At 39.7% G+C, this 72,089-nt stretch overlaps 3 protein-coding genes across 3 annotated transcripts; 1 reads left to right on the top strand and 2 right to left on the bottom strand.

Annotated features, from left to right (window-relative positions):
• Nucleotides 1-28,089: 28,089 nt before the first annotated feature.
• LOC138895272 (uncharacterized) lies at nucleotides 28,090-29,707 on the bottom strand. The gene is made up of 4 exons (XM_070179947.1): nucleotides 29,433-29,707; nucleotides 29,123-29,363; nucleotides 28,562-29,036; nucleotides 28,090-28,224 (listed from the first exon to the last, which is right to left on the bottom strand). Exons 1-4 carry the CDS (start codon nucleotides 29,705-29,707, stop codon nucleotides 28,193-28,195), a joined length of 1,023 nt encoding a protein of 340 aa, XP_070036048.1. The 3' UTR covers nucleotides 28,090-28,192.
• A 1,229-nt stretch (nucleotides 29,708-30,936) lies between these two features.
• LOC104113860 (uncharacterized) lies at nucleotides 30,937-34,634 on the top strand. The gene is made up of 3 exons (XM_009624172.4): nucleotides 30,937-31,101; nucleotides 32,965-33,894; nucleotides 34,211-34,634. Exon 2 carries the CDS (start codon nucleotides 33,048-33,050, stop codon nucleotides 33,888-33,890), a length of 843 nt encoding a protein of 280 aa, XP_009622467.1. The 5' UTR covers nucleotides 30,937-31,101; nucleotides 32,965-33,047; the 3' UTR covers nucleotides 33,891-33,894; nucleotides 34,211-34,634.
• On the bottom strand, nucleotides 32,161-32,867 carry LOC104113859 (uncharacterized). Its single transcript, XM_070179946.1, is given in 6 exon segments — nucleotides 32,161-32,296; nucleotides 32,407-32,419; nucleotides 32,422-32,503; nucleotides 32,505-32,555; nucleotides 32,637-32,753; nucleotides 32,832-32,867. Coding segments are annotated over 6 exon segments (435 nt in total).
• Nucleotides 34,635-72,089: the final 37,455 nt, after the last annotated feature.

The raw sequence follows: 72,089 nt of genomic DNA, 5'->3' as shown, positions 1-72,089 counted from the left end.
TATCAAAAACAAATATCCCTTACCAAGAATTGATGACTTATTTGATCAGCTTCAAGGTGCCAAGGCATTTTCGAAGATTGATTTGAGGTCTGGTTACCATCAGTTGAAGATTAGGGCATCTGATATCCCTAAAATAGCTTTTCGGACTCGGTATGGGCATTACGAATTCCTAGTGATGTCATTTGGGTTGAAGAATGCCCCAGCAATATTTATGGATTTGATGAATCGGGTGTTCAAGCCATATTTGGATTCTTTTGTGGTTGTATTCATTGATGATATCTTGATTTACTCCTGCAGTCGAGAGGAGCATGAGTAGCATCTTCGTAGTGTGCTTTATACTTTGAAGAATAATCAGTTATACGCCAAGTTTTCAAAATGTGAGTTTTGGTTAGACTCAGTTGCCTTTTTAGGGCATGTTGTATCGGCAGAAGGCTTAAAGGTGGATTCTAATAAGATTGAGGTTGTTCAAAATTGGCCTAGACCTACTTCAGTTATAGAAATCCGGAGTTTCCTGGGTTTGGCAGGTTATTATCGTCGGGTCGTGGAAGGGTTTTTCATCTATAGCAAGCACATTGACCAGACTAACGCAGAAGGGTGTCCTATTCAGATGGTCAGACGAGTGTGAGTTGAGCTTTCAGAAGCTCAAGACCGCTTTGACTACGACGCTAATATTTATGTTACCCACACGTTCAGGATCGTATATGGTATATTGTGACGCATCTCACATTGGGTTTGGTACAATATTAATGCAAGATGGTAAGGTAATCGCATATAAGTCACGACAGTTGAAAGTTCACGAGAAGAATTATCCTGTTCATGACTTAGAATTGGCAGCCATTGTTCATGCGCTGAAGATTTGGAGGCATTACCTCTACGGTGTCTCGTGTGAGGTATTTACTGATCATCGTAGCCTTCAGTATCTGTTCAAATAAAAGGATCTTAATTTGAGGCAGAGAAGATGGTTGGAGTTGTTGAAAGACTATGATATCACCATTTTATATCACCCCGGAAAGGCCAATGTGGTGGCTGATGCTTTGAGTAGAAAGGCTGTGAGTATGGGCAGTCTTGCGTACATTCCAGTTTGTGAGAGGCCATTAGTTGCAGATGTTCAGACTTTGGCTAATCAGTTCATGAGGTTAGATGTTTCAGAACCCAGTCGGGTTCTAGCTTGCACAGTCGCTCGGTCTTCTTTATATGAGCACATTAGAGAGATGCACTATGATGATCCTCATTTACTTTTCCTTAAGGACACAGTGCGACACGGTGATGCCAAACAGGTTGCTGTAGAGGAAGATGGGGTTCCGCAAATGCAGGATCGTATTTGTGTGCCTAATGTGGATGGGCTTCGTGAATTAATTCTTGAAGAGGCACACAGTTCCAGGTATTCTATTCATCCAGGTACCGCCAAAATGTATCAAGATTTGCGGCAACATTATTGGTGGAGGAGAATGAAAAAGGATAGAGTTGCATATATAGCTCGGTGTCTGAATTGTCAGCAAGTTAAGTATGAGCATCAGAAACCTGGTGGTTTGCTTCACAAGTTAGAAATTCCTGAGTGGAAGTGGGAGCGTATCACTATGGATTTTGTTGTTGGGCTCCCACGGACTCAGAGAAAATTTGACGCAGTTTGGGTCATTGTGGATAGGTTAACCAAATCAGCACATTTCATTCCAGTGGAAGTTACCTATTCTTCAGAAAGGTTAGCTGAAATTTACATTCGTGAGATTGTCCGCCTTCACGGTGTGCCCGTGTCTATTATTTTCAGATAAAAGTATGCAGTTTACCTCACATTTCTGGAGGGCTGTACAGCGTGAGTTAGGCACGCGGGTGGAGTTAAGTACAACATTTTATCCACAGACAGGCGAACAGTCAGAGCGCACTATTTAGATATTGGAAGATATGCTCCGCCCTTGTGTTATAGACTTTGGAGGTTCTTGGGATCATTTCTTGCCACTTGCAGAGTTTGCTTATAATAATAGCTACCAGTAGAGCATTCAGATAGCTCCATATGAGGCATTATATGGAAGGCGATGCCGATCACAGTTGGTTGGTTTGAACTGGGAGAGCCTCGGTTATTGGGTACCGATTTGGTACAGGATGCCTTGGATAAGGTCAAGATTATTCAGGATCGACTTCGCACAGCTCAGTCTAGGCAAAAGAGTTATGCCGACCTTAAAGTTAGTGATATTGCATTCATGGTTGGAGAAAGAATATTGCTCCGGGTTTCACCTATGAAAGGTGTAATGAGGTTCAGAAAGAAGGGCAAGTTGAGCCCTAGGTATATCGGACCCTTTGAAATTCTTGAAAGGGTGGGTGAAGTAGCCTACAGGCTTGCATTACCACCTAGTTTATCAGCGGTTCATCCGGTGTTCCATGTGTCTATGCTCCGAAAATATCATGGTGATCCGTCCCATGTGTTAGATTTCAGCTCAGTCCAATTGGACAAAGATTTGACTTACGAGGAGGAGCCGGTGGCTATTCTAGCCCGGCAGGTCCGACAGTTAAGGTCTAAGAGTTATCCTTCAGTTCAGGTACAATTCGGTAGAAGCATCTACCTAGGAGTCCGAGTCGGACATACGGAGTAAATATCCATACTTATTCACCAGCTCAGGTACATTTTCTAACTCCGTTCGAGGACGAACGTTTGTTTTAGAGGTGGAGAATGTGATGACCCAAAATATCATCTTTGAATTTAATAAGTAATTCTGTATTCTAAGACCTCAAAAAATATCATTTATCATTCCTCGACTTGCGTGCGCAATCCGTACAATTTTTCGAAAAGTTTTTATGTGAAAAATGGATTAAAATGTGAAATAGAGCTTTAAAACTCAACTGAGTTGACTTTGGTCAACATTTTGAGCAAACAGACCGAGACCAGTGTTTTGACAATTCCGGTAGGTCCGTATCGTGATTTGGAACTTGGACGTATGCCCGGAATCGAATTCCGAGGTCCCTAGCCCGAGATATGGAATTTTGATGAAAAATTAAAAGCTTGAAAGCTTAATGATTTTTAAGAAATTATTGATGTTGAATTTATTGACCTCGGGTCCTTATTTTGGTTTCGGAGCCCGGTATATGTCCACTATAATATTTATGGCTTGTCTGCCGAATTTGGTGAGAATCGGAGTTGATTTGACATGATTCGGATGTCCGGTTGTAAAAATATAAGTTTTAAAGTTTTCTTAAAAATTTTCTTTGATTTGGTGTCCGATTCGAAGTTCTAGGTGTTATTTTGGTGATTTGATCGCACGAGCAAATTCGTATGATATTTTAGGACTTGTGTGCATATTTGGTTTGGAGCCCCGAGGGCTCGGATGAGTTTCGGATTAGTTATGGGATGATTTTAAACTTAGAAAATTTGGTTTTTGAGCTTCTACTGTCATCTGATGCATTGTGCTTCGCGATCGCGAAGCCATTCCTGCGATCGCTAAGAGAAAATTGTAAGTAGTGAGTTTTACCCTTCGCGTTTGCGAAGATAGGCACACGATCGCGGAAGGTAAACTCCCAGTGCACTGCGAATGCAAGGGACCAACTGTGATCGCGTAGAAGGAAGGAAGGCACAAGCTAGGCACGTCAATTATGTTACGTGATCGCATAAGTAAGTACGCGATCGCGTAAGGCTGGAAAAATGTACTCCGGGATCGCATGACCATTTACGCGATCGCGTAGAGTTAAAAGTCTGGGCAGCCAAAATGTGCTTCGCGATCGGGAAGAATAAAATGAACCTGGGCAAAAGTTGTTCTACGCGATCGCGAACGAATTTTCGCGATCGCGATGAGTAAAAATCCTAGAAACAGAACTTAAGTTCTGGAAATGGGGTTTCGACCCATTTTCAACCATTTTCAATTTTTAAGCTCGGGTAAGGCGATTCTTGGGCGATTTTTACGGAAAAACATTGGGGTAAGTGTTCCTTATCCTATATTGATTATATTTCATGATTTCATACTCATTTATATCATGAATCCGCGAATTTATGGAAGAAAAATCAGATTTTTATAAAATCTTTCAAAAATAAAAATTTTAGATTTGAAGGTCCATTTGACATCGGAATTGGATAATTTTTGTATGGTTGAACTCATAGCGGAACAGGTGTTCGGATTTCGCGAGTTTTTCTGGGATTTGAGATGTGGGTCCCACTGTCGAACATTTTAATGAATTTCAGATTTTTATCCGGAAAATTAGTAAATTCATATGGAATTAATTCTTATGATTCGTATTGAGTATATTGAATTGTTTATAAATAGATTTGAAACTTTTGGAGACAAATTTAAAAGAAAAAGTTGTGGTCGAGTAATTGATTGGAATTTTCAAAGCGAGGTAAGTGTCATGGTTAACCTTGACTTGAGGGAATAGAATCCTTAAACTATTTGTTATGTGAAATGCATGTGAACGACGTATAGGCGAGGTGACGAGTGTCTATACGTCGTCAAATTAATTGTTTGCATAATTACTTAAAAAATTATAAATTATTTTAAATCATGAATTAATTATTATAATAATTATTTCTCTCCTATTCTTTGTCAAATATTAATTCTTGAATTCCTGCATTAATTGTTACATGCTATTTGATTTGTGTGTCTTAATTATTATTTGACATTTAACATATTAAATATTAAACTGCCTATTTTCTTCCTGATTTCCATAATAATTTGTTATTTTTGTCATTGTTTGTTTCATAATTAAATCATAATTATTTTATGCTTGTTGTCTTATAATTTTATATAAATTATTGTATTTATTGGGGAAATTTCTTCTATAAGAATTGGTAAATGGATATATTGGAGGATCGGGTTGCACACCGCAACATACTTATTAAAAGTCCATATTAGGGGATCGGGTTGCACGCCGCAACAAACTTATTAAAAAGTCAATATATATATATATATATATATATATACACACTTGATTAAAAATAATTATATGAGAGGATTGAAAATGAATATATTGTGAGAGACACTTGATTAAAAATAATTATATGAGAGGATTGAAAATGAATATATTGTGAGAGCGGGTTGCACGCTGCAACAGAATGGAATATGAATATATTGTGAGAGCGGGTTGCACGCTGCAACAGAATTGATGGAAATGATAATTGGTTATGACTGCTGAATTGGCTTCAATTATTATAAACGAGTTACCTGATTTATTTCTATTATTGTTATTGTTACTAATATTGCGTACAGGTAATGTAAGTGACCCGTTTTAGTCTCGTCACTACTTCGTCGAGGTTAGGCTCAGCACTTACCAGTACATGGGGTCGGTTGTACTGATACTACACTCTGCACTTGTTGTGCAGATTTCGAAGTTGGTCCCAGTGGCATGCCATAGACTTGCTCGGATATCAGCTACCCAGAGGAGACTTGAGGTATAACTGCACGGCGTCCGCAATTCTGAAGTCCCTGTCTATTTTACTTTAGCTGTGTGTTTATTTCCAGATAGCTTTATTTTATTCAGGCCCTTATTTGTATTATTCTAGAAGCTCATGCACTTGTGACACAAAATTCTGGGATGGTATTTAGACACCGTTGATTTTATGGATTATTCACTACATTTCAGACTTTACTTCCGTATTTGTTCTTTGTTATTAATAAATTTAAAAATTATTTTAAAAATAGATAATATTATTCTAACGTTAGCTTGCCTACCAAGTAAAATGTTAGGCGCCATCATGGTCCGAAGATGAGAATTTTGGGTCTTGATATGTAGGGATCCTATGAGCCCCTGAATTTATTTGAAGTGAAATAATGACCGCCTTTTTTGCTAACATGACACTTGATCTATTTTACACTAGATGAAAGCGTGGAAAAACTCTAAAAATTCCATTTGTTATTTATTTTTTCCTCTTTCTTTTTTTCCTCTTTCACTCTCGTTTTCTTTTCTATTTCTCTTTCTTGTTTCTTCTTCTTCCATCATTACCGGTCAATCACCATATCCCAATATTCCAGCAAGCCAACAATGAAAGCTTATAAAACCCATCAAAGAGTGTTCCTAGTTTGACTTTGATTCTTAGTGGAGTTTCTAGATTTTTGTTTCAATTTTTTGGATCCTCTCGGCAAAGTCGAAGCCATATCAACTCGTTTAAATGACAACGAACGATTGAAGTAAAATAATCATTCACCACTAAATCATAAAACAACGAACTAGAGCCAATTTCAGATTTTGTTTGGGTGGTGATTTAGATTTTCAAATTTTTGGTTGGTAGTTTGATTTGATTTCTGATAGATTTGGTGGTGGTTTAGATAATGATAATTTGATTTCAGTTACTTTGATATCTGAAGGCTTTGATGATGATTTTTCCCTGGTTTTATTTTAGTTTTGATGGAGGTTGTGTTATGGCAATCTATGGTGGAGGTACTGTGACAAAGTTGTTTGAGATGAAGGAAGGAAAAAAAGGAAACAAGAAAGAAAAGTAAAATATAAACAGATAAAATAAAAATAGTGAATAAAATAAAAATAATATTAAAAAAATGACATGGCACAACCTGATTGGTGAGTGTAATCCGCTAATTTCTTTGAAATTGGTGGTGGTCTCAGAATGTTGTATTTATTTTTGTCACGGCCCAATTTTTCCTCCGTGTGACGTCGTGACGGCACCTAGTCTCTACAACTAGGTAAGCCTAGCATTTTTGCAGAATAATGAAATAAAAATATAAATTTAACCAACTATTTAAAAATACACAATAAATTCCAAAACCCGAAATATCGTAAATAACAAACTACAGAAGAAAAAATCTAGTGTCTCTATACATCAGAATCTAACATGGAAAATACAGAAGATAATGGACATGAGAAAGAGTAGATGGGGACTCTGAGGTCTGCGGACGCGATAGATATACCTTGAAATCTCCAAAACTGTCCCGGCTCACTGATAGTGCAGCTGATAAGGTGGACCTGGATCTGCACACGAAAATCATGTGCAGAGAGTAGCATAAGTACACAGCAATCGGCACCCAGTAAGTGCCAAGCCTAACCTCGGTCGAGTAGTGACGAGGTCAGGTTAGGGCCCTACTGGTAAATATCCAATAAAAACAATATAGAGTGTAATACCGTAATAAAATAAAGGCTGAAATTTAACAACAATGAAATCCTAGAAGGTAACAGCTCAGTACACAAAAAACACAACAGGGGATCTCCCGAGATACCGTCTCGTAGTCCCAAACGTAAATGTGCAGGGGGATCTCTCGGAATACCGTTTCGTAGTCCCAAAGTAAATATGCAAGACAGGGGGATCTCCCAAAATAGCGTTTCGTAGTCCCAAAGTAAATATGCAGTACAGGGTGATCTCCCGAAATACCGTTCCGTACTCGTCACCTCACGTACACGGCGCTCACATATCACAATAGTTCTATATCTTAAGGGGATTTCTCCTACACAAAGTTAGGCAAGCCACTTACCTCGAGTCAAGCTCAATCAATCGGTCAAAATGCCTTTCCCACGAATATCCAGCTCCGAATGGCCCAAATCTAGCCAAAAGCAATTACATATCATAAATTTAACAATAATAGACTCATCTAATTAATGAAATCAACACTTTAACAAAAATTCCGAAATTAACTCAAAAATTGCCTGTGGGGCCCACGTCTCAGAATCGGGTAAAAGTCACAAAATACGAACACCCAATCGCTCACGAGTCTAACCATATAAAATTTACTCAAATCCGACCACAAATCCCCTTCAAAACTCGAAATCTTTGTTGAAGAAGTTCTTCCAAATATTTCCCAATTTCAACCCCAAAATTTGAAATTAAAAAGGAACTTAATAATAGATTAGTGGGATATAATCATAAAGGAGTTAAGAATCGTTACCCAATCGATATCTCTGAAAATCCCTCAAACTCTCATCCAAATCCGAGCTCCCTATCTCAAGTTTTCGGAAAAATAGCAAAACCCCCATTTTTGGAATATTTAAGCACTGCCCAGGTATGCCCTTCTTCGCGAACGCGGTCAAAGCCTCGTGTTCGTGAAGCACAAGCTGCTTCAGACCAAAATATACTCATCGCAAACGCGATGCACTGGTCGCGAACGCGAAGCTCAACTAGTCTGACCCTACGCGAACGCGGGACATCCATCGCGAACGCATAGGTTATCATGCCTGGTACCCATCTGACCGTTGACTCTACACGAACGCGAGGTCCTTATCACGAACGCGTAGCCTTAGTGTTACATATCTTCGCGAACGTGGGAATGAAGTCGCGAACGCGAAGAACAACTCAGCTGCCTTTCCCAGATGCTCTATGCGAATGCGAGACCTCTCTCGCGAACACGATGAAGGATTGTCTTCAATAAAAATATTAGAAATCTGCTATATTTCAAGTCCAAAAACTAGTTCGTTAAGCACCCGAAACTCACCTGAGGCCCCCGGGACCTCGAACAAATATACCAACCAATCCTAAAATACCATACGAACTTAGTCGAGCTCTCAAATCATATCAAACAACGCTAAAATCACGAATCACTCTCCTATTCAAACTTAAAGAACTTGAAACTTCAAAATTTTACAACCGATGTCGAAACCTATCAAATCACGTTCGATTGACCTCAAATTTTTGCGCACAAGTCATAATCAACATTACGGACCTACTCCAACTTTCGGAATCGGAAAACGACCCCTATATCAAAAATTCCACTACCGGCCCGAAACTCCAAAAATTCGACTTTCGCCATTTCAAGCCTAAATGAGCTACGGACCTCCAAAACACAATCCGGACACGCTCCTAAACCCAAAATCACCTAACGGAGCTAACAAAACCGACGGAATTTCATTCCGAAGTCGTCTTCACATAGTTCCGATTACGGTCCAAATCCTAAGGCTTAAGCTCTCATTTAGGGACTAAGTGTCCCAAAACATTCCGAAACTCAAAACCAATCATCCCGGCAAGTCACAATAGCAGAAATAGATATGGGGAAAGCAGTTAATAGGGGGTTCGGGGCTCTAACTCTCAAAACAACATGCCGGGTCGTTACATTCTCCCCCTCTTAAAATAATCGTCCATCCTCGAATGAGCATAGAGACATACCTAAAGTGGTGAAAAGATGAGGATAACGGCTGCGCATATCCTGCTCGGTCTCCCAAGACGCCTCCTCGACCGACTGTCCCCTCCAATGAACCTTCACGAAAGCAATGTTCTTTGATTTTAGCTTTCTGACTTGTTTGTCTAAAATAGCCACTGGCTCCTCAATATAGGATGGATCCTTGTCCAATTGAACTGAGCTGAAATCCAACACATGGGACGGATCGCCGTGATACTTTCGGAGGATAGAAATATGGAATACCGGATGAACTCCTGCTAGACTGGGAGGCAAGGCAAGCTTATAAGAAACCTCCCCAACTCGACGCAACACCTCAAATGGACCAATGAACCTTGGGCTCAGCTTGCCCTTCTTTCCAAAGCTCATAACGCCCTTCATAGGCAAAATCCGGAGCAAGACTCGCTCTCCAACCATGAATGCCACATCGCGAACCTTCCGGTCCGCATAACTCTTCTGTCTGGACTGGTCTGTACGAAGTCTATCCTGAATCACCTCACTTTTTCCAAGGCATCCTGAACCAAGTCCGTACCCAATAATCTGGCCTCGCCGGGTTCGAACCAACCTACTGGGGACCGACACCGCCTACCGTACAGAGCCTCATACGGTGCCATCTGAATGTTAGACTGATAACTGTTGTTGTAAGCAAACTCCGCAAGTGGCAAGAACTGGTCCCAAGCACCCCCAAAATCTATCACACACGCACGGAGCATATCCTCTAATATCTGAATAGTGCGCTCGGACTGTCCGTCCGTCTGAGGGTGAAATGTTGTGCTCAACTCAACCCGAGTACCCAACTCATGTTGTACAGCTCTCTAGAACCGTGATGTAAATTACGTACCCCGGTTAGATATAATAGATACCGGTATGCCATGAAGCCTGACGATCTCACGGATGTAGATTCGAGCTAGCTGCTCAGAAGAATAGGTAGTCATCACAGGAATGAAATGAGCCGACTTGGTCAGCCTATCCACAATCACCCAAACTGCATCAAACCTCCACTGAGTCCGTGGGAGTCCAATAACGAAATCCATAGTGATCCGCTCCCATTTCCACTCCGGAATCTTTAACTTCTGAAGCAATCCACATGGTCGTTGATGCTCATATTTTACCTGCTGGCAATTCAGACATCGAGCCACATACTCTACTATGTTATTCTTCATTCTCCTCCACCAGTAATGCTGTTTCAAGTCCTGATACATCTTTGTGGCACCCGGATGAATAGAATACCGTGAACTGTGAGCCTCCTGGAGAATCAACTCATGCAAATCATCTACATTGGGCACACATAGCCTGCCTGCATCCTCAATGCACCATCATCTCCAATAGTGACCCCCTTAGCATCACTGTGCTGGACCATGTCCTTAAGGACAAGCAGATGGGGGTCCCTGATACGATCATAAAGAAAAGACCGAGAGACTACACAAACCAATACTCGACTCGACTCAAAAATATCCAATCTCACAAACTGGATGGCCAAGGCCTGAACATCCAACGCCAATGGCCTCTTTGCTGTTGGTAGATATGCTAAACTCCCCAAACTCACTACCCGGCGGCTCAAAGCATCGGCTACCACATTGGCCTTCCCAGGGTGGTACAAAATAGTGATATCATAATCCTTAAGCAGCTCCAACCACCTCTGCTGACGTAAGTTAAGATCTTTCTGCTTAAACAGATGCTGAAAACTCCGATGATCGGTGTAAATCTTACAAGGAACACCGTTCAAATAATGTCGCCATATCTTCAAGGCATGAACAATAGCTGCTAACTCAAGGTCGTGGACATGATAGTTTTTTTCATGCACCTTCAGCTGTCTGGATGCGTAGGCAATCACCCTAGCGTCCTGCATCAACACCGCACTGAGACCAATCCGCGATACATCACAATATACAGTATAAGACCTCGAACCTGTAGGTAATACCAATATTGGGGTTGTAGTCAAAGCTGTCTTGAGCTTCTGAAAGCTCTCCTCACATTCCTCTGTCCACCTGAATGGAGCACTCTTCTGGGTCAGCCTGGTCATAGGTGCTGCAATAGACAAAAAACCCTCTACAAATCGATGGTAATACCCCACCAAACCAAGAAAACACCGGATCTCTGTAGCTGAGGACGGTCTGGGCCAACTCTGCACTGCTTTAATCTTCTTCGGATCCACCCGGATCCCCTCACTCGATACTATATGACCCAAGAATTCCACTGAGTCTAGCCAAAACTCACACTTTAAAAATTTTGCATATAACTTCTTTTCTCTCAAGGTCTGAAGTGCAGTCCTCAGGTGTTGCTCATGATCATCCCAACTCCGGGAGTATACTAGAATGTCGTCAATAAACACAATGATGAATGAATTAAGATAGGGTCGGAACACAATGTGCATCAAGTGCATAAAAGCTGTTGGGGAATTGGTCAGCCCAAAAGACATCACAAGAAACTCATAGTGACCATATCTGGTCCTGAAAGCAGTCTTCAGGATATCTGGTTCCCGAATCTTCAACTGATGATATCCTGAACGTAAGTCAATCTTGGAAAATACTTTGGCAAGTTGTAACTGATCAAATAAGTTGTTAATACGAGGGAATGGATACATGTTCTTCACTGTGACTTTGTTCAACAGGCGGTAATCAATACACATCTGCATAGAACCATCCTTCTTCTTCACAAATAAGACAGGAGCACTCCAAGGTGACACACTGGGCTGAATGAAGCCCTTATCAAGCAACTCCTATAACTGCTCCTTCAACTCCTTTAATTCAGGAGGATCCATACGATATGGAGGAATAGAGATGGGCTGAGTGCCCAGCGATAAATCAATGCCAAAATCAATATCTCTGTCGGGCGGCATGCCCGGAAGATCAGCTGGAAACACATCTCTGGAAAGTTCCTCACTACTGGAACTGACTCCACTGTAGGGGTATCAATATTGACGTCTCTCACATAAGCTAGATACGCGTCACACCCCTTCTCAACCATTCATTGAGCTTTAGGAAATGAAATAACTATGGTGGGAGTATACTCTAAGGTACCTCTCCACTCTAACCGCGGCAAACCTGGAATAGCCAGCGTCACGGTCTTAGCGTGACAATCAAGAATAGCAAAATGGGGCGACAACCAGTTCATGCCCAAGATAACATCAAAATCTACCATGCTGAGCAATAATAAGTCGGCTCTGGTCTCAAAACCACTAAGAGCAATCAAACACGACCAATACACGCGGTCCACAATAAGAGAATGTCCCACAGGAGTAGACACATAAACATGGGAACTCAAAGAATCCCGCGATATGCCCAAATACGGGGAAAAATAAGAGGACACATAGGAATATGTAGAGCCTGGGTCAAATAATACTGATGCATCTCTATGACAGATTGGAACAATACCTGTAATGACAGAATCAGAAGCAACTGCCTCTGTACGAGCAGGAAGTGCATAATATCTGGCCTGGCCTCCCCATCTAGGGCGACCTCTATCTCCCCAACCTCAACCTCGAGCTGGATGAGCAGGTAATGTGGCAGCTGGTGCTGTAATCATAGCCTGAGGACCCGGTGGAGCATTCTATGGATGAGAAGTCTATGGAGGCACACCCTTCCTAATCCTGGGCAATCCCTCACCATATGGCGAGTGTCGCCACACTCAAAATAAGATCTATGAGGGCGTGGCTGGCTCGGGCCAGGTCTGTTGGACTGACCGCTAGCAACACCCCGTGCAGGAGGCACACTAGATACTGGCGATGCATAATACGGCTCCTGGGGCCTAGAAGGGACCGGAATACCACTGACGGCTGGAAGAGCTGAATGGATGGGGCGACTCACATAACCCCTACCTTGGCGAGCTGTTGGGGTACAAGCTCCAGAATAATAACCAGCCTCTCGAGACTTCTTAGCCTCCCTCTCCTTTCTATCCCGGGCAAACATGCCCTCAAATCTCCTAGCAATACTCATAACCTGCTGATAAGAAATATCCATCTCCAATTCCCTCGCCATACTACTCCGGATGTTGGGATGAAGTCCCTCAATAAACCGTCGAACCCTCTCTCGAACTGTGGCAACTAAGGCCGGTGCATGTCGGGCTAAATCATTGAAGCGGACTGCATACTCTGACACAGTCATAGCACCCTGGCGCAGCTGCTCAAACTCCGCGCGCCATGAGTCCCTGAGGCTCTGAGGGACATATTCTCTCAAAAATATATCTGAGAACTGAGTCCATGTAAGTGAAGCGGCTTCAGCCGAACTACTCAACTCATAAGAACACCACCACTGATAGGCTACTCCTCTAAGCTGGAATGTAGTAAAAGAAACCCCGCTAGTCTCCGCTATGCCCATTAGAGTGATACTCCCTTATGAGATACCATATCAGTTTTTCAATAACTTTAAATAAAGGCGAAAAAGAAAAGAAAAGAAACCCCAGTCGCACTTTGAATTCATATCCAGAAAGAGAAGAAGATTGCAGACCCTTGAACTAAGGATCTGTTATTTATTACTTTAGTTAGGGGACAAACAAGAAAGAAAAAGAAGAAATAACAAAGATAACTTTCAATATAGATGTATATGCTTTTTCAAATTCTAAACAAGGCATCAACGTGTAATACTTCAACATTTCAAGTTGATGCATCGTTTTCAACAGTTTCCTACTCTTTTTATAATCATTCAATTATTTCAATCATTCAATTGTTTTTTGATCTGTTATTTAACTTCAGTTGTAAGTTGAAAGGGATTTTTCTAAGTTTCAAAGTTGGTTAGGAGACCAGTTTGAACAAATCACAACTGGAGATTGAAAGTTGCAGATCCCAAGTCAATCCCTTCCATCAGTTATTGTCAACCTAACTACAAACTTGTCCCTCATTTTTTTCTAACTTGTTCCTAATATTTGTAATTTAATAGTCATGTTGCCAATTTAATTTGAGTTCAAGATAGAAAATGTTATTTAATGCCCCTTACTAGCTAACATTTGTTTAATAACATTTGCAGCTATTTCTGTAATTCATTTCTTCATATATCGTCGTGTATTATATTATTCTTAATGATCATTAAAAATTACGAATTAGAACAATGTTGTAGTAATAGCAGTGACTGGCAATGACATGGATTGAGATACACCAAAAAAAAAAATTAGGAGCCAAAGAAAAAAAAAAAGAAAAATGTTGGATTATGCTCGCTCTTGGTCTAGAGTACTCTCAGCATGGATGCTATTACAGGTGGATTCAGAATTTAAATTTTGTGGGTTCAACCTTTAAGTGTCACGACCTAAAATCCACTGTAGGTCGTGATGGCGCCAAACACCGTCGTCAGGTAAGCCAACGTTGATTTATCAATTTATTTACTCATTTTATTACTTTCGAAATCATAATCTCCATTACTTAAATAGTATAAAATGGAATTTACAGGGTAAAATGATAATAACTACGTGAACTACAATAACGAACAACCAGTAGGAACCCCCAAAACCCGGTGTAACAAGTGCATGAGTATTTTCTAAGGAGTACAATAATAATACAACATCTGTCCCGAATGTAATAAGATAAAATGAAATAATTAGTACAATGGAAACTCGGTGGACTGCGAAGCGTAGCCTGTAATGCAGCTCACATAAAGTCTCATCAACAGGTGCGCCTACGCGCCAAGATGATCATCAAATGAACCTGTCAGATCCTGCACATTTAGAGCAGAAGTGCAGCATGAGTACGTAAATCAACGCGTACCCAGCAAGTATCTAGCCTAATCCCGAAGAAGTAGTGACGAGGGGTCGACATCGATACTTACTAACGGTCAAATAAAGCAATATAGTAAAACAGAAGTAGATATGAAGCATACGAAAATGATGGGGTAAATCTGCAAGTTACATAATCTTCCAATTACTTATTTTAAAGCATGAATAGCTAAATCTTGTATTCTACCTTAACGGCTCAGAAAATGTCAAGTGTCAATATTAAATAAATAAGGAATACCATATAAAATGCTGGGCATCAGTGAAAAGATTAGCTCGTGAATATTCGGACTATTAGCGATATAACGCACGATTCTGTCGAGGTCGTTCGGCCCGATTCAGAATAATATGTACACTGCTGAGGGTCGTACGACACGAACCATAGATGGATCTATATATTGCTAGGCATTCGACCTCCTCTAAAATAAAGGAAGGAAGTTACCGAATTACGAGACACATGTTTACGATACAGTACATGAGCACATAACGAATATAATCTTTACGCTTCTCAATTAACTCGCCCACACTCAAAGTGTTAAGGCTCGGCCTATTTTATATATATATATATATATATATATATATATATATATATATATATATATATATATATATATATATATATATATAAATCAAATTCAGATATAACTTTAATTAATTAAGCCAGCAGAACGAGTTCAAATAATTCAATCATTACATGATACCGTTCTAAGTCTACCCGGACATAAACATGCCTTAGTTACGTACGGATTCTCGTCACCTCGTGCGTACGTAACACTCACAACTAGTTGCACATAACAATAAATATCACCTAGGGGGTAGTTTTCCCCTCACAAGGTTAGACAAGAGACTTACCTCGGTCCGAAGTTCCGTAACCGGCTCCCACGCCACTCAAACACCTCAACCGGATGCTCGTATCTTCAAAATTAGTCAAACAAATGTGCAAATCCATAAATATATACTCTATTACCCATAATTAATCAATTAATAACAATCCCCAACTCCGCTCGAAAATCCAACAAAGACAACCCTCGGGCCCATGTGTCTGGATTCCGAAATTTTTTGAAGATAAACTTTACCCATAACACCACGAACTAAAATATATAACTTATTCTAAATTACATGTCCAATTTCGTGGTCAAAATCCAAAAATACCAATTTCTAGGTTTTCTACCAAAATTTCAAATTTCTACTAATTCCCATGTAAAAATTCGTACATAATCCAAGTATTTAACTCACAATAGGTGGGAATGAAAATCTCCCCTTGAAGCTTTCCAAAAATCGCCCCATCCAAGTGAAAATGAAAGAAGGTGGGCCAAAATCCCGTATAAAACCAAGCCCTCTGTCCAACGGCATTTTCGCATCTGCGAAACATTAGCCGCTTTTTGCGACACAAAGTCCGCTTCTATGACTCCCTTCGGGCCCCTCAACCTCCGCATCTTCGGCCCCTCCAGCGCTTCTGCGCCTTTGCTTCTGCGATGTTTCATCCGCAGGTGCGGTTCCGCTTCTACGGAATTTGACCGCATGTGCGGTCCCAGCCTCCCCCAGCAAGGTCCGCACCTACGCTCCAATGGTCGCATCTACGATCATGCAGGTGCGGGAATTTCTTCGCACCTGAGACCTCAGCCAGTTCACTCTCAACCGCTTATGCCGCGCGATCGTCGCTTCTGCGACCCAGCTTCCGCAGAAGCGATCGCACCAGCAACCAAAAAATCCCAGCATCCCCTTAGTACAAAAATTGATCTGTTAACCATCTGGAATCCACCCGAGGGCCTCGAGACCTTAACCAATTATACCAACGCATCCCAAAATACATTACGAACTTAGTTGAGGCCTCAGATCACGCCAAACAACATCAAAACTACGGATTGACGATCAAAACCCTTCTTTAACTTACAAACCTTTAAACTTCGACGAACGTGTCCGATTCATATCAAAACATTCCAGAATGACGCCAAACTTTGCGCACAGGTCACAAATCATGACACGAAACTATTCCAAAGCTCGGAATCCCAAACGGACATCGATAACACCAAAGCCCACTCCAAATCAAACTTAGGAAATTCTTAAACTTTTAAAATATTAATTTTTCATAATAAACGTCGAGATACTCTCGGGTGATCCGATACTCAACCCGAACATACGCCCAAGTCCGAAATCATCATACGAACCTATCGGGACCTTCAAATCCCGATTCCGAGATTGTTTACTCAAAAGTCGAACCTTAGTCAATTCTTCCAACTTAAAGCTTCCAAAATTAAAATTTTCTTTCCAAATAAATCTCGAACTTCCCGAAATTTAATTCCGACCATACGTACAATCCATAATACCTGAAGTGAAGCTACTCAAGGCCTCAAACCGCCGAACGTCGTGCTAAAGCTCAAAACGACCGGTCAGGTCATTACATTCTCCCCTACTTAAACACCCACTTAAACATATGTTCGTCCTCAAACGTGCTAAGAACTGCTGCGGAGTTTTCCAAAATCACCGTTTAACACTTCGGGCACCTGCCCGTGCCACCACAACCCAGTGGAGCACATTAGCTCGAGCCAGACTGAAGATCCTCCCTATAACCTTAGCTAACAATCTTTAGAACCAAATTCCAACTTCCCAATTTCTTTACAAGACCTGATTCTAACACACGAACACCGTATCAATTAACACACGTTGTATCAAAACATGATCATGCACCTATGTTGAAATCACACCCTGCACCTCATAAATCGGTTGCCCATAATAACATCATCTGACCACACTAGCTAGAATTTCACGAATCTGATGCCCGCAATAGATCTCATGACGCATATAAGTCATGTTCCAACCTTCAAAATACTGCCACGACGGCATATATGTGTAGAAACTAATAACCGCCTGCCGAATCAACAAATCACGGAGTCTCTCCTCCTGACAGGACCATTACCCCATTCTGACTGAATAATGGTATTTTATCTTTAAAGTACCTTATATAAATCTGATTGCACTGATCCCTGGTCCAATAACCTCGTCTCACCCAGTACAAGCTGCTCAGGCAATAAGCCATCTCAGACAGTGCCAAATATCTTATATGATGCCCACAATGCGCCAACAAGCTACAAACTCGAATGTGATACATAAGGAAGAACGGACTCTGGAAAAGGACTACCCAGCCCACATAACGAATAAAACGGCCGTATAGACATTGTGAACCTACCTCAGGGATGAAAAACAAGACACACAAAATGAGTGTAAGGAACTATGCTCAACATCTTGATGTTGAGGCGTGCAACCCGATCCAACATGACACTATTGCGGCGTGCAACCCGATCCAAACATGAAAATATTGCGGCATACAACCCGATCCACACATAACAACCAAGAAGAAAACACACATCAAGTCGTAACGCTTATACTTACGAAATGCCCGGATATCGACCATAAGCACGCCAAGTGCATCATACTAATTCTGGGGAGACAGCTAACTCCATACGCTATGAAACTCAAGCACAACTAAGGTGCAATAAATGACCTGCATCTCGAGAGCCATCCTGCTCACATAACACCACAAGCTACGCGGGACCTCAACAAATGTGCGAATAATCAAGCCGTCTCATAACCCACATGGCACCATAGAGATTAACATGGGATAGCTGACGATGGGAATAACATCTAATGCCCGATGACTCCTCCGTAAGTAATGCTATGATGAACGAACACACCCTACCTGATGTAGAGCACACATACACATTAGACCCACCAACGGACCTCAAGCCGATTCCGATCATCCCATACTGGGCCAACAACCTTTCAAGGATCCACAATGGCCCTATTCATGACACACACGAGCAGCCGTCCAATCCGGAACAAACTCCCACAGTCCACAACCAAAGGAATAGAGCGCCTTTTAGGCATAAGCTCTCATATTAGCGATAGTACTCGAATCTCCATACTTGGTCTCAATCCTTAACCATCAAGTGACTAACATGTCACACTTATACAAATTTCCCCGTGGGCTACACTCCTACGACCTTATGCACCAGGTAGCAAAGTTTGCAAATCCATACCACCAACCGAACTAATCTGTAAAGTAATTCAAGAACCCGTAAATCAATACACAATGCTCATTTCACCGAACACCATTCTCAGCGCCACTAAGATAACGCCAGCTCACTCTAAGCATCTAAATTCTCCCCTACTCATCCGAGCTCGTGACATTCCTGTCACACCGAACCACAACCTTGATCCTTCACCTTCAATTCCCATGTCGCTCATTGTACCTATCATACCGCTACGCGAGAATACACGAATTCATCATAACCCCTGAACTACCAGTAGAATAAACACTTTGTTGGCTAGAAACCTTTCACTTAGCTCATTTCAGTATAGCCAATGCAACACGCAACTGAATTCCCGAACCGCAGAAAATACAAACATCAAGTCGTGATCAAAATTGCCATGACTCCTCTGGAATCCATTTACACCACAAGGCCATTTAAATCAAATACCTCCCAAATCAATCAAATTATGGTAGTTGTCAAGCCCGAACGTACAACCACAAACCACATGTATAGCTTCACACGCCGAAGGAACTGATCATTGCCATAATCATGCTGATTCAACCATTACTAGCCGACCCAACTTCTCTCAATGTAATCTAGACTTGCCTTAGAAGTAATAATACCTCCATTCAAAACATAACGAACCCGATCCGCACTCATCGTGAGTGACCCAAATCGCGAGACCATATCGTCTCAATACCCAAGAATCTTTTCATACTCCATTACGCACACCATAGCATCTCCAACTGGTACACCTATTCTACAAGACCTTCCGCGAATTCGAAGCTATTTCTTCCCTTCCTCCAATACTGCACCGCATACCCGATGATAACATAGAACATTCCAAGTCCCGTTCGTGAACCACTGTGAAAACTCGATCCTTAACCACTCAATAGACCCAAAATCCTTAGGCACTGCACTTTAATTCTTGAACCCACTAGGACCGTTGTTGAGAGTCACCCACTCTGACCTGATCCCGAATATAACCAAACTTCGACGTTATGTAGCGCATGAACACCCTCTCAAAGAAGCAATCAGCTGAATTCTTTTCCTTGCACATTACATCCATAATAAGCATAAACTCGGAGTCTTCCCAAAACCTGCACCTCAATAGATAAGGTGAAGTATAGCATACATTCATCAAGTTCCTTGCTCGAATTACTCCTGATATTTTCTTTTCTTAGTTAGAATTAATCCACCAACACATCGATAACCAGAATCTGCACAAGCAGACAATCACACGATCCAATCATAAACGGTGGGGCACCCTTACTTAGCTTTAAGCTAACATCACATAATGTAGATCCGACAATGATTCCTCCTCCTCAATTACCATGATCACGTACCATTAACCCGCCAAATTTCTCAAAGTCTTTTGTTAAGCCTTTCATGAACGTTCTGAATCATCAGTCACAATCACATATTCGACCTCTTACCGAGTAGCAAGTAGTATTCTTCGCAGAAGCTTCATCAACATCACGCAACTGCTAACCTGCTCACAGGAGATAACCTACCTATGGAATTCCATGCCGACATCTTCCAACGGCACTGCACTGGTTAGAACTACTACGAAATCAGTAAACCCTCCTGAGCCCATGCTCGTCCACTAGTTGTGCAAGTCTGTTTATTCCACATTAACATCGACTAAAAGTCCGACAATACGCTCCAAACTCGAAGTCATATTGTATTCCAAAACGATAGTCAAGTTTTCACACCCCTCTCCATTTCAAGCAAACTCCTTCCTACCGTATCCAATCTTCCTCGATACAGTAGCCACCATCCCAAATAAAATCCTAGACCAAATCACCTTCCATCACGATTCCCCAATTGTTCTATACTTTCTCAAGGCACGCGGCTATCCTAGCACAGAATCCATATGCTATTCTACCCCTCTTACTTTGGTTAAACCATCTACTTTAAGCAACTTCTTGACCTATGTTGTTCATACTTGACCTTCTAGTAATTCACCCACTGCGAGACACCTCCCACCATGTCCTTCCTCGTCCTTCGCTGCCCAAATGCCGCCTCAAATCAAAATCTGTAGCACCTGAACTAATAAATTACTACCAACTCTAAACCTTTTGGAAGATCATCTTTCTCGAGCCATCAACATTAGAATTACCAATTCGATTCAGAACCGTTACACACCGCTATCTCTGACAACCCCTTCTTAGGCATTATTCCACCACACTCTGCCCGAATGCAAAAGTCAAAGAAGACTATAACACCAGGCGAACTTTAATGCGTTCCAACAAGGACGATGATACCATATCACAAATGAGAATTCCACCACGCTCGAAGATATCAAGTCTCGTTACTTCATCAATCAAACCTGGACATCCATAGTCCGATTGCCTTTCTTTTGCTGGAATTAAATGCTGAACCTCTAAATCATGCACTAAGAAATTCTCCTTTCAAGTCATTCACTGCCTCAACACATAAACGAGTGCCCTACCATTACACCAACACTGTGCGACAACAACGCATGGACATCATAGCAATCCGTGCATAGCCTCGAAACCATAGGAAGTACAGATACTGAACTGAACTGAAACGACAGAATACCCTAACGATAATAGACTGCCTGAACACGTAGGGAAAAATATCCTGCCCCACGTCTGCAGTACCAATACCACAACTCGACGTCCAATTTATAACAAGTATTTCACGTCGCATAAGATTAAGTAGGAAGGAAATAAAGGCACAAGCCTCAATGGAATCAAACCGCACGATGAGGAAATTAAGAAGGGAAGTGCTCCTAACGTCCCTGTAGCCTCTCGAAGATAAGTACAGACGTCTCTGTACCGACCCGCAAGACTCTACTAGACTTGATCATGACTCATGAGACCCAAGTGAACCTAACGCTCTATTACCAAGCTGTCACGATACAAAATCCACTATAGGTCGTGATGGCACCTAACGCCGTCGTCAGGCAAGCCAACGTTGATTTATCAATTTATTTACTCATTTTATTACTTTCGAAATCATAATCTCCATTACTTAAATAGTATAAAATGGAATTTACAAGGTAAAATAATAATAACTACGTGAACTATAATAACGAACAACCAGTAAGAACCCCCAAAACCTGGTGTCACAAGTGCATGAGCATTTTCTAAGGAGTATAATAATAATACAACATCTGTCCCGAATGTAATAAGACAGAATAAAATAATTAGTACAATGGAAACTCGGTGGACTTCGAAGCGTATCCTTGAATGCAGCTCACATAAAGTCTCCTCAACATGTGTGCCTACGCGCCAAGATGATCATCAAATGAACCTGTCAGATCCTGCACATTTAGTGCAGAAGTGTAGCATGAGTACGTAAATCAACGTATACCCAGTAAGTATCTAGCCTAACCCCGGAGAAGTAGTGACGAGGGGTCGACATCGACACTTACTAAAGGTCAAATAAAGCAATATAGTAAAACAGAACTAGATATGAAGAATACGGAAATGATGGAGTAAATCTGCAAGTTACATAATCTTTCAATTACTTCTTTTAAAGCATGAATATCTAAATCTTGTATTTTACCTTGACGGCTCAGAAAATGTCAAGTGTCAATATCAAATAAATAAGGAATACCATATAAAATGCCGGGCATCAGTAGAAAGATTAGCTCATGAGTAGTCAGCAGAAAGATTAGCTCGTGAATATTCGGACTACTAGCGATATAACGCACGATTCTGCCGAGGTCGTTCGGCCCGATCCAGAATAATGTGTACACTGCCGAGGGTCGTACGGCACGAACCATAGATGGATGTATATACTGTCGAGGCGTTCGGCTCCCTCCACAATAAAAGAAGGAAGTTACCGAATTACGAGACACATGTTTACGATAAAGTACATGAGCACATAACGAATATAATCTTTATACTTCTCAATTAACTCGCCCACACTCAAAGTATTAAGGCTCGGCCTTAGTCAAGGCCTCAAATCACGCCAAACAACATCAAAACTATGGATCGACGATCAAAACCCTTCTTTAAACTTCAAAACCTTTAAATTTCGACGAACACGTCCGATTCATTTCAAAACATTCCTGAATGACGCCAAACTTTGCGCACATGTCACAAATCACGATACGAACTTATTTCAAGGCTCGGAATCGCAAACGGATATCGATAACACCAAAATCCACTCAAAACCAAACTTAAAAAATTCTTAAACTTTCAAAATGTTAACTTTCCATAATAAACGCTGAGATGCTCCCGGGTGATCCGATACTCAACCTGAACATACGCTCAAGTCTGAAATTATCATACAAACCTATCGGAACCTACAAATCCTCCAAGTTTGTTTACTCAAAAGTCAAACCTTAGTCAATTCTTCCAACTTAAAGCTTCCGAAATTAAAATTTTCTTTCCAAATAAATCCTGAACTTCCCGAAATTCAATTCCGACCACACGTACAAGTCATAATACCTGAAGTAAAGCTACTCAAGGTCTAAAACCGCCGAACGACGCGCTAGAGGTCAAAACGACCGGTCGGATTGTTATATTAAGGTTCATACTATTAGTATTAAAATAATCAAGTGTCATGCGGAAGCTGGTAAAGCAAATCTTGAATCACCACAAACGGAGATGAGCAATCTACTATATAAAAGAGAGTACAAAATATCGAGAAAAGAACCTCACAAAGAGGCAAACACAAAGTCGCAGGCTAACACTTGTCCATAAATTCTCCCCCCTAAATAAGACTCTCAAACCCCATATGACTACATTGTGGATGTTATTGAATGAGAAGGAATGATCCTTAAATTATAGAGGTTAAAACTTTTTCCTCCAAGAAAAAAAACTAGCCAAATATGGAAGATTTATAATTTCCTTCTAATAAAAGAAAAACTCAATTATGATAAATATATTGTCCTTTCTTTCAAGAGATAGGAGAACCAAATATGGTAAAAAAAATCCGGACAAACACTTAATATAGACCTACCATTTTATTGCAATTTTAGTGCATATTTACATATAATTTTATGTTTCGCGTGGAACGTATATATTAGGTTCAAATAAATGTGTGACGAAACTTTACATCCGCCCCTAGATGCTACCACTTTCCCAATGTTGACTTGGAAGTGCTAGATTTTTAATTCATTGCACGTCTTTAAAGAACTCATACATTATATATCTTTGTTTTTAGATAGTAATGGCGTATTTTCTGAGGCGCTCCTTTTAACTTTTAGATGATAATGTCTCTATTAGACCATTTACTGTTGGACCACAAAGGAGTTCAAGCATATAATGTACGTCAAATGATCACGTCAAATACTAGCACCGAATTTAATTAGCTTGAAATTCCAAAGCGATAACTGTTCCATGTTATTTAAAAAGGAAAAGTTATGTGCATGTATATATAAACTTACCTGTAAATACTAGCCTTCTAGCTCGTTTTAAAGCGTTGAAGAGAGAGATATGATATTCTAAAAATAGATGTTGAGGAAGCATCTGATCTGATATTTACAATGACTTAACATGTTCACTTACACTTTATTTATAAATCGCATTTAATTAATATTTATTTTTACCTCAAATTATCACTTAACCAAGTAAACTAGTATGATTTGGTGTAAATATTCGATGCTGGAATAAATTTTACTATAATGGTAAACTAGTATAGTTTGGTACTGTAAACATGAGACTGAATGAATGAGTTTGATTTTAATGTTGGAGGCGCATGGATTAGGTATGGATTAATTCCACGAATCCTTTAAAATGTTCTCTTTTTATTATAGGTACGCCCAAAACTACTAGTTATTGCCTTCGAGCTGCGAAAATTAAAGCATTTGCTTAGAGTGGTCTATGGTTTATTTAGCACATAAAAGAAGCCTTGATCCCAAGGCTATTGCTTAAATTGTTCTTCCTACTATACTATTTTCCCTCTGTCATTTTCTTCTTAGAAATATTTTGTGGGTGAACAGATACTTTTAGAATAAATTCTGATAAACGACTTCCTGCTACATGTAAATTTTAAACATTTGGCAACTATTATTGGATAGAAGTATTGAGATTGATAATACGTAGTGATATGTTTGATCATAAGTGCTGATGATTTTTTTCTATTAAAATGATTAACATGCCCAATATATTTTATATTTATGAATCTTATTTTTTTCTGTTAAAACTTGATTGACGAGCAAAATCACTGAAGTTTATTTGAGTTCATAGTAACTTTTCAGAGAGAGAGACGGAAGTCTCTAGGTCTTTTCTATTTTGCTCAAAAGTTCCAAAATAAAACGGTTGCCCTACCAGATATTTTGTTCCTCCTATCTATAAGTGGGTCAGTCCACCAATTACTCTATAGATTAAAATAAATACAATGTGGACTTTTGGGCCCAATAGCAAAAGAAAGAAATTAGCCCAATTTGTTAAGTGATATCATTTGCTTGTATCTCAACACCCCCCGGTAAATTGGAAGGTGAGATAACCCCCAACTTGCGAAGATGCAGATGATGAATAGCTCCCCCAATGGTTTAGTGAACATATCGGCAGACTGATTGGCACTGGAAGTGTGAAGCAGCTGAAGCAGACCTTCATTCAACTTTGTGCGAACAAAATGGAAATCCAACTCAATGTGCTTGGTGCGCTCATGGAAGACAAGGTTCTTAGCAATGTCGATGGCTGCCTGGTTATCACAAAATAGAGTAATAGGAGAAGAAAAGACAACACCAAATCTGAAAGAAGCCTGCAAACCCAAGTGATTTCAGCAGTGGTCTTACTCATAGACCTGTATTCGTCCTCTGCAGATGACAAAGAGACTACAGATTGTTTCTTGGACTTCCAGCCGATAAGACATCCCCCTAATAGAATGCAAAACCCACTGATGGACTTCCTACTGTACGGGAAAGAACCCCAATCACTATCACAATATACACTGAGAGAAAGATCAGGAGAATTATTGTAGAAAATCCCAAAATCAAGAGTACCATTGAGATACCCGAGCAAACGTAAAGCAGCCTGCATATGAGGAAGGCAAGGCTTCTGCATAAACTGGCTTAAATGTTGCACTGCAAAGCAAATATCAGGTCTTGTATGGGTTAAGAAATTGAGTTTACCCACTAAACACCTATAAGTCTCAGGATTGGGCAGAGGATCACCATGATCAGCCTGCAGCTTGTCATGCATCTCAAGAGGAGATATAACTGAAGAACAATCATAGGAGTGAAACTCTTTGAGGAGATCATGCACAAATTTTTTCTGATGCAGCAACACCCCACCCTCAGAATACAACACTTAAATACCCAGAAAATAGTTAAGACGGCCTAAATCCTTAATCTTAAATTGATCATGGAGGAAGTTTTTCATAGCATCAATCTCACACAGATCTGTCCCAGTGATGATGATATCATCAATATATACCACTAAGAGTACTAAGGCATCACCAGAACCCTTAGTAAAAAGTGAATAATCATTGAAAGAATGCACATAACCTCTACAGGACAAAGATTGAGACAATTTGACATACCATTGCTTTGAAGCTTGTCTCAAACCATACAAAGATTTATTCAGTTTATAGACCAAAGAAGTGGAAGTAGAAGCAGAAGATGCAGTAGATACTGAAAGACCAGGTGGGAGTTTCATAAAAACTTCTTCATCTAAGTCCCCATGCAAGAAAGCATTATTAACATCTAGTTGGAAAAGTGGCCAATTTCTTTTAACAGCTACAACAATTAAAGTTTTAACAGTAGACATTTTAACTACATGTGAAAAGGTTTCATGGAAATCTATGCCTTCAACTTGTGTATTACCCCTAACCACAAGCCTAGCTTTATATCTTTCTATACTCTCATCAGCTTTGTACTTAATTTTGTATACCCATTTGTAGCCAATTGATTTCTTGCCTTTGGGTAACTCAACTATGTCCCAAGTACCATTAGTCTCCAATGCCTCAAACTCTTTTTTCATAGTATTTTGCCACTCAGGGATAACTGCTACCTGAGAATAAGTAGTAGGCTCAAATGCATGATGCTCACCAAAAGTAGACATAACAGTTAAATTAGCAGACCTGGAGCTAGGATTAGGGAGAGTGCAAACATAATTCTGCAAATAAGAAGGGGGATTGTGAGTCCTAGATGATCTCCTTAACGGAGGAAAATCAGATTCAGAGAGAGAAAAAGGGAGATTAGAGGAAGTAGGAGAGTTGGGACTAGAAAAAATAGGGAGATTAGAGCTGTTGTTCAGAGGTATTGCAGAATCAGATGGAGCAGGATTAGAGGGATGAAGAAAAACAGGGGATGTTGCTGATGGAACAGGGTAAAATAAATTATGGGAGAGTGAAAAATGCTGTTTAACAGTGTGATCAAAGACGGTAGAAAATGACAAATTTGACATGGTAGGGGGAAAAGATCCAAATTTAACAAAAGGAAAGACATGTTCATGAAATATAACATCTCTGGAGATAAGACAGACTTTATTCTGTAAATCATATAGCTTATAGCCTTTCTTTCCAAAGGGATAACCAATAAACACACAGGGAATGACCCTAGGCTGCAGTTTGTCCCTGTTAGGTTTTGGAACAGTTGAGTAACATAAGCAGCCAAAAGCTCTAAGATTTGAGTATGTAGGGAGTTTGTTATATAAGATCTCATAGGGACTCTTGTCCTTTAACACACTAGAAGGAAACCTATTTATCAAGTAGGTGGCTGTGGGTATGCAGTCTCCCCAAAATCTAAGAGGAAGACTAGACTGGAAAAGAAGAGCTCTAGTAGTTTCTAAAAGATGTTTGTGTTTCCTTTCCACAACTCCATTTGTTGTGGAGTGTGAGAACATATTGTCTGATGCAATATCCCTTTCTCAGAGAAAACTTTTGATCCAAGAGTGTTGGATCCCAACTTTAAGGCATTATCACTTCTTACATGTTGAACTTTCAATTGGAATTGAGTTTCAGTCATGGCAATGAAGGCTTTTAAGAGGTTAAAATCATTGCTTTTGGCTCCCATTAGGTGGGTCCAAGTGGCTCTTGAAAAATCATCAACAATGGTCATAAAATATTTGGAGCCAGTATAGGTAGGAGAGTGATATGGACCCCAGGTGTCAATGTGGATCAACTGAAAAGGCCTTGTGGATTGTATACTACTATCAGAAAATGGTAATCTTGTTTGTCTGGCTAGTGGACATATTGGGCAAGAAAAAAGACTGTTTGGAAGATAACTGTGAACCAAGCATAGAGATATGTTTCATTCTAGAGAAAGGAATATGCCCAAGCCTATAATGCCAAACCACATCTATTTTATTGATATCATTCAGAATTGCATCAGTATTTACATGTGTTTCATTAGCATCAGCAACATTGACATTCTTTACATTTGCTTGTATCTCAGGGAAAACACAAATAGGGGAAATAACAGGGGAAGTAATACTAGAAGAGTAACTGGATGTAGTACTGGGAGAAACAACAGGAGGAAGTAGGAGCTTATAGAGATTGTGGTCCAGTTTATCAAAAACCAGAGGCATCTTCAGAGAAGGGGCCTGTATAGCACAAAGAGTTCTGGTAAATAGAACAATCCCATTGTATTGTTCTAACAACTTATGAACTGAAATAAGATTGTATTGAAAAGAAGGAACATAAAGAACATGATGAATTGTGAAATTTGGAAACAAAGTCAAAGATCCTACTAAATGAACTTTGATTTTGTAACCATTTGGTAGAGAAACTATACAAGGTATAGGTAGTGTTTTCAGATTAAAAAGTAAATCCTTATGAGAAGTTATGTGGTCAGAAGCTCTAGAGACTATTATCCAAACAAAACTATCTACTTGTGAAAGCATGCATGACTTGAGCAGAATACTTTTGATAACAGCTTACCAGCAAAGTTAGCAGAAGCCATCAGAGTGGGAGTAGAGGAGGAGTCAGCAGATACATGAGACTGTTGTAGTAACATCATCAGCTGGGAGAACTGATCTTGTGTTAAACCAGGAACCATTGAAGCATTACTAGATTGAGATGACTTGACAGAATCAGGAACCACACTAGAATCCACATTAGTAGGAGGGCAAGGAGAGTTCACTTCAACATGAGCTGCAGTTTTCCTACTGCCAGGCCCTTTTGTGAACTTAAAATTTGAAGGATACCCATGTAGCTTGTAGCACCTGTCAATGGTGTGACATGGTTTCTTACAGTATTTGTATGTTAGGGCTCTTTGAGTATCAAAATTGACTCTGGAAGGAAAACCTTGCTTAGACACCCCAGCATTGAAAGAGGCAGATGTAGAGAGAAACTGAGAAGAGGTAGACACATGCCTCTGCTTCTCATCTGACACAACAATATACTCTAGACAATGCTTACAGATGGAAAAGGCTTAATCATGAATGTATTGCTTCTAGTTTGCACATATATATCATTGAGACCCATCAAAAATTGATACACCTTTTGAACATCATCATCTTTCTGATAATCAGATTTGAAACCATAATTGCTACAGGACCCGACTCTACTGATTGACAAGGCATCAATTTCATCCCACAATCGCTTGATTTTGTTGAAATATGAAGCAATATCAAGTGATCCTTGTGAGATGTGAGCAAGTTTTTTCTTAGCAACATCTGTTTGACCATATCTTTCCTCCAACTCACTCCAAATATCTTTGGCAAGTTCAGAGTACTCAACACTACGAGCAATGTCTTTGGACAGGGAGTTGGTTAACCAAGAGACGACCAAATCATTACACCTCTGTCACTGTCTCGCCAAAGGAGAACTGTCATGAGGCTTAACTGAATATCCATTAATGAAATCCAGTTTATTTCTAACAGACAAGGCCACAAGGATGGTTCGTCTCCAACTCCCATACCCAGTACCATCAAAAGAAACAGAAACTAAGTAAGACCCTAAAACATCAGACGGATGCACATAAAAAGGATGACATGGATGCGTATAATCATCCTCATGAAAAACAGAACGAGAAGTAGTAAAACGAGTTGTTGGTAATGCAGATGTGGAATCATCATTCGGCATTTTGTACACAATTAATCAGGAAAATATACGCACACAAACAAACAATGAGGAGAAATAACTAGGGTTACCAAATTTCCTTTGCGGCCGGAAGGAACAACGACCTTGTAAAACAAATCAGTGGCAAGGACGAGCAAACCCTAGCTGAATGAGCAGTTTCAGAAATCACCAAACCCTAGGTTGAGAAGTACGCCTCAGATAATATCAAAATAAGTTCGATCAATCAACATCCGTCGTCAACACCGGAAAAACTCAAAATAGTGATGAAAAAACTCGTCGCAAAAAAAAAAAAAAAAACTCAGAATCGCGAAGAAGCAGCAGAACCTCAAAACTCCGATGAAGATGTGTGAGAGTAACATCGGACGAGAGGTAATTACCCAATCTATCCAGATCTGGGCTCTGATACCATGTTAAAACTTAATTGACGAGCAAAATCACTGAAGTTTATTTGAGTTCATAGTGACTTTTCAGAGAGAGAGAGACGGAAGTCTCTAGGTCTTTTCTATTTTGCTCAAAAGTCCCAAAATAAAACTGTTGCCCTACCAGATATTTTGTTCCTCATATCTACAAGTGGGTCAGTCCACCAATTACTCTATAGATTAAAATAAATACAATGTGGACTTCTGGGCCCAATAGCAAAAGAAAAAAATTAGCCCAATTTGTTAAGTGATATCATTTGCTTGTATCTCAACATTTTCCTACAGTCACACCTCTCCCATATGTAGTACTCCTAACACATTACAATAAACAAATATTTTTAACTAAATTTTTATGTTATATTTTACCTTTCTGTAGTAGCTTATTAGTTCAGTTATTATAACAACAATATCAATTATTATTACACTACACTTTTTTATAAACTTAAGTCTTTTATAGGAACCTATTCAAATATTTATATATTTATTGCTTCATAATAATCAAAATCAATCTATTTAAGGAGGAATTAACAGTGGAATATTCGAGTCCTCGAACTATGCCCAGGAATTTAAAACGTCAAAAATTCTAATAAAACTTGGAACAAGAGAAATTAATATTTTATTGGATTTATTTTAAATTTTAATTAATTAATTAATAAAATGTGAATGTCTTTTGTGATTTTAAATTTATACTATTTTCATTTTTTATGACATAAAAATTTGAGTAATCAGTTCTCCAATACTTTTTGTCTACAATAATAAAAATAAAATATACTCCATATGTCAAATGTTGTTAGAAGTATATACTAACAGCCAATCACTAAACAAACAAAAGAAGTTCGAAAAAAACGCTTTGCACCGGGTCCAACACCCCCTCCATTTCTCGCCATTTTTCAGATTGAAAGAATTATGGCATAGGGCGGAGCTTAAAGAACAGAACTCGCACGGCCAACAGCCGCTGCAGTAGTACAATTGATGCCGGTAAGTTGGAAGTTTCTTTGATTTTAAACGTGTTTCCATTGATGTTATCGGAAATAAAAATTGAGTTCATTGAATTTATTAGGGTTGTGCTTTTTAGGTTTTTATTAATTGGGCAATGTGAAATTATGTTGTTATTTGATCTAAATGGGCTGCTGCTAGTTTTCTCTTTGTAGGTGACAACCTTATTTCCTGTATTCACAATTTGTCAATTGAGAAGTGTCAATTGAGAAGAGCTCACAATTTGGGTGATTGAGCCATGTAATGAAGATGAACACTAAATTATCCCAACAGAAAAATCAGAATGTACTATCTAAATTATCCAGAGGAAAGAAATTAGCAGACCTCAGTTGTGACACTGCAGCCTCTTTCTAAAGCAGGCAAAGTTCTTTGGATAGTATGCTTAGCTAAAATTTCCTTCGCAATATGCATTTACTTGGTATAATTAGTAGTGTTGGACTGCCATTTGAAGAATGGAGTGTGCATAGATGATAGGAACAAAAGGGAGAGCGAGTAAAATAGGTTCCACATAATATGAAGCATTGTATTGTATCAAACTACCTATACCTGTTTGATCTGATCTTTTTGACAAGAATGTAATAGAAGATGTCGTAGAAGACATCCACTTGGACGCCATCCAGTAATATTGATCTAGTTCAGCTGTGGATCTAGAATTTTGAGTTTGAAATGCAGGTCCTGGAATATATATCTAACCTTATTTATACTCAATTTTCACACATATATCAATCTTTGACAGGAAGCCGAGGTTTTACAGAAACCTGAGAGTCGATCTGCTACTTGCCTAATTATCTCACAACTAGCGAGCTAGTCATACAGCTTGCTAAGCACAAAGTGTAACTTACTTGCTTAGCAGATGACTGATGAGTGCCATTTTAGTCTTTAAAAGGCTCTGAGTTAAGATGGCTGGCCACATTCAAGCATAGCTAAATCAAGATGCGATAAGACTGTGAAAACTATTTCACAAAGTGCTTTTGATTTCTCAAGACATCTCTTTTCACTTGACTCGAGGAACAAAATACTCTTAAATTGTTCCAGCTTCACTCAATTGAGGCAATCAAATAGGTACCATGCATGGCTCAAAACAGAAGCCTGAATATCTTTGAAAGCTGTTTCTCAATCAAGACATTCCATCAAATGTTGTGCTTCTGCATCTAACCCCACTTTTCCCCGGTGCAAACTGAAATTTACAAAGAAAAGGAAAACACACACTAACCATCAGCTACATCATTTGACACCTGCAGTTCCTTGACTAGAAGTTCATGTGTGAAAAAAAAGAAGCAATCCTACTCAGGAATAAGTGTTTGTAGCCAGAATCAAATTGAAAAATCCTCTGAGCATGGTTTTTAATCTCATAACCAACACCCCACCACTCCTGTAAATTGTAATGTAACTACTCCTGGAGCATCCTCTTTTCCAATTACATAAGCACCAAATGTCTGCATTATATGATCACCCAAATGATTAAAAACAATTTTCTTTACTTCATATCTGATTGGAAAAGAAAAAGAGATACATACAGTGTCTTCTCTCTGAATCTAGACTTTCTTGAATGGAGAAGTAGAGTCACCCATAGTCCTAGCTTGAAGGCCAGAAACCGACAAACATGGAGGCGATAGTGTTCTAGTATGTGCAGGCTTTAAGTTGACTAGGTTTCCACTATCTTGAGAATTTTATATTTTCTTGGTGTGATCCTTATTAGTAGTCGTAGTTACACTGAAACGACGTCGTTCTTGTTTGTTCTTTTTCATAAATAGTTTATTTCCTTGGTCTCCTCTTGGGACAAGTGACACTTTTGTTTTTATAATGACTAAAGATGATTCTCGAATTTATACTTATCAATTGTAGGTCTATTTCAGTGGGTTTCTAACTCAACCCGACTGGACACAACTTGGGAGTCCATAGCAGGCACTTCCAATTTGAATGCGAAAATGTCAAAATCTCCATCTGTTATCACTCCCATCAAATTGATAGCATTGTCCTTCTTGGTATTTCTATTCTTCATACTTCAAATTTCTTCTCCAGTATCTGCTATCAGGAAGGATGTAAGTCTTCAAGATAGATATACCTGTAGAACTACAGTTCAAGGAAGATTTTTGATTGCAGATGATATGGGTCAAGTCTGTGATGCGCTGTCCATTGATTCACATTCTCGCTGCTGCCGTGGAAAAAGAGAGCAATTTGCTTGTCACGGTTGCAATCTTGTTTCACAGTGTTGCAACTCCTATGAATTTTGTGTTTCTTGCTGTCTGAATCCATCTAGGACACAAAAGGACCTGGCTCTAAATGTCAAGATAGCTAAGCCTGTAACAGCAGGGACCTATTCAAGCCTTTTTGATTTTTGCATGGGAAGATGCCGTCACAATTCAGAGAGTGTGGTTCATGAAAACGCTTATCTCAGTGAATTTCATCATTGTTTCTCTATACCATCTAATTCTTCTGGTTCTTCTGGTGCACAAGCTGAAGCAAGACTAGCTGGTATAAATATTGTGATAGGAAGACAAGGTGAATCATGCAATTCAGTGTGCAAATCAAGTGGTCAATCTTGTGTTCCCAACAAATTCTTATTGCTCAACCAGTGCGAGACGATGCAAAAGTACATGGGCTGCAAAGGTGGATGTCTGGCAAGTGTCGGATCAGATCAGCCTGCTGAAGTAGTTGATGATGCCCCCAGAGATCTGAACCCTGGAGCCTGCTTGTACACCTCGCAACAGTCGATGCTATCTTGTGATGGATTGCATCAGCATACGAAGAGGCTCTGCCCCTGCGCATAGTGTGGTGAATTTCCCCTGCTCTCCCCAACTCAACCCCCCCCCCCCCCCAAAAAAAAAAAAAAAAACACCCCCGCACCCCTCCTTCCCTGTACTAGTTATTAGTTTCTCTCATTTAGACTAATGCGGGCCTTTTTTCTTTATAATTTTGAAATTTCTTAATATAATATTTGAGGCACACATTAAAATTTTGGATTCAAATTGGATACTAATTCAAATTTACGTTGTAATCTACTAAAGTTTTTTCATTATAAGTAAGATCTTTATAATTATTTCAATATGTACTTGGTTTGAGTAACAATAGCGTCGGTGTTGGTTTGCAGGGAGGAGGAGGCAGCCAGGGAATTCCACACAATTCAACAATATTGGGGTTGTGACTGGTACATTTGCTTGATATTTAGAGAAAAATCACACTAGAGGTTAGCAAGAATGGCTCTTTTACAATGATCACATAGTTATGAATTTGATATACTCGATGTGACTATCTAAATCATTATTTTCTTATTCTTTTTTCATTACGTTGGATATTAGGAAAGGATGGAAATATCTGACTAGCATGCAATGAGTTGGAATTGCTTAACTAGTTAGACTGAAATCATAAAACTATCTCATGATATAGCTTTAACCTATTATAAGAAAAGAAGCTATTTTATATCAGGTTACAAATACATTTGTAGCAAGACCCCACTGAGTAGGTAGGTCTAGCTGATGTAAATCCCCTCCATAAAAAAAGATATTCTTGTGCTATTTTTTGCCTCCATTTTTAACGTATTGAGGCTTGTTCTGCTTTCCAATTCTAATTTATTTTTTCATGTTTATTGTTTATCCGTGTTTCAATATAAATTGACATCTCCGAAATTTTTACTCAATCTTAAATCAAGGAATAGTAGTATGCACTAAGAATCTGGTAACTATTCCATTGGCTGGAAAATATGAATAGATGGCTTGGATGAATTGGTTAACCATTAATTGGACCGAGAGTGCGAAGAATTTGATTTGCTATTAGTTTGAATATATGAAGCGGCATATCTAAATTTCTTCCCTCTTCTTCTCTTTACTCGGATTGAAATTCTAAGTTGCTCGGACACGGGTGCAGGTGTCCGACACGGGTGCGGATTTAAAGGTCGGATCCTTCGAGATGTAAATTCTAAGATCCGGGGATACGGATCCTAGTAAAGATACGGGTGCGGGGATCCGACTAAAAATAATTCAAAAAAATAAAAATATAAAAAATATCTCTAATTTATGAGAAATTTTGTGGACACTTATGTATAGCTTGTAAAGTGTGGATTTCTTTTTTATTCTCAAGTTGTAGATAAGTAAAGGATTGATATCCTAGAGAAGGTATGCTATTTTCTTCAAATTTACCCTAGTTTTGGTTTTGATTTCGGGAATTAAATTGTATATCGTCTCAAATTTTTTCGTCCGTCGTGGTCAAAGTACGCAAAATTGTTTGACCAGATCCGTTACGGATCCCATACCTAAACCCATACTAGTGTCAGGTGCGGCACTTAAATTGCCATGTCGGAGCAACTTAGTTGAAATGATATGATGTGTTGCTAGGATTTAATGATTGGTAGTTATAATATTTTTGTGATGGTGATGTGCCATATGATATGTGAAAATAGGTGTTTAAGGTGGTTTATATCGCTGTATATCATCATGCATACTTGTGTGTGCATCATATTATTGCGATATACAATAATATACACGATATGCATTTTGATATACACTAGTAGAAAATGCGCCTGGCAGAAAATCTGTGCGAGATATAGAGTGATACACACGATATACAATTATATATATTATCAATAATGGAAATTTTAGGTGACCTGTCATTTTTTTCCGGTGATAGAGTACGTTGAAAATTTTATGAGAATTTTGGAGGTTATTAAGGGGTTGTTGGAGAGAGTATCTGAGATAGAGTTGAGAAACAGACAAAATTATAGGGGCTATTTTCACATGTTAGCTAGTTTTAAGAGATCCCACGCTCTCAAAATATGGTTCCACACACACTATTTTCCACGTCACGACGCATGTGTTTTAAGAGATACATATATGTCAAGTAAAATATCTATTTGTAACACTACAAGAAGACGGTAAAATTCCCTCTAGCAAATCGTTCGAAAACAGATTTTTGACAGAAATTATCAGTCAAAATATACATGGTCTACAAATTTTCAACTAGAACTATAGAAAATTTCCGATCAAAACGTACGGTCGAAATATGTGGAAAAAAAAGAATGACCATATTTTTAAAATTTTCGACGGAAATAGTCTTACATTTTTTGATCGAAATAGTCGAACAATTAAAATAAAATATATAAATGAATATTTCGACCGATTCTGTCGGATTATTTTAAAATAAATAAATGAAAATAAAATATACCGACTAATTTTGGTGGATAATTTAAAAAATAAATAACTGAAAATTCATGTTTTCTCGATCGAATCGGGCGCAAGAATTAACAAAAACTAGAAGTTCATCTATTCTGACAGATTCGATTGGAAATTTAGGAATTTTCAGGTTTGTTATTCGACTGCTTCTGTCAAAAATTTATGCAGATTTCAGCAGAATTCTGCAGTATTTTCAATTTCACTGCCTGCCAAATAAAACAGCCAACCCAAAGTCCTAATTCACAATGAACTCAAGTGACATTAAACATCTAAAGCAACACTAAGCATTGTAAATACTTCAAACAAGTGTAAACACTCTACCACATTTAGTCTAAAAGTTTTAATCAAATCACATAAAGTCTAAATAGTTAAATAAAATCACGTTCATTATTGAATCTAAAAATAAACTGAGTCTAAAATTTCATTTACCGCAGCCAAATTAAAACATAACACCACAATTCAAATATTTCTCCTCGTCGTTAGATTCAGTCTCGTCCTCATTATTAGATTCCTCTATTGTCGGTTGATTGCCATGTTTTTTCATGAATGTTCGCATCATAATTATTGTTTTCTGACATGTGTTCTATTATTGCATCAAATCATTAATTTGTGTTCTCATAGCCTCCATTTCTTCTTGTGAAATAGAAGCACCAGCGAATAATGTAGCTGCACGATTAGAGGATAATTGTACTTCAAGTCCGTAGACTCTACCTTTATTTATTTTTATGAGAAACAAAGAAAAAAAAAAGTAAAATGAGTCAAAGAGGAAACGCACAACTTGCAAACTAATACTAAAACGGACATTTCTTTATAACTTTGTACCTTTTTTTATTCTACTTGTTACTTGTGTCCATATTGAAGTCACATCTTCTGGTAACGGTTGGATTGAATCAAGTTTAGTTTGTTGATATTCCTTCAAGCTTTTTTGATACCCTTCCTGAAATAAAAATAATAAACATTATATAAAAAAACTAATCTTAAGGAAGAAATAAAATAATGTTGAAGTTATGATCTTAAATATGTCTCTGGCGCACACAATTCGATTCATCATTCTCATGAACCGTTATTTTTCTTTTTCTTATGTGTCTCTGCAAAGACCTGAGCATGAGTCACATCCTTTCAATGTATCTTTCCTGCAAAATTAAAAAATAAGAGTTAGAGATATATATTTGATCGCATATATGTAAAGTAAAAAAAATTATAGATAAATTATCAATCTCAATCGATAGGACGCAAAACTAATTGAACCTCTGGTGTGCAACGAGCCACCCTTACTAGAGGCTCTATTTTTCTTTACTTGTTCACTCTTCTTCTTCTTTGGTCTAGGGGTATTCCATTTCTCCAAAAGTCTATCCCATACATCTTGATGCTATTAATTTTAGCATGTTGCCACCTCTCTGAGCAACAAAATGACCATTTTTAATTTGATTATGAGCTCTATTCTCTCATGTCAACACACCTAGATAAATTTGACGCATATGCATCTGACATCTTAAAATTTCTAACTCAATCACAAATCTCTTTTTGCTCGTCCAAAATGAATCTGTATCTGGCCTCGGGCTTCTAAATGTTGTTCAAGTATGTCAGGTACAACGCACTTTGCCTAAAACATTCTTTCAAATTCATCCTGGACTTCAAGTTATCTTTTGTCCTTTTGTTGACATCCATCAAGTATTACACAAGCTATCAAAAAAGTTTTTCTCAGTATGCACGACGTCAAGATTATGCCGTAGGAGATTATACTTTCAATAAATTAACTCCCAGAATATGTTCTATTTAGTCCAGTTATATGTGACTGTCTAACCGGGTATCTTATTGGACAGTGAAGACTTTGTTATCTTAGGTATATCCCTAACGGTGGGTCTTAAAAATGATATTTTGCGTAAAGAAAAAGATGAATAGTGATGAATTGATATAAATGAATATGTCTTGAGTTTTTAATGATTCCTATAGACTTGATAACTTAATTGATGAAGGAATTGAATCAAGAATCACCATTTGGATAAGATACAACACTAGTTCTTGAAATGGGTGTTCTTGAACCTAGGATTTTGTTGGAGAAGACAATGAATAGTGACTTGATGATGTTGGTTAATTAACGTAGTATCATTAATGACTCCAAATGAGTATTAAATGATAAAAAATGGAATTGAATAGGCTAATGGGTGAACCTATTGGATAATTTGGGATGGTTAAAGGCTTATTGCCGAATTGTGAAGCCTAAATGGATAATTATAAATTTTTTCATATTTATTTTGATGTAGTTGGGATATCTAATGGTAGATATTGAATTGTGGGCGATATTTGAGCTTTTTAATCAATTAGAGCATTGTAGTATTTTTGGATCTTGAAGATTGAGGTAAGTTGATAATGACTTACTCTTCTTGAGGGATTCTTCCTAAAAGCATGATTTGTTAATACATGATATTACTTATAAATGTGCATCCGTACTTATAGGGACAAGTGGGATGAATGTCACCATGTGTTTCTAAGTTTGTTAATTTTGAAGTGTCATGTGATTTTATATAAAAATTTTATTTTTAAAACTTATTTGCAAGATGTCACTTAAGGAAAACGTTATAAGTTTTATTAAAACTTATGTCTTGATAAGAATATAAATTATTTGAGTATTAAAGATACGCTTTCATGAAAAAGTATGTGTTTTGAAATTTGATAAATAGAGTAGCGCTTGTTATATCTTTTAAAGATTGATGTTAAAGTACTAAAGACATTAAAATGAAAAAGTTTATTTATTTGATTTTGTTCAAATGATTTGGATTGGTTATGAAAATCATGATTTGATAAAAATAGATCCTTTGAGGCTATTAGGATATGAATCTATTTTTGATAATGTTTTGGCAGTTACTAGTGAAGACCACCGAGCTTGATTCGAACATTGAGTTTGTTACCATAGAACTACACATGCCGGTGTAGGGACATATTCTAAGGTTAAGCCGAGGTTTGTGGGATAAAGTCCCCCATTGGGAGGGCAAATGATCATTACTTAAAGTAATGAGGTTAAGTCGACTCGTACGGTACTACGGGAAGCCTCCCAGACAAGTAGGATCAAATACTTGTTGCTAGGTCGATCACCTAGTAGTTGTTTATTATGTCGGTGTCGGTCTAGTACTCTTAGTGAAAGATAAATAAGACTTTCTTATGTTTAGGCCTAAGGATCCGATAGTGATTTTGGTGACTTAATGAAATTGAAATGGTTTTGTATGATTTTATTAAAAATCTTGGATTGATACAAATGTTCTAAGAATTTATATCATGGTTTATACTTCACTTGTCTTTTCATTTGAAATGATAAAGAGCATAATTTATATAATTATTTATCACCTTATATCAAATATTGGTTGCATAGTTTTTGTAAAATCTTGTCCCAAGAACTTGAGTTAGAGAGAGTATATGACACTTATTGAGTACCGATGTGGTGTACTCAGCTCTTAGGGGCTCCCCTCCAGGACCCCACTTTACATATTTCTGGATGAGGTATGATACGTGGCATGCGGACATGACTAGGATGACTCTCTTCCTGAGATATATGGTGAGGTACCACTCCTATTTCGTGGTAGCTATTATATTATTTTTTTAATTTATGTTAGTCGAGCATTAGCCCAAGTGAATTAGAAAACTTTCCATTGTTTAACTCTATATATATATATATATATATATATATATATTTTTTTTTTTCAAAGAGCTTTCACAGTTAAATTGATTTACATGCATATGATTTGGGTACATCATATGGGTTGGTTCATTCGTATCGGATAGTATACCGGGTGCCGGTCACGTAGATTTAGGTCGTGACAAATTTGGTATCAGAGCACTAGGTTCTAAGGCGAGTCCTAGGAAGTCTATGGAGCAGTGTCAAGTAGATTCCCTCTTATGAGTGTGTTGCCGGCCACACTTATATCGGGAAGGCTACAAGCACATTTACGGAGTTTCACTTTTTTCTTACTCTAGATCATGCGTTGTGCCTGAAGTGAGAGACATGGTTCTCGAGCATATTGACTACCGGACGTGGTATATACAGAAGTGATGAGATGTCGAGGAATGATAATAATCGAATTGGTAAGAGAATCTGAATCAACGCAGTTCGTAGCAATCACATTATGACTTATAATAATGGAGGCTTATTTAAGATAATGTAAAAAATGACCAAAAGCATCTCAAAAAAAAAAAGTATAAGGAAACCTTCAAGACTTTTAAACGGTGAACACGTCAAGATACAAGACATGATTCTCACTCTCACTATAGATTGGAGACTCTCGATATGACGAGGTCGTCATTATGGTAATGTCACATGTAAGGAAGTGAATTGTAAGAAATGAAGTATCACGTATGGGCACAAGTTTAGGGTATTTGAATCATGCCATAAGTATAAGAAGGGTAGGTGAACCTTCAATGCCTCCCAGTTAATGAATAATATACTAGCAATGTTAACATTCAATGATGCATACCAAGGTATGCGTGGATGATATAGGTGGACTTAAATGGGTAAGTGAAAAAAAATGATAATAGTAATAAGGCATGATATAGATGAAGGTGTAGCTTGGCAAGGTACAAGAAGCAACATAGGTTACCACAGAAGGTAAAATAATGTGGAACGACAAACTTGAGTTTGACTAGTTGGGATAAACCTTATTTTGTCCTTTTGAACTTGTGAGGATTGAGAATTTTCAAAAGTAAGCTCCAAAGTACCTATACATGTGTCAAATAAATCGATTAAATTAGGATTTGATGGACCCTTATGAATTAAGAGAAATAAATGTTTGAAATGATGTATGAGGCAAAGTAACAATTTATGGCAAGTTGCCAATATTATATATATTGTTGGAGCTGGGCTCCAAACTATAAGAGTTTGCTTTTTATTTTTCTCAGAGCAGTCTGATCACTTAAGGCTAAGGGTGGCAAGTGGGCCGGTCCCGAGCCTAAACGGGCTAAGTGGTCCGGTCCAAACGGTCTCGGTCCCGGGCCGGTCTCAAATTAAACGGGCTAAATGGTCTTTTTGTAGGGACCGGGACCGGGACCGTTTGGTCCCGGGCTAAACGGTCCCGGCCCGCGGGCTAAATGTTCTAAGTGGGCCCAACAAATTTAAAAAAAATTAAATAGAAATTAGAGACAAAAGGATGTTAAAAATAATATCTAAATCTAAAGACAAAAATATTGTAAAAAGATATGCCTTGTAATTTTATTATAGCATTAAAAAATATGGCAATATCTTTCTTAGTCTTCATCCCCCTATGGAATGAGCACAACAAGGTGCTAATACCATTATTGAGAAGAAAAAAAACTAATCAAGATGTGCCAAAATATAAGTTACATAATACATACTAATATTTGTTCATACAAGTTACATGGTATCTCTTACAAACTTCATAAATCTATCAAGGTCCGGAGGAATTTCCGTTGGTGGTAGCAGAAAAGTAGCTTGGTTATCGCCACTTCCGGGCGAAGCAACATCCTCCGCAAGTTCAGCTAGCATTTCTTCGTAAGCTTCGTCTTCATTTGGTTGTGATTCAGCAAGTCCAAAATTTATTCTTTCCGACCGGATCCAATCTCTGAAAAGTACTGATTTTTCCAAACTCTCCCTCATAGACGCTCTATAATCACCGAGTTGAAGTCTTGCTTGAATGAAAGCGCTCTCTGATGCCACTGTTGAAGCTTGAATAGTTAAAATATCTCGGGCCATCCTTGAAAGAACCGAAAAGTATTTTTCTTTGTCCTTCCACCATTCCAAAAGATTAAAGGAGCTGTCGGGATTCACTTCCTCAATTGCCTGCGACAAATAAACTTCAAGCTCATTTAGTTGTGAAAAATCACTACTACTAGAACCTTGAGAACCCCTAAACCCCGCCCAAGCACTAAGTGCTCTTACTCCCGCAGTTCTTTTAGATGATTGAGAATCAGAAGAAGAAGGAGTTGGAACATTTGGTCTAGCATGATTTAATGCAACTTGATAAGTATTAAAAATTATTTGAGCATTTATTCTAATTGAGGTTATTGCTTCCGGAAGTTGAGACAATTTCTCATCTTCAAGGATTTAAGGCTACTAGGACCTCCTAATTTCATACAAGGATTTAATAAAGCAGAAATACCATAAATAGGGGGAATAGGGAAAAAATATATTTTAAACTTTTTTCTCATAGAATCAATAGCAAGTTTATAAATTTCCCCACCCTCTGAAAAATGAGCAAACAAATTAGCAAGTTCTGCAATATAAACTAAACAGTTAGAAATAGTAGGATAATATTGCCCAGAAAATTCATTTGTAGCAATATGAAATTTTTCTAAAAAATCTACAAGTATTTTAACATTAGCCCAATTCCCATTTGTAAGGTGTTCATCATCATCACTTACATATGCATTAAATGTTGAGTTTATGGGGTTTCTATATTCATATGCAACAACCAAACTTTCATACATGTAATTCCATCTAGTTGGACAAGGTTTAGGAACCTTTCTTTCTCTTAGGCCAAATTCATCGCATCTTTTAAAATATTCTCTAAGTCTACTTCTACGGTTTGAATAAAAAAGCCAGTTAAGAGCCATTTTAACCTTTTCAATTTCAATATTTAAAATTCTCATACCATCACCCACAATTAAATGGTAAATATGACAAATATATCTAACATGAAAAAAATCACTAAATGTAGGATTTAGCGTAGTGGTAAGCAAGGCTATAGAATTTGTGTTACTAGTAGCATTATCCATTGAAATTGACATTATTTTATCACTAATGCAAAAATATCTACAAATATCTGTAACTGTGCTAGCAATAAACTGCCCTGTGTGACGTGAATTAATTATTCTATAAGAAATAATGCGCTTTTGCATTATCCAATCCTCATCAATCTAATGACTGGTAACAGTAAGGTAATCACAGTCGTTACCACTTCTACCAATATCAGTTGTAATAGAAACACGACAATTTATATAAGTAAATAAATAGCACAAATATTGTTCATATTCATGTTTATATTTATAAATATCTCTCTTTATGGTTGTGCGAGGAAAACCTTTATAAGTAGGATTAAAAAACTTTCTAATATAATGCACAAAGTTAGGGTCAGAAGGAAAACTATAGGGTAAACACATAACAGTTGCCATTTTTGCCAATTCTTCCCGATCTTTTTTTGGATCATAATATAAAATACCACCGGTAACAGTGTTAATTCCCGGTTGAAATTGATTTGAACCGGTACTAGGGTCAACCTGACTAGGAGTAGGTAAACTTTTCCCCTCGGCCAAAACTTTCAGACGAAGGTATCTCACTCTATCTTGAGGGTGTTTCATTATGTGTCTAGCCAAAGTCCCCCCCCCCCCTTCCGCCCCCCCCTCCCCCCGATCCAAAATATTTAAAAACTAACTCCGTGCCACAAGTTTTACACTTAGCCATTTTCTGGAATTAGTTGAGTAAAGAATGGCCAAACGGGAGATGTTTCCGTCCGTTTGCTAGGTTGTCTAGAAAAAGTAGGGGTAGTAATAGGACTATCAGATGGGGCATCATTTGGATTAGCAGGGTTATCACTAGTTAGGTTAACATCAGGAGCAGGACTAGTTGGTGTATCATCATCCGGTTGAGTTTCATCAAAATCTATTTCCACGTAATCATTTTCATCAATAGTTGGATTATAATAAAGAGCATTCATTAATTCATGGTCTAATTGTTCACCAGCTCTAATATTATGGCAAAATTGACTTTCAGTAAATTATAATAAACTATTATCGCTATCAAGAATAGCAGGTGTAGGATGGATATGGAGTTTGGTTCGGGAAGCCCGGGGCAGTGGAGGAGGAACAGATTGAGCACTAGATTCGTCACTCTTGAATTTTCCCTTATTTTTACCAAATTTTTTTTAAGGAGGCCATATGAATTAATAAAGTAATAAAAAATAAATAAAACAAATAAAATTATAATATTAAAACTTAAGAGTTGGAACGAGTTTACCGAATTGACGAACAACTTGTTGAAAATTGATTATCGTTGAAGACTTCAATTCACCAACTTCACAATTGTTTCACAAATTGTAACAATAAAGTAAGCAATAGTAGCAATTATAGAAGAAAATTAGAGAGAGATTGCGATAGATTGATGATTTTGTAAGAAAAAATAAAAGAATGATGGGGTATTTATAGTTGAAAATAGGGAAAAAGTGTAATTATAAAAAGTTTGGGATTAAAAAAAAGTTTGGGGGGGGAAAGTTGGGGGATTAAATGACTATTTTATAAATAGCCAACGACTATTTTTGACAGCCCAACGGTAAAATTTTTTTTTTAAAAAAAATAAAATAGCCGTTGGGACCGTTTGGCCCGCTAAGGGACCGGTCCGGTCCCGGTCCCTGGCGGGCTAAATGGTCCTGGGTCTGGCGGGCCCAAATCATAGGACCGACCCACGAGACCGGCCCAAGCCCACTAAAACCGGGCCAAACGGTCCTAGCCCGTTTGGCCCGTTTGGCCTGCGGTCCCGGGCCTGGACCGGCCCACTTGCCACCCTTACTTAAGACTCAATAACTTAAAAATGGTAATGGTACGTGAGGGAGTTGAGAGGTTACAAGTGATCCAAGACTAGTTAGTGATGCCTCACGAATCCTAACATGTTGTCTACAACAATGAGATTGAAGACACCTCGAGATATGAAGGTAATTATCATACGGATGATTGAGTACCTATAAGTAAAATCCATGAATAATGGGGAAAATAATGAGGTAATATTAATCGTACGAGGTATGATGATATGAAGGTTTGATATTGACTATAGTCAGAAAAATTTATGTTATGATGAGGACATGAAGATAGATTGCATGTTTCTTACATTTAGCGTTGTGAAAATAGTGTATGTTATGGAAAGTAATATGAAAGGAATATGGGTTTAGCCTGAGGCAATTGTATTTACCAGAAATATATTTGAGCATGGACTGAAGGGCAAGATGTTAGAAAAATATTTTTAAAAGTAAAATTGTCACGACGCCAATTTTTCTCTATAGGATGTCGTGATGGCACCTAGTCTCTACGACTAGGTAAGCCTAACAATTAATAACAACTTGACAGAAATAATTAACAAAATACCAACACAAGGCTCAATAACTGATATAAACTCCTGAAATAGAATCTCAACAAATACTTCCCCAAAATCGGTGGAACTGAGTCATAAGCTCTACAGAGTACAACTAGAGTAACTACTATATCACTATCCGAAAGAAAATACAACAGTAAATGAGAATAAGGGAAGGGGACTTCAAGGTCTGCGGACGCCGAGCATGCATACCTTGAAGTCTCTGTAAGGCAGCTACAAATGATCTCTAATGACCGACACGAGCAAATGTACCTGGATCAGCACAAAAATGTGTAGACGCATAGTATGAGTACACCAAAACAGTATCCAATAAGTATCAAGCCTAACTTCAGTAGAGTAGTGACGAGGTAAGATCAAGACACCTACTAGGATATAAATAAGCAGTATGAAAATGTAATACGGATAAATAATTAAAAGCGAAGAAATAACTGACATGAAACAAAATAATAATATGAACTAATACCGGAAATTAAACATGAGAATAACATAAAAGAAGCAACTGAAGAGAACCTAAATAATCATATACGGACAACTGCTAGAACAAAGAAGAACAAAACAGGGTGTACGGCTAGAAACTGAGATTTACATTGGATGGTGTCGGGACTCGTGGTATTTCTATATCATTATGGATTCTACATTCCAGTATCAGGAAGGTGAAAGAAACGACTTTGGATTCACAGAAGGTCTTTACAGAGTGGGTGTCTCGGTTGTGGTAATTTTGGGGTGCTTGAGAGGGAATACAACGGCTTATGGGCCTTAGGACGGTGAGGTTTTATGCTAGGATCTCTTGTGGTGAGCTTTGGGTGAAGATCATAGTATTCTAACAAGGAGAAGTGTCAGCTTGAGGGCGATTCATAAGGAACTCAGAGAAATAATACAGCTTGGTAGTAGGGTGGATCATCAAGGTAATAGATACGATTAGTTCCTTGAGGTACTTATGATGTGGTGAGTCTCTACAAGTGTTTCGTGGCAATGCTCTTGGGTTTTGGCGAACTGTGCGGCTTGGATGAGTTTGAGGGATTCGGTTCTGATGGCTTGGTTATGTGCAAATGGGTTTCAAAGAGTTCTCGACAATTTTTCTTTTCCATGGTTTGAGATGGATATTTCCTATCGGCGTGAGAGGCATGTTGCGTATTATGACTTTCTTCTATATGGGATCATATGGAAGGTTTCTGATTGATCGGGTAGATATTCTACTGGACTCATAGTTGATTTCAAGATTCTCATACTTTTCATATGATGGCATGATAACTGTGGTGTGTTGTGTGGGATTGAGGTTTGAGTGTGCAAGGTCACGGTCAATTTTGAAGGGAAGATTATAAATTCATAGACGGAATGAGCGGTTTTTGATGTTTAGATGGATGCTATAACTGCTTGGTAATTTCGGGAAGAGTACACATTGCAGAAGGCGTTGTGTGTTGACTTACAAATGTTTCATTTGGTATTGCGGTACTCGCCTGGTTGATCGACTGCTGATATTCAGATTTTGCTATGTGGCACGGAAGAATTATGGAAGTATTCCTCGTGGGATGATCGTGTATGAGAGATGTGTTAGACATTCGGGCGGTGGAGTTGGGAGCAAATATGGGGATTCATGTGTTCTATGAATTAGGAGACTAGGAGTTCTCAGGAGCAGAGCGTTTCGTGAATGTGGATTGTGAAGTCGTGGCCAAGGCTAGCCAGATGATGGTATGAGTTATGGTTAGGTCATTGCGAACCTCTGGAGGGTTAATTATCTATTTGTGGATGACCGGAGTTGCTTTGGGGGCCCATTGGTAGGCCTAATGAGGATGTTTATCCTACACTAGGTCGGAATTGTTGACTCAGCACGATTAGTGTTGAGGGGTGAGTCAGTAGGTTAGATTTGAGCTTGTTCGTGTTCTGATATGTTCTATGCATTACTCTTCTATGCTACGAGGGGTTCCGATTTGTTGGTTATATGCACACATAATGCGTTCTTATTTGGGCATATTAGCGGAATTTGAGCGAGATGGATATTTTGGTGTTGAATGATTGATTGCGCATTTGGTTATGTTCTCCTTGGACTGTGGTATATTGTGCTATTTGCTTCTCCGCGGTTATGGTCATGCACCTTGGGTACTTGATGTCAAATTGCACGCGGTTGTTAGTTTTGAGCATGGTAGCTGGAGGTACTTCATATGGACCAGTGTTTGGATGGGGTCACGCATTGCAGCTGGGATACGTCGGGATATGATCCTTTGTTTTAAATTTGTGTGTTTTGGTTCTACTATGTATGATGGGTTTATAGCATTGCGGTTGCGGTGGTACTTGTTGAAGTTGCAGGATGGTTATATCGTTTGAGTCATTTTTCATTTTTGGGTACATTTGAATTGTTGCTTATAGTGCACGAATTGCACGATTTGTGGCTTTAGGTTGTAATGGTGTGGCCTGTCACTAGGATGATTTTGTTTGACAAGATCGGGTCATTGGACCTAGAATGGGTGCTATCGGACTTTATTACGGTATGTTTAGAAGACTAATATCGGAAGTTGGCTTAGAAATTAGCTATAGTTCTTGTCGAATGAGAGGGGGGATCCATGGCTTGTTGATCTAATAAGTGATTATTAGTTTCCACGTGTTTCCTTTCATCATTGGCAGTGTACGAAGGTTTTAGAACAAGGTTTTGGTTGATATGAGGTTCATTTTCGGTATTGGGTGTGTTTTGAGAAGCTGATGTGGTCAAAAGTTATTGATGTGAGCATCTGAGTTATGTGGTACATCATGTGATTATATCTTGGGTTATGGTTATGGCTCGATACAACTTATTCACACTTATACAGTGTATAGGTGCGAGATTCAGATCTTGTAAGAAATTTCGGATGTTGGAAAGTGGATTCTATGGTTTGAGGGCTAATGTTGAAGTAATAATCTTTAGTATGTAGTGTTGTCGGGCCTATATGGAATAGGGTGACGTGGGCTCACCCTTGGGTATGTGCATGGTAAGGTTACATGATGGTTTGATGATTTGGGAATAACTCTTGGCAAGTTCGAGGGTGAACATATGTTTATGTGGGGGAGGATGTAACGACCCGACAAGTCGTTTCGAGCATTTGCACTTCACTCGGTATTTTGAGGGCATGAGTAGCTTCGTATGATGTATTATGACTTATGCGAGTCATCGGTTTTGGTTTTCGGGTTATTCGGAATCGATTCGGAAGAATGAATTTTATGGTTTAAGCTTTAAGTTGGAAGAGTTGACCAAGTTTGACTTTTATAAATTTAACCCCTGGAATGGAGTTTTGATGGTTCCGTTAGGTCCGGCCAGTGATTTTAGACTTGGGTGTATGCCTGAATTTGCATTCGGATATGTCTAGAACGATTCGGTGCTAATCGGTGAAAGTTAAAAATTTGAAGGTTTGGAAAGTTCATAAGCTTGATCGGGAGTTAAATTTGATGATATCGGGTTCAGATTGTAGTTCCGGGAAATTGAATAGCTTCGTTATGTTATTTGGGACTTGTGTGCAAAATTTGGGTTCATTCCGGGTTGATTTGATATGTTTCGGCGCGAATTTTGGAAGTTGAAAGCTGAAAGTTCATTCTAGTTCGAATTGAGGTGCGATTCGTCGTTTCGATGTTGTTATGTGTTATTTAAGGCCTCGAGTAGGTCCGTGTTATGTTATGGAACTTGTTGGTATATTCGGACGGGGTCCCGGGTGAGTTTCGGATGAGGTTCAGATCATTTTCGTTTCATGTTACATTGTTGTAGGTATGTTGGTTCTGGTGTTTTTGCATCTGCGGAAGAATGGGTACAGATGCGAGTCCGCAGAGCGGACACTTGGTCGCAGATGCGCAAGTAGTCTTGGTTGGGGAAGATTGTAGAAGCGGAAACTGGGGCGCATCTGCGGCCCCTCATAAGCGAGGGCCTTTGGCGCATAAGCGAGATGGAGCGCAGAAGCGCATTTGGCTTCGCACCTGTGGTTGCGCAGAAGCGGATGGAGATACGCAGGTGCGAGTCATCGTCTGGCTATTAAAGACCGCAGAAGCGGAGCTCGTGTCACAGAAGTGACGCCGCAGAAGTGGAAATGACTGGGCAGAAGCTTTAAATCGAGGGTTTGGTCGTTTTGATCATATTTTGAGATGTGGGACTCAGATTGAGGCGATTTTGGAGGCAAATTTCTTCACAAAGATTGGGGTAAGTGTTATATTCTCGGTTTTGATTATATTTCGTGATTTTATCTTCATTTTTGGTAATTGAATTATGAGTTTTAAAGAGAAAAATTGGGGATTTTAGCCTAAAGTTTCATAGAGTGAGTTTTGAGTTTTGAATGTCGATTTAGAGTCAGATTTGAGTGAAATTAGTATGATTGGACTCGTAATTGAATGAGTTGTTGGATTTTATGAGTTTCATCGGGTTCCGAGGTACGGGCCCGGGTTGGGCTTTTGGGTCGATTTCGGGTTTTTGATTAAGGTTCGACCTTTATCATTTGGAATTGTTTCCTTAGGCTTTATTTGATGTATTTGAGTTGCTTTTGGCTAGTTTCAAGCCATTCAGAGGTCGGTACGTGCGAGATGGTATTTTTGGAGCATCGCTTGGCTTGGCTTGCTCGGTATTGGAATTGGCTTGTTCGAGGTAAGTAACACTTCTAAACTTGATGCTGAGGGTATGAAACCCCGAATTTCGTATTATGTGTTTGCTGTTGAGGTGACGTACATGCTAGGTGACGGGCGTGTGAGCGTGCACCGTGTCAATCGTAACTCCGTTATTTCTGTGGTACTGTGTAGTTACCTGAGCTTATGCGTAACCATGAAGTCTCTATGTACTAGAGCTATTGAGTTGTGATCCATGTTAGAAACCATGTCTAGGCTACGTGCTTATTCTTTTAGGACCCACTGAGGTCATTACTGCTGTTGAGTTATTTGCTTACATTGCAATTTCATACTCAGTCATGTTCATTCATTGCATATCATATCTCAATCTCTGTTGTTATTTATTGATACATCATATCATCATTTTGGGCTAGTTTCATGACATTGTGAGCCCGAGAGACTTGAGAGATTGATGACTGAGTGAGGCCGAGGGCCTGATTTTGAGATATTGATACTATAGCAGGTGAGTTGTCTGTACAACACGTGAGTTATTTGTGCGGATCCAGATATTGATACTATAGCACATAAGTTGTCCATGCAATACGTGAGTTGTTCGTGCGGATCCAGATATTGATACTATAGCACGTGGGTTATCCGTACAGTACGTGAGTTGTCCGTGCGGATTATAGCGCTTGGGCTGAAAGAGCCCATCCGGAGTCTGTACACACCCCCCAGTGAGCGCAGGTACCTAATAAGTGCGAGTGCCGAGTGATTGGGAGGACTGAGTGGATTGATACTCGGAGAGTATGCATATGGTTGTTCACTATGTTGTACTGCATTGACAAGCACACTTGACATACAAACATAGAGACACATTTTTCCTCATGTTGTACGGTATCACGTCATTCATGACTCCTCATACACATTGACATGTAGGCATAGAGATGTACTTTTCCTCATGCCAATTGACAATGAAACATTTACCTGTTGAAAAGTTTTGGAAGGAAAATCACGATTTTACAAACTTACTCAAATTTTGGTATTTTCGGTAAAAGATTTAGGTTTTCACTGTTATACTTGAAAAACATGTCTATTTTTTGGAACTGTGAACGAGCTGAACATTTTATTTCTTAGTTATTTCTTGTACCACTTTTATTATATTATTATGAATTGTTGTGGGCTATTGGTGTTGGACTTTGACATGTGTTCCAGCTCGTCACTACTTCAACCTAAGGTTAGGTTTGTTACTTATTGAGTACATGGGGTCGGTTGTACTCATACCATACTTCTACACCTTGCGTGGAGATATTAGATGTTGATGTTGATGTGATCGAGGGGAGCGGGATTTGAAGACGTACCTGCGTTCCGGTTGTAGCTGGATCTTGTTCATGATAGCCTTAGATTCATCAAAATCTATTTATGTACATTTCAAACAGATGATGTATTTATTTTATACAAGTTTTGTAAATTCTAATCTTAGAAGCTCATGATTTGTACTACCAGTCCTTGGGAAATTCTTGTATAAAAGCAGTGTTATTATCATTTCTTTTCTTAATAAATCTCATTTAAATTGGTTTGTGTTAATTGGCTTACCTGATGGGTTGGGTTAGGTGCCATCACGACTAGGTGGATTTTGGGTCGTGACAAGGTGGTATCAGAGCTCTAGGTTCATAGGTTCTATGAGTCATGAGCAAGTGTCTAGTAGAGTCTTGCGGATCTGTATGATGACGTCCATACCTATCTTCGAGAAGCTACAGGGCATTTAGGATAAACTTCCCATCTTTCTTTCCTTATCGTGCGGTATTGATTCAGCTTGAAGCGTAACTCTTTGAATTTCTTCCACGCATTCGTATGCGCATGTGAGCACTCGATATCAGCTATGCATTGCCAGCTTGTGATTCCATGGATGAGGTATGGGATATGATTTCTGTGTTCTGATGATGGGCCAGTCTGGAGGACTTGAGGCCGAGTTTTGTCGTAGCTTGAGCATGGGGATTTCGATTGTGTGAACACGTTCTTTTGAACTTATATGTCCGGTAGTGTCCCTATTAGTGGAAATTGTGGCTCGATTAGTGGCTGGATGGCTATATGATAAGTATGATATGACTGCGAGATGTGTTCAAATGGTTTGAATGTGACGAGAATAGTTTTCTTGAGATGTAACAAGGACTATTGGGTGCTTGATTTCATTCTTAATGTGTTGTATAGTCTCGAGTTATGATCGTAATGCGGAATCTTTCATGTTGTTTATTTGTGGGGCAAAGTATATTTTCATGTCTTGTTGATGAGTTCAGACTCAGGAAGATTAAGTGCTTGCGTAGTAGTTGTGGCTGTGAAAGGGGTATAAAGAGATGTCAGTTTGAGGCTAAGCAGGTGGGTTATCTCTTGTGAAGTAATATACAGAGATATGAGCCTTATAATGTTGTGTGGAGAGTTTCTTTTCTACCAGCGGGGTATATATGTTGAGATTTAAATTTTGAATTTGGTTGAGAAAGTTGACCTGATCATCACGTGGATGAATGTGAGATTTGCAAATGATTGGAGGTATTAAATGGTTTGTGTTACATGAGCTTATGAAGGATTGAGTTGAACCTCAGTGCGGGACTATGGCAGTAATAGATTATGGGTATTATGAGTTATCGAGTGTTTTATTTTATGGTTTTGAGCCAAGTGGGGGAGTCTGCTATCGACGATTTGATTGCGTGGTTATATATTATATTGGTTTTGGTCTAAAGAATACTCGTGGATCGATTATGACTTGCAGAGGTTGAGATCGAGGATGACTCGAGTAAAGGAATTTCTGGATATGGGTTATGTTACACCTTATGGGGATCATGAAATGATTGAGTTGTTATTCGTGAAAGATGTAGTGCACGTGGAGTAGGAAATTGCTCGGTTTCTTGAAGGTGTGGATTACTTCTTTGGGTGTTGTTGTACTAATGGGGTTATGGGGCACAGGTCATTCAGCCCGTTGATCGGTGCAATTGAGATTTGAGCGGAGTGGATGACTCTCGAAAAGGGTCGAAGGGATTCAAGATTTATATGTAGCAATTGAGGATTTTGCGGATTGGTATATGGCTAGAAACTGAGATTTACATTGGATGGTGTCGTGACTCACGATATTTCTGTATCATTATAGATTCTACATTCCAGTATTAGTAAGGTTAAGGAAACGACTTTGGATTCACAGAAGGTCTCTACAGAGTGCGTGTCTCAGTTGTGGTACTTTTGGGGTGCTTGAGAGGGAATACAACGGCTTATGAGCCTTAGGGCGGTGAGGTTTTATGCTAGGATCTCTTGTGGTGAGCTTTGGGTGAGGATCATGGTATTCTAACAAGGAGGAGTGTCAGCTTGAGGGCGATTCAGAAGGAACTCAGAGAAATAGTACAGCTTGGTAGTAGGATAGATCAACAAGGTAATAGATATGATTGGTTCCTTGAGGTACTTATGATGTGGTGAGACTCTACTAGTGTTTCGTGATAATGCTCTTGGGTTTTGGCGACCTGTGCGGCTTGGCAAAGTTAGAGGGATTCGGTTCTGATGTCTTAGTTATGTGCAAATAGGTTTCGAAGAGTTCTCGATGATTTATCATTTCCACAGTTTGAGATGGATATTTCCTACCGGCGTGAGGGGAATGTTGCGTATTATGACTTTCTTCTGGATGGGATCAGATGGAAGGTTTCTGACTGATCGGGTAGATATTCTACTGGACTCAGAGTTGATTTTGAGATTCTCGTACTTTTCATATGATGGCATGATAGTTGTGGTGTGTTGTGTGGGATTTAGGTTTGTATGTGCAAGATCACAGTCAGTTTTGAAAGGAAGATTATAAATTCTTAGACGGCATGGACGGTTTTCGATGTTTAGATAGATGCTATAATTGCTTGGTAATTCCGGGAAGGGTGCGCATTGCAGAAGGCGCTGTGTGTTGACTTACATATGCTTCATTTGGTATTGTGGTACTCGCCTGGTTAATCGACTGCTGATGTTCAGATTTTGCTATGTGGCACGGAAGAATTATGAAAGTATTCCTCGTGTGTGAGAGATGTGTTAGGTCATTGCGAACCTTTGGAGGGTTAATTATCTATTTGTGGATGACTGAAGTTGATGATGTGTATCGTACACCGGGTAGGAATTGTTGACTCAACACGGTTAGTATTGAGGTGTGAGTCAGTCTGTTAAAGTTGAGTTTGTTCATGTTCTGATATGTTCTATGAGTTACTCTTCTATGCTACGAGGGGTTCTGATTTGTTGGTTATATGCACACATAGTTCGTTCCTATTTGGGCCTATTAGCGGAATTTGAGCGAGATGAATATTTGGGTGTTGAATGATTGATTGCGCATTTGGTTATGCTCTCCTCGGACTATGGTATATTGTGCTATTTACTTCTCCATGGTTATGGTCATGCACCTTGGGTACTTGATGTCAAATTGCGCACGGTTGTTGGTTTTGAGCATGGTAGATGGAGGTACTTCATATGGACCAATGTTTGGATGGGGTCACGTATTGCAGCTGGGATACGTCGGGAAATGATCCCTTATTTTAAATTCATGTGTTTTGGTTCTACTATGTATGATGGGTTTGTAGCATTATGGTTGTGGTGATACTTATTAAAGTTGCGGGATGGTTCTCTCGTTTGAGTCATTTTCCATTTTTGGGTACATTTGAATTGTTACTTATAGGTGCACAGATTGCACGGTTTGTGGCTTTAGGTTGTAATGGTGTGGCATGTCACTAGGATGATTGTGTTTGACGAGACCGGGTCATTGGACCTAGAATGGGTGCTATCAGACTTTATTACGGTATGTTTGAAAGAATAATATCGGAAGTTGGCTTAGAAATTGGCTATAGTTCTTGTCGAATGAGCGGGGGCTCAATGGCTTGTTGATCTGATAAGTGATTATTAGTTTTTGCGTGTTTCCTTTCATCATTGGCAGTGTACGAAGGTTTTAGAATGGGATTTTGGTTGATATGAGGTTTATTTCCGGTATTAGGTGTGTTTTGAGCAGCTGATGTGGTCAAAAGTTATTGATGTGAGCATTTGAGTTATGTGGTACATCATGTGATTACATCTTGGGTTATGGTTATGGCTCGATACAGCTTATTCACACTTATATAGTGTGTAGGTGTGAGATTCAGATCTTGTAAGAAATTTCGGATGTTGGAAAGTGGATTCTATGGTTTAAGGGCTAATGTTGAAGTAATAATCTTCAGTATGTCGTGTTGTCAGGCCTATATGGAATAGGGTGACATGGGATCACCCCCGGGTATGTGCATGGTAAGGTTACATGACGGTTTGATGATTTGGGAACAACTCTTGGCACGTTCGAGGGCGAACATATGTTTATGTGGGGGAGGATGTACCGACTCGACCAGTCGTTTCGAGCATTTTCACTTCGCTCGGTATTTTGAGGGCATGAGTAGCTTCGTATGATGTATTATGACTTATACGAGTCGTCGGTTTTGGTTTTCGGGTTATTCGGAATCGATTCGAAAGAATGAATTTCATGGTTTAAGCTTTAAGTTGGAAGAGTTGACCAAGTTTTACTTTTGTGAATTTAACACCGGAACAAAGTTTTGATGGTTCTGTTAGGTCCGGATGGTGATTTTGGACTTGGGCGTATGCCCGTATTTGCATTCGGATATGACTAGAAGGATTTGGCGCTAATCGGCAAAAGTTGAAAATTTGAAGGTTTGGAAAGTTCATTAGCTTGACCGTGAGTTAACTTTGATGATATTGGGTTCGGATTGTGGTCTGGGAAATTGAATAGCTTCGTTATGTCATTTGGGACTTGTGTGCAAAATTTGGGTTCATTCTAGGTTGATCTGGTATGTTTCGGTACGAATTTTGGGAGTTGAAAATTTAAATTACATTCTAGTTCGAATTGAGGTACGATTCGTCGTTTTGACGTTGTTATGTGTGATTTGAGGCCTCGAGTAGGTACCTGTTATGTAATTTAACTTGTTGGTATATTCGGATGGGGTCACAAGTGGCCCAGGTGAGTTTCGGACGAGGTTTGGATCATTTTCGTTTCATGTTGCATTGCTGTAGGTATGCTGGTTCTGGTGGTTCCACATCTGCAGAAGAATGGGCGCATATGCATACTGTTGGTTGAAAAAGTGCAAGTAGGCTTGGCTAGGGAAGATCACATAAGTGGAAACTGGGGCGCATCTGCGGCCCCGCAGAAGCGAGGGCCTTGGGCACAAAAGCAGAAGCGGATGGAGATCAGCTGATGCGATAGGTCGGCAGTTGCGCAGAAGCGGAGCTCAGGTCGCAGAAGCAGAGCTCCTGTCGCAGAAGCGACGCCGCAAAAGCGGCTCGTGTCCGCAGAAGCGAAAATGACCGGGCAGAAGCTTTAAATCGAGGGTTTGGTCGTTTTGTTCATATTTTGAGATGTGGAACTTGGATTGAGGCGATTTGAGAGGCAAAGTTTATCACAAGGATTGGGGTAAGTGTTCTACACTCGGTTTTGATTATATTTCGTGATTTTATCTTCATTTTTGGTAATTAGATTATTAGTTTTAAAGAGAAAAATTGGGGATTTTAGCCTAAAGTTTCATAAAGTGAGTTTTGAGTTTCGAATGTCGATTCAGAGTCAGATTTGAGTGAAACTAGTATGATTGGACTCGTAATTGAATGAATTATCGGATTTTGTGAGTTTCATCGGGTTCTTAGGCGCGGGCTCGGGCTGGATTTTGGGTCGATTTCGGGTTTTTTTTATTAAGATTCGACCTTTATCATTTGGAATTGTTTCCTTGGGCTTTATTTGATGTATTTGAGTTGCTTTTGGCTAGTTTCGAGCCATTCGGAGGTCGGTACGCACGGGATGGCATTTTTGGAGCATCGCTTGGCTTGCTCGGTATTGGAATTGGCTTGTTCGATGTAAGTAACACTTCTAAGCTTGGCGCTGAGTGTAAGAAACCCCGAATTTCGTATTATGTGTTTGTTGTTGAGGTGACGCACATGCTAGGTGACGGGCGTGTGAGCGTGCACCTTGTCAATCGTAACTCCGTTATTTCTGTGGTACTGTGTAGTTACCTGAGCTTATGTGTAACCATGAAGTCTCTATGTACTAGAGCTATTGAGTTGTGATCCATGTTAGAAACCATGTCTAGGCTACGTGCTTATTCTGTTAGGACCCACTGAGGTCATTACTGCTGTTGAGTTATTTGCTTACATTGCAATTTCATACTCAGTCATGTTCATTCATTGCATATCATATCTCAATCTCTGTTGTTATTTATTGATACATCATATCATCATTTTGGGCTAGTTTCATGACATTGTGAGCCCGAGAGACTTGAGAGATTGATGACTGAGTGAGGCCGAGGGCCTGATTTTGAGATATTGATACTATAGCATGTGAGTTGTCTGTACAACACGTGAGTTATTTGTGCGGATCCAGATATTGATACTATAGCACATGAGTTGTCCGCGCAATACGTGAGTTGTTCGTGCGGATCCAGATATTAATACTATAGCACGTGGGTTGTCCGTACAGTACGTGAGTTGTCCGTGCGGATTATAGCGCTTGGGCTGAAAGAGCCCATCCGAAGTCTGTACACACCCCCAGTGAGCGCAGGTACCTAATGAGTGCGAGTGCGAGTGCCGAGTGATTGGGAGGACTGAGGGGATTAATACTCTAAGAGTATGCATATGGTTGTTCACTATGTTGTACTACATTGACATGCACACTTGACATATAAGCATAGAGACGTTTTTTTCCTCATATTGTACGGTATCATGTCATTCATGACTTCTCATAGACATTGACATGTAGGCATAGAGATGTACTTTTCCTCATTCCATTTGATAACGAAACATTTGTGAGCACCTAATTTTTCCCTCGGGAAAAGGGAGGTGTGACAACATTTACCTGCTGAAAAGTTTTGGAAGGAAAATCACGATTTTACAAACTTATTCATATTTTGGTGTTTTCAGTAAAAGATTTGGGTTTTCACTGTTATACTTGAAGAGCATGTCTATTTTCTGGAACTGTGAACGAGCTGAATATTTTATTTCTGAGTTATTTCCTGTACCACTTTTATTATATTGTTATGAGCTGTTGTGGGCTATTGGTGTTGGACTTTGACCTGTGTTCCAGCTCGTCACTACTTTTAACCTAACGTTAGGTTTGTTACTTATTGAGTATATAGGGTCGGTTCTACTCATACTATACTTCTGCACCTTGCGTGCAGATATTGGATGTTGATATTGAAGTGATCGACGGGAGCAGGATTTGAAGACGTACCTGCGTTCCGGTTATAGCTGGCTCTTGTTCATGATAGCCTTAGATTCATCAAAATCTGTTTATGTACATTTCGAACAGATAATGTATTTATTTCATGCAAGCTTTGTAAATTCTAATCTTTGAAGCTCATGATTTGTACTACGAGTTCTTGGGAAATTCTTGTGTAAAAGCAGTTTTATTATCATTTTTTTTCTTAATAAATCTCATTTAAATTAATTAGTGTTAATTGGTTTACATGACGGGTTGGGTTAGGTGCCATCACGACTAGGTAGATTTTGGGTCATGACAAAGTATCACCACCGAGGTACCGCCTCGTATAAATCAAGAATCACAACCAAGGCACCGCCTCGTATTCACATTTCTCAATTTCAATCACAATCTTTCCTTATACCGCCGCATGAGTCTTACATTTGAAATAGGTTTCGAAAACAGTTTTTTCCGAAATAGCTACACGCATTTTAGCCCACCTTATGACGCCGCGTGGCTTCACGTAGTTCCCCTACATGCAATACGTACATAAGTCCCACCTTAAACAGTCGCATGCACATCAACCCCAAGCTTTATACCGCCGCATGCACGCCATCACATTACAATAATAACTCGCACCACAAGCATCCATATATCACAATTTGGCAATAATCCACAATATCAAGGTTTCCACAACAATAACCACAGCTCCACCACAAAGGGTACAAGAATATCAACAACAACAATGAATGTAAAATGCTCAAAAAGGAAGATGTTTCAACAATAACAATTTTGCCTCAACGTGATAACGACTTTCACAACTTCAACACCAATAACTCAACAATGAGAGACAATGTATAACCACAATGTTAAATAAGAATAACTCACAATGGAAGAGATACGTGTAGCAATGACTTCAAATAATGAAAATCAACAATAAAAGAGATAACATGAACAATAACTTCAAATAATGGTAATCAATAATGAAAGAGGTAACATGAACAATAACTTCAATTTATGATAATCAACAAAGAAAGAGATAACATGTATAATGACTTCAAATAATGATAATCAACAATGAAGAGATAGCTAATACTGAAAGAGGCAACAAGTTCAACTAAAGCATGAGAGTAATTTATTAATTAGGAGGTAGAACAAGTATTAACGAAATCATTTAAGGCATGTAAGGATAGACTAACACAAGTAGAAGTAGATTTGCTAGGAGAATTTAGAACATGATATAGCATTTCAATTAAAGCATGGAAATAGTCTAAGTAGCCTAAACCAGCCAAAGACCACGTACAACCCGTATACCCACTCATCACCATGCATACACGATTTCACTTAGTACAATTAAATCAAACAATACCAATCCTAAGAGGTAGTTCCCCCACACAAAGTTAGGCAAGACACTTACCTCAACTAGGCCAAATCAACACCCAAAAATAGCTTTTCCCTTAAAATCCGCCTCCACACGACTCAAATCTAACCAAAATTGACTTTATATTACCAAACAATGCTAGGGAATCCAGTTGCAATAGATAAAGCTAAGATCTTTATAAATTTTCCAAAAAGTCAACAAAAGTTAATTTGGGGCCGCCCAGTCAAAACCCGGGTCCAATAGTAGATTCCGACTACCCATGACCCCATGAATTCATATATGTGATTAGTTTAAAAATTCGAGTCCATATCGACTCTCAAAACTCAATTTCTTATTTTTCAAAAACTTGACAAAGTTTCACAATTTTTTACTTTGATTCACATGATTTTGATGTTAAAATCTAAGATAAGTTGATGGAATATGATTCAAAATGGATTATAATTACTTACCCAAAGTTTGTAGGTAAAAATCCCCTCTCCAAATCGCCTCCTACCGAGTCAAGGGTTCAAAAATGAGAGAATGAGTTCAAAAATCCCGTCTCTCAGCCCTTTAATAGCTACAGATGTTCCATTTGCGACACAGGGTTTGCATTTTGCGAACCCTCGCAATAGCAGACCAGGGCTCGCATTTGCGAACCCTGACAGCCTAAGTCATCATCGCATTTGCGAGAAAGGCTTAGCAATTGCGAAGCTCAGAACTCCGCAAAAAGCAAACAAGTGTTCGCAATTGTGAACTCTGTCCAAATTTTGATGCCTTCGCAAATGCGAAGGGAAAGTCGCATTTGCGACAACTGTCACCTTTGCATTTGCAACCCTGGTGTTCGCATCTACGACACCAGAGTACCATACATCAATTGTTTGCAAATTGTAGTCCAATCCACTCCAGAACATGTCCGAAACTCATCTGAGCCCTCGAGGCTCCAAACCAAACCTCCACACAAGTCTTACAACATCATACGAACTCACTCGCATGATGAAATTACACAAAAACCATTTAATTATGAATCGAACACTAAAACACATGAATTTCAAAGTAAAGTTCAAGCATTTATAAAGTTACAATTAAATATCTGAATCCTATCAAATTAACTCCAAACGACACCAAATGTTACATAAAAGTTCTAAATACCATAACGGACCTATTCCAAATTCCAAAATTAAATTTCGAGCTTGATAACTAAAAGTTAACCTACGGTCAAACGTTTCAACTTCAAATTGCCAAATTTCGGCAAATCAACACAAATCAACTTACGGACTTCCAAAACCAATTTCGGGCATACGCCCAAGTCTAAAATCGCGATACGAAGCTATCAGAATCATTAAAATATAGTTCCAAGGTCATTTTCATAAAAATCAATGTGTGGTCAATAATTTCTAATTTAAACTTCTAAGTCAAGAATCAAGGGTCCAAATCAACCTGAAAGCTCCCTGGAATGAAACTAACCAACTCTGCAAGTCATAAAATCATAAACACACATATGTGAAGCATAAAAAAGGGTAACGAGATGTAATTACATAAAACGACCGATCAGATCGTTACACAAATGGGCACAAAAAGTGATATGCTAACTTTATTGTTGTTGTTAGGACATGAAGAGATGATACTTTGCAACATGAGTTGCGGCTAGAAGTGCCACGATACTTGGGTATAAGAAGGGTCAAAGAAATCCTTGATGAGCATAACCATGTTTCTTCTATTGTCAGGATAGTAGGCACTACTAAGTGTAATTACAAAAATAGAAGTCAAGGCTTCATAAAAAATTTAAATAGTGAATTAAAATTTCGAGTTGGGGAAATCAATAACCTGTGGTAGTATATGGGCGTGTGTATAATCAGATGGAACAGAGTATGAATTTAATAAAATCTTCGAGTATCATGTTCGAGCTTTAGATTTGGGTTTTACGCCTAAGTGGGGGAGTGTCAGAGCAAGTAAAAGTCACCTTAAAGGTAATGGTTGGAAAAATAAAATGGAGAAATTTTATTTACAAAATAAAGATGAAGGAAACATCTCCGATAAGATTCATGATGAAATGAGTAAAATTGTCATACAATGTTGGTATAGGGATCACATACGTATCACGAGCAATAGTTACGGTGTTTAATATTGAGGTTATTAAAAGGTACTATCTAATAGTCAAATATTTAATGGGCTACCCGAATAGATTCTTGCAACTTAGGAAGATGTTCCACTTAAATTAAATTCATCCTTTTGTACAAAATGAAAAAGTACGTTGGTTATACGTTGGCTAAATAGAACAATGAGAGCTATAAATGAGGATGAAATATATGCACACTTGGAATGAAATGAGGTAGAAAATGAGTTATGTTATGCATATTCCCGAATAAGAAATACTCTTGCAAACAAAAACAATGTGCTCTAGTAAGAAGCACAAGGTCAAAAAAGAAAAAGAAACTAAAAGTTGCAAGTATATCCTAATAGCATTGTTACTTGGGAGTTGGAAGCCTACAATCCATGATAATATTCCTATGATAGGAATAATAGCAAATACAATCTAAATTTATGATAGAGAAATATCACAAAGGACATGGTGGTATCCATGAGTTGGTTAAGGTTAAGAATAGAAACATGTACATTGATGTTCGAGGATGGATGGTAGACTTGCGCCAAAAGGAGGAAGTAGAATGAATATTTGCGTAGTGAACTTGTTAGCTATGGTGTTTATCAAATTGAGATTTAAAGGAAACTCAAAAGTTACAAGTGCAAGTGGAGGTATAAATCACCCACGTGATGGATGGACCTTAGTAAGATAAATATCTTGTTAGTCTTCGGATGGAATAAAAGAATATTATAGAAGGATTTGGTAACTAGAGAATCAAGAGTCCTATGAGGAAAAACTATTCTTAGAAGTAATTTTATGTAAATATGAAAATCTTTGAACGAAAGAAAAAGGATTTTTAATGCATGCAAGAAATGCTCTTTCACGTGCGACTTGTTATATACATAATACAAAGAGAATACAGATATGCATGATAGTAATATGTGTTGCAATATAGAGTAACCGGTGTTGGAATGACCGAGGTATAGATATTTAGTTGTTTAAAATTGTAAAGAAGTATTTGATGCAATTCTAGTATATGCACGGCCACGTGGGGCTTAGATATTTTGTTGTTATACGTTGAGGGTGTATGTAAGGTAATGTGGGTCCTAGATAGTTTGTTGTTGCACATTGAGTATGTACATGCGGCCGTATGGACCTAGAAATCATAATATGTTATAGATATTTAATTGTTGATCTATGTTGAAATTGGTGCTCATGTGGGGGCTTGTTATGGACAGTTGAATTTTCGGATAGTCCTAGTTACAAGGGATACTCTACCGAAAAATTTAAGAATTTGGAAAGTTAGCAAAATTTTGGGACTTAAGGAAGTTGGAAAAATCTCTAATCCATATGAAGTCAGGAATAATAAAGGATGATGGTTAAGGTGAAAGGAGGATAATATTATTCCGAATAATGACTTGCAAAACTGTAACGACTCGGCCGGTCATTTCGAGAGATATAACCCTGTTTTCCCCATTCCTACTTCTTTTTGTGTTATTCAGCTATATTATGTTATATCGGGTTAGTTGGTTCGAGTCCGGAAGGAACTCGGGGTGAAATGAGACACTTAGTCTCATAATTAAAAATTTTAAGTTAGAAAAGTGGATCGGATATGGACCTATATGTAAACGACCTCGGATTTGAATTTTAATGATTCCAATAGCTCTATATGGTAATTTTGGGCTTAGGAGCGTGTCCGGAATATTATTTGGAAGTCCGTAGAAGAATTAGGCTTAAAATGCCGAAAGTTTTATTTTTGAGAAGTTTGACCGGGGGGTTGACTTTTTGATATCGGGGTCGGAATCTGTACACACCCCCAGTGAGCGCAGTTATCTACTGAGTGCGAGTGCCGAGTGCCGAGTGACTGAGAGGCAAGAGTGATTGTGAGGTATGCCTGAGTGGCAAGAGTGATTGTGAGGTATGCCCGAGTGGCACGAGTGACTGTGATGTCTGCCCGAGTGGCTGTTTATGATTTCATCATTTTTGCTCACCTTTGCATTGAGCCTTGTTTGAAAAACTATTGGAAAATAAAAATGATTTTTATTGGAACTGGGTTTAAACGAGATGTTTGATTCAAATCCTGATTTTTAAGAGCATGTGGTATTTTACTGAGATTTTCTGATATTAACGTTATATGCTTCATTGCTCGTCACTACTGCTCAGTCTTTATTTATTGTTGTTACTTACTGAGTCGGCGTACTCACGTTACTCCCTGCACTTTGTGTGTAGATCCAGGTGTGGCTGGACACGGTAGCGGTTATTGAATGTTCTGGTTGCAGATTTTCTTGTAGATAGCAAGGTAGCTGTTTGGCGATCGCAGCCCCTGCTTTTCTCCCTCTTATCTTCCTCTAGTAGTATTTAGCTATTTTTCCAGGCTGAGTTAGCCTTGATATTGTTAGACAGATTATAGTAGATGCTCATGACTAGTGACACCCCGATGTCGGGCTTTTTCTTTTCCGTACTTCTGTTTTTCTTTGATTTGAACTCTTTAAATGGAGGTTTTTATGTTAAATAACCTTGAAATTATCATGCTTTCCTAGTTCCACAATAGGCTCCATCACGACAGGGGGTTAGTTTTGGGTCATGACAGATTGGTATCAGAGCCTAGGTTACATAGGTCTCACGAGTCATGAGCGAGTTTAGTAGAGTCTTGCGGATCGGTACGGAGACGTCTGTACTTATCTTCAGGAGGCTTCAGAACCTTTAGGAAACTCCATATTCTTGAATTCTTGTCATGCGAATCTATTGATTCTAGTAACTAAACATCTGTTGTTTCATTCTCTCACAGATGCTGAGGACTCGTGCTACCGGTCAGGAGGGCCAGCTACCAGTACCACCAGCCAGGGCCGCGAGAGGCTGAGGCCGCGGTAGAGGCCGTGGTAGGGGCAGAGGTGCAGCCCGTACAGCAGTTGGGGTAGTACCTACAGATCTACCAGTTGTCCCAGATCAGGACCAAGTTCCAGTTGTTGATGCACCAGCTCAGGCACCACATGTGCCTATTGTGATTCCAGGCCTTCAGGAGGCCTTAGCTCAGATTCTGACAGCGTGTACTGGCCTTGCTCAGGCGGTCTCTATTTCGACGACCGCAACCACTTCTCAGGCCAGGGGAGGCACTCAGACTCCCATCACTCGCACACCCGAGCAGGTTATTCAGGGACTTCAGACACCAGAGGCACCGCCAGCCCATCCGGTTGCTGTTGCTCAGTATTATGTGTTTCCTGCTATGCCTGAGGATGATCAGCGTAGGTTGGAGAGGTTTGGGCGACTTCAGCCACCACCTTTCAGTGGCACAGAGAGAGAGGACGCTCAGGACTTTTTGGACAGGTGTTAGAGGATACTCCATACTGCTGGTATTTTGGAGACTTGTGGGGTCTCGTTCACTACCTTTCAATTTTCTGGGGCTGCACTCAGATGATGGGAGACTTACGAGAGGCGTAGGCCTATCGGCGCAACACCCCTTACTTGGCAGCAGTTCTCCGTGGTCTTTTTGGAGAAGTTCGTGCCTCGATCCCGCAGAGAGGAGCTGCGTAGACAGTTTGAGCAGCTATGCCAGGGTGATATGTCTGTGACGCAGTATGAGATGCGGTTCTCCAAGTTGGCCCGTCATACTATCTGGTTGGTTCCCACGGACAGAGAGAGGATTATAAGGTTTATTGATGGCCTCACTTATCAGCTACAGTTGCTCATGACCAGGGAGCGAGTTTCGGGTGCTACCTTTGATGAGGTTGTCGACATTGCTCGGCAGATTGAGATGGTTCACGGTAAGGATAGGGTTGAGCAGGAGGCCAAGAGGCCTCGTGGTCAGGGTGGATTTAGCGGTGCTCCTTTTGGGGGTCAATTCCAGTACGGTAGAGGTCGTCATTTCAGACAGGCTCAGTCAGCTCGGCCATTTCATCGGGGTGCATCATCTGGCCATGGTTCTCATAGTTCTTATCAGGGCCCCTCATCACTTAGTGCCCTTCCAGTTCAGAGTTCGTCCCGTGCTCCACCTGTTCAGGGCTCTTCCATGCCAGGTTCTTCTACCACTCATCCCGGTGCTAGGGGTTCCCTTCAGTTTCCGCCGCCAGCACCAGGGAGTTGTTTTGAGTGTGGGGAGCTTGGGCATATGTGGAGGCAATGTCCTTGTCGTCATGGAGGTCTATCTCAGCAGAGGATTCAGCCTCCGGCTACAGCCCCAGCTACCTCACCATCCGCCTAGACAGCTCGGGGTGGAGGTCAGTCAGCTAGGGGTCGCCCTAGAGGGGGAGGCAGATCAGGGGGTGGTCAGGCCCGTTTCTATGCTCTCCCTGCCAGACCAAATGCTATTGCTTTAGATGCTGTGATTACAGGTATTGTCTTAGTATGCCACAGAGATACCTCAGTTTTATTTGACCTTGGTTCCACATATTCATATATTTCCTTGTATTTCGCCCATTTTCTGGATATGCCCCGTGAGTCCTTAGTTTCATCTGTACATGTATCTACTCCTGTGGGCAATACTATTATTGTGGACCGCGTATATCGGTCATGTGTGGTGATTATTGGGGGTCTGGAGACCCGAGTAGATCTATTGTTGCTCAGTATGGTTGACTTTGATGTGATATTGGGCATGGATTGGTTATCTCGATGTCATGCTGTTCTAGATTGTCACGCTAAGATGGTGACGTTGGCAATGCCGGGAATTCCGAGGGTTGAGTGGAGCGGTTCTATAGATTATGTACCAAGTAGGGTGATTTCATATTTGAAGGCTCAGCGTATGGTTGAGAAGGGTTGCCTATCTTATTTGACTTTTGTGAGGGATGTTAGTGCAGAGACTTCTGTCATTTATTCTGTTCCGGTGGTACGTGATTTTCCGGATGTGTTTCCTGCAGACCTACCAGGCATGCCGCCTGACAGGGATATTGACTTTGGTATTGATTTGGTGCCGGGCACTCAGCCCATTTCTATTCCACCGTATCGTATGGCACCGACGGAGCTGAAGGAATTGAAAGAACAACTTCAGGAACTCCTTGATAAGGGGTTTATTTGGCCTAGTGTGTCACCTTGGAGTGCACCAGCTCTATTTGTGAAAAAGAAGGATGGTTCCATGAGAATATGTATTGATTACAGGCAGTTGAACAAGGTCACAGTCAAGAACAAGTGTCATTTGCCTCGAATTGATGATTTATTCGACCAGCTTCATGGAGCGAGGGTGTTCTCCAAGATTGATTTGAGGTCTGGTTATCACCAGTTGAAGATTCGGGATTCAGATATTCTCAAGACAGCTTTCAGAACCCGATATGGCCATTATGAGTTTATAGTGATGTCTTTTGGGCTGACCAATGCCCCAGCAGCGTTCATGTATCTGATGAACAATGTATTCCAGCACTATTTGGACTCATTCGTCGTTGTATTCATTGACGACATCCTGGTGTACTCTCGTAGCCAGGAAGAGCACTCTCAGCATTTGAGGGCTGTATTGTAGAGATTGAAGGAGGAGAAGCTTTATGCAAAGTTCTCTAAATGTGAGTTTTGGCTCAGTTCAGTAGCATTCTTGGGGCACGTGGTGTCCAGTGAGGGTATTCAGGTGGATCCGAAGAAGATAGAGGCGGTGCAGAGTTGGCCCAGACCGTCCTCAGCCACGGAGATTAGGAGCTTTCTTGGTTTGGCGGGTTACTACCGTCGCTTTATGGAAGGATTTTCATCTATTGCATCGCCCTTGACCAAATTGACCCAAAAGGGTGCTCCATTTAGGTGGTCGGATGAATGTGAGGAGAGCTTTCAGAAGCTCAAGACTGCTTTAACCACAGCTCAAGTGTTAGTTTTGCCATCAGCTTCAGGTTCTTACACCGTGTATTATGATGCCTCGAGGATAGGCATTGGTTGTGTTTTGATGCAGGAGGGTAGGGTGATTGCCTATGCCTCGCGCCAGTTGAAGACCCATGAGAAGAACTATCTTATCCATGATCTTGAGTTAGCAGCCATTATTCACGCTTTGAAGATTTGGCGTCATTATTTGTATGGGGTTCATTGTGAGATCTATACTGATCACCAGAGTATGCAGTATCTGTTAAAGTAGAAGGATCTTAATTTGCATCAGCGGAGATGGTTTGAGCTTCTTAAGGACTATGATATCACTATCTTGTACCATCCGGGGAAGGCCAATGTGGTGGCCGATGCTTTGAGTCGCCGGGCAGAGAGTTTGGGGAGTTTAGCCTATCTTCCAACAACAGAGAGACCTTTGGCATTAGATGTTCAGACCTTGGCAGGCCAGCATGTCAGATTGGATATTTCGGAGCCTAGTCGGGTATTGGCTTGTGTGGTCTCCGGGTCTTCTCTTTATGACCGTATCAGGGAGCGTCAGTATGATGACCCTCACTTGCTCGTTCTTCAGGACAGGGTTTGGAGAGGTGATGCTAGGGATGTGACTAGTGGTGATGTCGGGGTGCTGAGAATGCAAGGCCGGATATGTGTGCCTAATGTAGATGGGCTTCGAGAGCTGATTCTTGAAGAGGCCCACAGCTCGCGGTATTCCATCCATCCGGGTGCCGCGAAGATGTACCGGGATTTGAAGCAGCACTATTGGTGGAGGCATAATGAAGAAGGATATAGTTGGGTTTGTGGCTCGGTGTCTAAACTGTCAGCAGGTTAAGTATGAGCATCAGAGACCAGGTGACTTGCTTCAGAGGTTAGAGATCCCATAGTGGAAGTGGGAGCGGATCACTATGGACTTTGTCGTTGGGCTCCCACAGACTTCGAGGAAGTTCGACGCTATTTGGGTTATTGTGGATCGGCTGACCAAGTCTACGCACTTCATACCAATTGGTACTACTTACTCTTCAGAGCGGTTGGCTGAAATTTACATCCGAGAGATCGTTTGCCTGCATGGTGTCCCAGTTTCCATCATTTCAGATAGGGGTACTCAGTTCACATCGCAGTTTTGGAGGGCCGTGCAGCGAGAGTTGGGTACTCAGGTTGAGTAAAGCACAACTTTTCACCCTCACACGGACGGGCAGTCCGAGCACACTATTCAGATATTGGAGGACATGTTGCGTGCTTGTGTCATTGATTTTGGGGGTTCATGGGACCAGTTTCTGCCACTCGCGGAGTTTACATATAACAACAGTTATCAGTCGAGTATTCAGATGGCTCCGTATGAGGCTTTGTATGGGAGGAGGTGTAGATCACCGGTTGGATGGTTTGAGTTGGGTGAGGCTAGGCTCTTAGGTACAGACTTGGTCCAGGACGCATTAGATAAGGTGAAATTGATTCAGGAGCGGCTTCGCATGGCGCAGTCTAGGCAGAAGAGCTATACGGATAGGAAGGTCCGTGATGTGTCTTTTATGGTTGGGGAGAAGGTTTTGCTGAAGGTATCACCCATGAAGGGTGTTATGAGGTTTGGGAAGAGGGGCAAGTTGAGCCCCCGGTTCATTGGGCCTTTTGAGGTGCTTCAGAGGATAGGAAAGGTGGCTTATAAGCTTACATTGCCACCCAGCTTGTCGAGTGTGCATCCAGTGTTTCATGTTTCCATGCTCCGGAAGTATATTGGAGATCCGTCCCATGTTTTGGATTTTAGCACGATTCAGTTAGAGGGTGATATGACTTATGATGTGGAGCCGGTGGCTATTTTGGATCGGCAGGTTCGAAGGTTGAGGTCAAAGGATATAGCTTCAGTGAAGGTGCAATGGAGAGGTCAGCCTGTGGAGGAGGCCACTTGGGAGACCGAGCGGGAGATGCGGAGCAGATATCCACTCCATATATGTTTCTAGAACCGTTCGAGGACGAACGAATGTTTAAGAGGGGGAAGATGTAACGACCCGGCCGGTCGTTTCAAGAGTTATAACCCTATTTTCCCCATTCCTACTTCTTTTTGTGTTATTCAGCTATATTATGTTATATCGGGTTAGTTGGTTCGAGTCCGGAAGGAACTCGGGGTGAAATGAGACACTTAGTCTCATAATTAAAAATTTTAAGTTAGAAAAGTAGACCGGATATGGACCTATATGTAAACCACCTCGGATTTGAATTTTGATGATTCCAATAGCTCCGTATGGTGATTTTGGGCTTAGGAGCGTGTCCGGAATATTATTTGGAAGTCCGTAGAGGAATTAGGCTTGAAATGCCGAAAGTTTTATTTTTGAGAAGTTTGACCGGGGGTTGACTTTTTGATATCGGGGTCGGAATCTGATTCTAAAAATTGGAATACCTATATTATGTCATTTAGGACTTGTGTGCAAAATTTGAGGTCAATCGGACGTGATTTGATAGGTTCCGGAGTTGTTTGTAGAAATTAGAAATTTCAAAGTTCATTAGGCTTGAAATGGGGTGTAATTCATGGTTTTAGCGTTGTTTGAGGTGATTTGAGGATTCGACTAAGTTCGTATGATGTTTTAGGACTTGTTTGTATATTTGGTTGAGGTTCCGAGGGCCTCGGGTGAGTTTCGGATGGTTAACGGATCAAAAATTGAACTAGAACAACTGGTGCAATTTCCTTCTGTTGGAAATTGCTTCTGCCCAGAAATCGAGCCCAAATCGAGCTCAGGGTCGAGGGCAACGATCGAAGGCACGATCGAGCTCAGGGTCGAGGGCCACGATCGAAGCCCAGATCGAGCACAGAGTCGAGGGCCACGATCGAAGGCACGATCGAGCTCCGGATCGAGAACCAGGATCGAGGGGCAGGACCGAGGACCAGGATCGAGGACCTCGATCGAAGGCCAAGATCGAGGCAGAATCGAGGATGTCTGGGCAGAATTATAAAAATAGGGTCTTCGTCCCATTTGCCATTTTTGACAAATTAGAGTTTGGGGAGAGGCGATTTTTGTCGTATTTTCAAGGAAAACTTGAGGTAAGTCCCTTGTGATCATTTCTACTCCATAATATTGAATTATCATCGAGTAATCTGACTACATTACATGATTTTGAGGCGTAAATCAGAGATTGAAACTTAGAAATTTGGAAATTAGATTTGTAGATTTGAGGGTCGAGTTGAGGTCGGATTTTGGTAAAATTGGTATGGGTAGACTCGTGGTTGAATAGGCTTTCGGATTTTGTAACTTTTGTCATGTTCCGAGATGTGGGCCCCATAGGCGAATTTTGAGCCAATTTCGGGTTTTGGTCTAATTTTGAAGCTTTTCTTGTGGAATTCATTCCATTAGCGTATATTCATGGTATTATACTGATTGTGAATAGATTTTGACCATTTGGAGGCCGAGTCCAGAGGCAAGGGCATTGCGGGGTAGAGATTTGACCGGTTTGAGGTAAGTAACGATTGTAAATCTAGTCCTAAGGGTATGAAACCCCGGATTTTGTATCATTCTACTATTTTTAGTGACGCACATGCTAGGTGACGGGCGTGTGGGCATGCACTGTTGGGGATTTGTGACTTGGTCCGCCCCGTAGCAACTGTAAAGTTGCATACTTTGTTGAAACCATTGATACTTATATGATTTAGAAAGATTTTATGTAAATTGGGTTGAATACCATGTTTGGGCCTTGCGCCAATGCTATTTTGACCCTTAGGGGCTGTTTCGTATCATCCTCTCACTGTTTTCTATTGAAAAAAATCTATACTCAGTCATGTTTATACTTGTTTACTGTATAACTCAGTTTTATGACTATTTGATGCATATAAATGTTTTGGGCCGAATGCCCTGTTTTACTGAAATGCCCGAGTGGCTTGATTTGTGAGGACGAGTGTGGATTGGGGCTGCCCGCCTGCAACATACTTGTGAGTGAGTGAGGCCGAGGGCCTGATTGGCGAGGATGAATGTGGATCAAGGCTGCCCGCCTGTAACATACTTTTTTATTATTGCACGAGAGTTGTCCGTGCAGATTATAGCGCTTGGGCTGAAGGAGCCCCTCCGAAGTCTGTACACACCCTCAGTGAGCGCAGGTACCTACTGAGTGCGAGTGCCGAGTGCTGAGTGATTGGGAGGCAAGAGTGATTGTGAGGTATGCCCGAGTGGAAAGAGTGATTGTGAGGTATGCCCGAGTGGCAAGAGTGATTATGAGGTATGCCCGAGTGGCACGAGTGACTGTGATGTCTGCCCGAGTGGCTGTTTATGATTTCATCATTTTTGCTCACCTTTGCATTGAGCCTTGTTTGAAAAACTATTGGAAAAAAAAATGATTTTTATTGGAACTGGGTTTAAACGAGATGTTTGATTCAAATCCTGATTTTTAAGAGCATGTGGTATTTTACTGAGATTTCCTAATATTAACGTTATATGCTTCATTTCTCGTCACTACTGCTCAGTCTTTATTTATTGTTGTTACTTACTGAGTCGGCGTACTCACGTTACTCCCTGCACTTTGTGTGCAGATCCAGGTGTGGCTGGACACGGTAGCGGTTATTGAGTGTTCTGGTTGCAGATTTTCTTGTAGATAGCAAGGTAGCTGTTTGGCGATCGCAGCCCCTGCTTTTCTCCCTCTTATCTTCCTCTAGTAGTATTTAGCTATTTTTCCAGGCTGAGTTAGCCTTGATATTGTTAGACAGATTATAGTAGATGCTCATGACTAGTGACACCCCGATGTCGAGTTTTTTCTTTTCCGCACTT

Source organism: Nicotiana tomentosiformis, chromosome 7 (genome assembly GCF_000390325.3).
Source record: "Nicotiana tomentosiformis chromosome 7, ASM39032v3, whole genome shotgun sequence".
NCBI classification, from domain to species: Eukaryota; Viridiplantae; Streptophyta; class Magnoliopsida; order Solanales; family Solanaceae; genus Nicotiana; species Nicotiana tomentosiformis.
Note: the sequence above shows the minus strand (reverse complement) of the source record. Positions and strands in the feature narration are given on the sequence as shown.

Excerpts from the sequence above, each read along its gene's own strand:
- LOC138895272 (XM_070179947.1), bottom strand. The coding sequence starts at position 29,707 with ATGCCGAATGATGATTCCACATCTGCATTACCAACAACTCGTTTTACT. Across the intron at positions 29,364-29,432 it reads AGTTCTCCTTTGGCGAGACA|TGTTGAGTACTCTGAACTTG; the intron begins GTGACAGAGGTG and ends CATTGCTCGTAG. Across the intron at positions 29,037-29,122 it reads AAGATGATGATGTTCAAAAG|CATTGTCTAGAGTATATTGT; the intron begins GTGTATCAATTT and ends TCCATCTGTAAG.
- LOC104113860 (XM_009624172.4), top strand. The coding sequence starts at position 33,048 with ATGTCAAAATCTCCATCTGTTATCACTCCCATCAAATTGATAGCATTG.